Here is a 72089-nt window from a genome sequence, read left to right on the forward strand (position 1 = left end):
CATTGAGAAATCCAGACTCTTGGCATCACAGGGAAGGATAAAGGGTTAGATGGATCATTCCACAGTTTCCCCAAAATGGAGTATTTAATGGTTTTAGCTAATTAAATTATGTCTGTAATTGCAACAAAGACTCAGCTTGGGAAATCAGTACATTTTACTTGCATTTCCTCTCTTGAGCAAGTATCTCAGGCAACATTAGCAAAGATAGAAAAAACCCATTTTAGGAAATCCTCTTCTTTTTAGCTGATAGTTTGATCTAGTTGGAGTTCTGAGTTGCATTGTGGTCCTTATTTAGAATTATGTTTATGATTTCACCTTCATGTTCTTTCATATGATCCAACAGATTTTCTTTGCTGGTGGACTCAAACCCACAAATACAACAGCAGAAGAGTAGAACACAGTATTCTGTACCAAGGTGGGGCTGACTGGAGTTCTTTTCTACATTGCATGAGGTATTAATTGTTGGATTAAGTTTTTGATTTTCATTGGAACCTGAAATTTCATTAGTAGTCTGATTAATGGACTCTGAAAATGACACCAAGTTCTCTGAACTCCCTAGAACAGGTACTAAACTTTCATCAGTGCTTTCTAATAGAGTCTTTCCAGGTAGCTGCCCTTGAAACCTAAAAAATAAACAAACAAAGTTTTTTTTTAAAAGTCATCATATTTTTTGTTGTTGTTTAAATTTGCAGATTGTAGTTTATCTTGGGTCAAGGTTGGGTGCTTTCAAAAGTCTAGATTAAGGATTCTAGTTTGTAAGGAAGTGTCATACATACACACACCTGCCGCTTTGTGAAATTGCATCATTAATAGCCTTGTTCACTTGTTCATAATTATAATTTTGATCACTTGCATGTTTCCACATATGGGACTTCAGGGAAGGAGGGTGGCTGCATACATATCCACAAAGAGAACATCTGAAAAACAATGAGGGTAAGAAAGTATTTGAAGTGAAGTCAAATAACTCACTTTTTTACTAAATTTTCTAAAACAGGCCAAATGAGATAATACAGCTGAGTATTACGGTAATTCCCTTTCTCTCCTAACGTTTGGTCAAAGAGAAATTTCTCCATGTTGCAGCAATTCCAGTCTATCACCGTAATTTAATGCCACTATAAATAAAGCATGTCAATCCTTCCTTAAGTTTATACCCTGGCCAAGTAAATGTGTTTCAGAATAAAACTTCGCATGGAACATCTCAGTATCTAAAAAATATTTAAACCAAATTTAATTTAAAAAGCAAATCAAAACAAAAAACGTAGAATGCCACTATCAGTTTGGCCATTTAAAAAAAAAGCTATTTGAATACTACAAAAATGCACTAGTTCTGATCACTTCAACTTACCTTCCATTTAGAAATGAAATTCAGCGTGAAATTAGGTAATAAATGTAGATTATTGTTTTGTGATATTTTAAGGAAAACACAACACAAATAGCCAGAAAGAGTGAGTTCTGAAAGTTTGCTACTGTGTATGTACAATAACTTTTTTCTCCATTAAATTTAGTTTGTGTTCCTAATTGATATTTAATTGACACAGCAGACATTTTTATACCATCCCTAATTACATTTTGTAAGAACAAAAGTATATAAATAGCAAAGGTTGGTAAAAACCTGGGAATTTGTAACAAAGGTGACACTGCAATATTTCCTTTTCTCGCTTCTTCATTATTCCATTAACCCTCCCTTCTCAACACTAGTTACAAATTAAGATTACTGAAAACCCTTTTGAAAAAGTCTAACAAAACCATAATGTAAATGTTTTTGGAATGGGCAATCATATTCAACAGAAAATTATGTATTATGGAATTCAACTGGATGATTCAAAAACCTTTTGAGAAAGTTTCATAGAATGAGATCCTAAGTATGTTTTTAGATAAATTTGTATAGAATCATACTCCATGTAATATAGAAACATATTGGCTTAGTCCCAATTAAATACAATGGGACTTTTCCATAGATGAAAATGAAGAGTAGAGAATTTTAGAAGTTTTATGGTTAAAGTAATTTTAAGATATAAATTTGTCAACACTATACCTACGTAACAGACAAAAGAATGTGATTATGGGGTCATCCATCACTAGCAAGTTGTGAAGCACAGGGGCTGAGGGCTAGGTGCCACCTGTCCAAAAAGCTTTAATTTTCAGAGGAAAAAATATTTGTATAACACCTGGAAACCCTGATACTGCACCACACAAGTCAATGAGAGTTTTGCCATTGACTTTAATGGCTGCAGGATCAAGCCCCAAATGCAGCAGGCTGAACTTGCGATGGCTGCAATTTCCACTAACCAGAAAACAAGAAAGGAAATTCTACCTACCGCTCCTCCACAGAATACTGTGGAGAACTCATAATTTGAAAGGTTATATGAAGATATATAGTACACTACAGGCATGTGGTAAGGAAGGCCTGCTCTACTGGGCATATAATGAGGCCACGCTTTTTAGCATCACTATCTCTATTACATATCAGGAAATATGCAATTCTACGGGGGGCGGGGGGGGAGGGAGAAAGGGAGTGGAACGGGGTGGTTTGTTTAATTTTAATCCTTGTCAGGCAAGTGAGCTTTTCAAATTAGAGTCAATGGATGTCTCAGTCTGAATGAAAACTTTACTAGCCAAATCAGATTGCTACATCACAATCCTGCCATTTTAATAAATAAAAACGAATGCACACCTTTAAAATCCCAACTTCCCTCTTAAATCAGTAAAGTATAGCTAAAAGAATGTTTAATTTTGCAAAGTTGAGTCAGGAACAAAAGATAAAGATGCCCACCCAATCACAACTCCACCCCACATGCACATGCATTACAACAGTCTTTAATTATATGTTGTTTGCAGCATTGTTATAGCCATGTTGATCCCAGGATATTAGAGACACAAGATGGGTGAGGTAATATCTTTTATTGGGCGAACATCGGTTTGGTGAAAGAGAAGCTTTCCAGCTACCCAGAGCTCTTCTTCAGGTCTGGGAAAAGTACTCAGTGTCACAGCTAAAAATACAAGGTGTAACAGATTATTTAGCATAAGTAGTTAACACATATTGTAAGAGACCAAGGTTAACGGGCCACTTCACCTTGAATGTTCTCTTACAATATGTGTTAACTACTTATGCTAAATAATCTGTTACACCTTGTATTTTTAGCTGTGACACTGAGTACTTTTCCCAGACCTGAAGAAGAGCTCTGGGTAGCTGAAAAGCTTCTCTCTCTCACCAAACAGAAGTTTGTCCAGTAAAAGGTATTACCTCACCCACCTTGGGTCTCTAATTACATGCTCACATACTACTTTACTGCAGAAGCCTTGCCTTATTCAGTGTGCAGGTTCGATAGTACAAACTAACTGAAGTGACAGTTCAATACTTATTTTTGAATACTCATGGTTTAAAGAGCAGACTCCAAGCTCAAGTATCAGAGAGGTAGCCGTGTTAGTCTGGATCTGTAAAAAGCAACGGAGAGTCCTGTGGCACCTTTAAGACTAACAGATGTATTGGGTGGGTGAATGCCCACTTCGTCGGATGCTCTAATACATCTGTTAGTCTTAAAGGTGCCACAGGACCCTCTGTTGCTTTTTACAGATTCAGACTAACATGGCTACCCCTCTGATACAGGACTCTCTGTTACTCCTAGCTCAGTCACTAAGGCCTTGGCTACACTTGCAAGTTACAGCGCTGTAAAGGCTCCCCCAGTGCTCTAACTCACTCCCCGTCCACACTGGCAAGGCATTTGCAGCGCTGTATCTCCGTGGTTGCAGCGCTGCATGTACTCCACCTCTCCGAGAGGAATAGCAAGTATTGCGCTGCCGCTGCAGCTCTGCGGCGCCAATGTGGCCGCCCAATGCGCTGTGAATGGCCTCCAGAATTATTCGGCAATATCCCACAATGCCTGTTCTAGCCACTCTGGTCATCAGTTCAAACTCTACTGCCCTGGCCTCAGGTAACCAACCATGTGACCGACCCTTTACATTCCCCGGGAATTTTAAAAATCCCCTCCCTGTTTGCTCAGCCCGGCGTGGCCTGGAGTGCTATCAGCGAATCTTTCCAGGTGACCATGCCTCCACGCACCAAGCGAGCCCCAGCATGGAGCAATGGCGAGTTGCTGGACCTAATCAGTGTTTGGGGGGAGGAAGCTGTACAGTCCCAGCTGCGCTCCAGCCGTAGGAATTACGATACCTTCGGGAAGGTATCAAAGGACATGATGGAAAGGGGCCATGACCGGGACGCCCTGCAGTGCAGGATTAAAGTGAAGGAGCTGCAGAGTGCCTACCGCAAAGCCCGTGACGCAAATGGCCGCTCGGGTGCTCCCCCCGCGACCTGCCAATTCTGCAAAGAGCTGGATGCGATACTTGGGGTTAACCCCACCTCCACTCCGAGCACCACCATGGACACTTCAGAGCCGGTGGGGGGGGGGGAGGAGGAGGAAGAGGAAAACGGGAGTGATGGTGGTGGGCCGGATGGAGACACCCCGGAATCCCTGGAGCCATGCAGCCAGGAGCTCTTCTCGAGCCAGGAGGAAGGTAGCCAGTCGCAGCGGCCGGTACTTGGTGGAGGACAAACAGAAGAGCAGGTTCCTGGTAAGCGGGTTTTTTTTTCGGGAAGGAATTTTTTCGGTGTGGGCTCTTTGGGAGAGGAGGGTTAGGCGTGCATGCCTAGATGCGGAATAGTGCATTGATGTGGTTTATCACATCGCGTTAATCAGCCTCGGTAATCTCCTCGAATGTCTCATCCGGAACGTGTGCAATGCACGTGCGCAGGTTTATCGGGAGAGCCACCGTGGTCCTTGTCCCAGCCAGGCTAACGTGTCCGCGCCACTGTGCCGCGAGGGGCGGGGGGACCATTACTGCACACAGGCAAGTTGCATATGGGCCAGGGCGGAAGCCGCATTGCAGTAGAAGACCCTCCCTTGCTTCCCAGGTCACCCTCAGCAGCGAGATATCGTCCAGGACGAACTCCTGTGGAAAATGTTGGGACAGTGTTCAGTGTAGGTGCCCCCTGAAGCTGTTGGCTCTCCCCAAGGCACAGAAACCCAGAGGACAGTGCAGCCCTGAAACAATCAGTCCCCCTTACTCACCATTTTGAGGCTCCCATGGGATGTGTGCGCTCTGTTTTGGACCGGAAAATTATGCTATTGTGTAGACCCTGTGTGTTTTCTACTCCGTAAGTGCGGGGGGAATCATTACTCTGTCTGGTATAAACAATGCTGCCTCTGTTAAATGTTGCATTTTGCCTATACAGCAGCATCAACCTTGAGACCTCAGCCGTCCCTCTTATCGCCTGCTCAGAGACTGCAAAGACTCAGGAAGAGACCGCAAAAAAGCAAAGAAGACATGCTGCAAGAAATGATGCAGCAATCTATTAAAGAGAATGAGAAAGCACAGGACTGGAGGGAGAGAGAAAGCAGGATCCGCCAGGAAAACGCAGCGCACCGGCGGCAAAGCACCGCGCACCGGCAGCAAAGCACTGATAGGCTCATAAGCATCCTGGAGCGCTAAGCCGATGCTATCCAGGAGCTGGTAGCCATGCAGACCGCAAACGTAAATGCCACCCCCCCCCCCCCACAGCCCTTGTCCCAAAACTCTTTCCGTTGTGCCCCACTGTCACCTCCAACCCACTTTCCCCAACTTCCATGTTCTTCACGCCACCCGCTGCCTCCAACACCAGTATCTTCACCACCCAGCCCTGAAAACCACGACCCTTACCCTCTGCACTCAACCCCCATTACTATGCAGTATAGCTGTCCTGAAGTGCAGCACTCACTGCACAGCACACCAGACAGGACATATGCAAATCTGTGATTGTACCATTCCCCACTCCACCCCCTTGTTTCTTTTCAATAAATGGATTCTTTGGCTTTGAAAAAATTCTTTATTATTGCATAAAGTAAAAGACTCCTTAGCCCAGGAAATAAACAGGCACTGCAAGTCTGCTTGTCTGCTTAGCAAACACTGATTCCTAAAGATTGGAACTACTGCACTTCACTCCCGTGCAGGGCACCAGATATCACTGCTGGTTTTCAGCCTCAAATTGCTCCCTCAAGGCATCCCTAATCCTTGCAGCCCCGCGCTGGGCCCCTGTAACAGCCCTACTCTTGGCTGTGCAAATTCAGCCTCCAGGTGTTGAACCTCGGAGGTCCATGCCTGAGTGAAGCTTTCACCCTTCCCTTCACAAATATTATGGAGGGCACAGCACGCGGATATAACTGCGGGGATGCTGTTTTCGGCCAAGTCCAGCTTCCCATACAGAGATCGCCAGCGGTCCTTTAAACGGCCAAAGGCACACTCCACAGTCATTCGGCACCGGCTCAGCCTGTAGTTGAACCGTTCCTTGCTGCTGTCAAGGCTCCCTGTGTAGGGTTTCATGAGCCACGGCATTAACGGGTAAGCGGGATCTCCAAGGATCACAATGGGCATTTCAACTTCCCCTACCGTGATCTTCCGCTCTGGGAAAAAAGTGCCGGCCTGCATCTTCCTGAACAGCCAAGTGTTCCGAAAGATGCGTGCGTCATGCACCTTTCTGGGCCAGCCTGTGTTAATGTCAATGAAATGCCCACGGTGATCCACAAGCGCCTGGAGAACCATAGAGAAATACCCCTTCCGATTAACGTACTCGGATCCTAGGTGGGGTGGTGCCAGAATAGGAATGTGCGTCCCATCTATTGCCCCTCCACAGTTAGGGAACCCCATTTGTGCAAAGCCATCCACTATTTCCTGCATGTTACCCAGAGTCACGGTTTTTCTGAGTAGGATGCGATTAATGGCCTTGCAAACTTGCATCAACACGATTCCAATGGTCAACTTTCCCACTCCAAACTGGTTTGCAACCGACCGGTAGCTGTCGGAGTTGCCAGCTTCCAGATTGCAATAGCCACCCGCTTCTCCACTGGCAGGGCAGCTCTCAATCTCGTGTCCTTGTGCCGCAGGGTGGGGGCGAGCTCCTCACACAGTCCCATGGAAGTGGCTTTTCTCATCCAAAAGTTCTGCAGCCACTGCTCGTCATCCCAGACTTCCATGACGATGTGATCCCACCACTCGGTGCTTGTTTCCCGAGCCCAAAAGCGGCGTTCCACGGTGCTGAGCATGTCCGTGAATGCCACAAGCAATTTTGTGTCGTACGCGTTACGCGGCTCAATAGCATAGTCGGACTCCTCACCTTCACTCTCACTGTCACTTTGGATCTTAAGGAATAGTTCGACAGCTAAATGTGACGTGCTGGCGAGACTCGTCAGCATACGCCTCAGCAGTTCGGACTCCATTTCCCGCAGACAGATCGCACTGCACAGAAACCGTTGAAAGATGGTGCCAAAGGTGGACGGAAACAAAGGGATTTCTGGGATGCGAAGCGATGCATCATGGGGCATTGGGACAGGACCCAGAATCCCCCGGACCCACGCCCCCTTCCCACAACCCACGGCGCCAAAATGGGAAAAGGTGCTCTGTGGGATAGCTGCCCATAATTCACTTCTCCCAATAGCGCTGCAATTGCCGCAAATGTGGCCACGACAGTGCGCTGGGCAGCTGTCAGTGTGGACAGACTGCAGCGCTTTCCCTACTCAGCTGCACGAAGTCAGGTTTAACTCACAGCGCTGTACATCTGCAAGTACAAGGCCTAAGCATCACATTTTTGCTTTCAGGATTCTAGAACACTATGGGTTAATGCTACTAGGTGCTAAGTACCTTCAGCTATCATTAATTTCAAATCAAAGCTGAAGGTGCTCAGCAACTTCCAGGATTACTCACTATACTACTCATCATACATGGGTCAATATATGAGCGTATTGCACAACATGATCCCATAGGAAATATACAAAGTATAATGGGAGGAAAGAAATAGAAGTAAAATGAGTTTGCTGTTCCTGGCCAATGTTTTACAGAATGTATTTTTACATTACACTTTTAGCAAAAGACAATGAAGATTGAGGAAGAGCACTTAATTTTTGCAGTGTGCATTCATCTTGTGGTTCTATATAAGATATAGCTGCTGGAACCTAGGTCATTCTGCAGTGGTGTCTAGTACGTGGAGATCAGCTCCCTTATTGCTATAACAAATCATCATACAGATTTCAGAGTAGCAGCCGTGTTAGTCTGTATCCGCAAAAAGAACAGGCACCTTAGAGACTAACAAATTTATTTGAGCATAAGCTTTCGTGGGCTACAGCCCACTTCATTGGATGCATAGAATGGAACATATAGTAAGGAGATATATATACACATACAGAGAACATGAAAAGGTGGGAGTTGCCCTACCAACTCTAAGAGGCTAATTAATTAAGATGAGCAATTATCAGCAGGAGAAAAAAAAACTTGGTATTGATAATCAAGATGATCCAATTCAGACACTTTGACAAGAAGGTGTGAGGATACTTAACATAGGGAAATAGATTCAATGTGTGTAATGGCTCAGCCATTCCTGGTCTCTATTCAAGCCTAAATTGATGGTATCTAGTTTGCATATTAATTCAAGTTCAGCAGTTTCTCATTGGAGTCTGTTTTTGAAGCTTTTCTGTTGCAAGATTGCCACCTTTAAGTCTGTTACTGAGTGATCAGAGAGGTTGAAGTGTTCTCCTACTGGTTTTTGAATGTTATGATTCCTGATGTCAGATTTGTGTCCATTTATTCTTTTGCATAGAGACTGTCCGGTTTGGCCAATGTATATGGCAGAGCGGCATTGCTGGCACATGATGGCATATATCACATTGGTAGATGTGCAGGTGAACGAGCCCCTGATGGCATGGCTGATGTGATTAGGTCCTGTGATGATGTCACTTGAATAGATATGTGGACAGAGTTGGCATCAGGCTTTGTTGCAAGGATGTATTCCTGGAGACTTCATCACATGACAATCTTTAATTAAAGATTAATCTTTAGTTCCTGGAGACTCCAGGCCAATCCTGGATGGCAACCCTATACAGAATTCAGTTTAATTTGCCCTGCTGGCTTAACCTGTGCTGAATGATTAAATATCACTGTTCAAGAATGTCCTAAATTGACATACTGTGGAAATTTTCTCACAGCCTTTGACAAAGTGGATCATCAGGGACACTGAGAGGCCAGAAGTGTGGAAGTTTTCAGTAATATGAGGTGACTGCAGAATGCTTTCCTACAGAGTATAGCTGCAGAGTGCATGGTCTCTAGTGCTACTAGAAAGCACTTTGGAAAGGAGCATAGTGGGGAGGTTTAGTTTACATTTTGTAGTTGTGAAGAATTTGGATTTTTTTCTTGAGACCACAACTTTTGTATGCATGTGATTTATCCCAATGGCCCTGGTTGCCTGCCCAATCTTGCAGTATGAGTTATTTAGTTTATTTGCATTTTTGCTTTAGTCTTAGGTTTTCAACTCCTTGTTGCAAGTTAGCACTGGGTAGTCATGCTGAAGTATTAGAATTTCGTTTATAATAACTTTTCCTCAGTATGTAGCATGTGGGAACAGACTACTAATGGCATTTATTTATCAAATATACACAAACATAAGAGACTAGTGAAACTCATGTTCTTTTCTAGGATAACATGATGCAACTCCACGTTTCGTCTCACATGGAGACACTAAGAATACCAAATTAGCTCCAATACTTTTTGCTTTTGTACGAGTGTTAATCAACTGGCAATAGAGAATAAGACAGGGAGAAAAAATAATTCATGACTACCTACCCAAGCTATTTTTTATTTAGATTACAGAGAAAGCAATGAATCTGAACTCCACTTTGTTTCATAAGGTAACAAAATCACACTACTATGGCTTTTGCCAACTCATAACTGTTACATACTTGTACTGTTCCATTAGCTGCACTGCCTGGTGCTCCTGTGGGTGGCGCCTCATATGACATTTCAAACTATTCATATTTGTTGTGGCGAAGTCACATACTCGACATCTGAAGAAACAACAACAAGTGAGTGATCCCAACACCCTGATTGACACAAATTAAAGCTCCAAGAGGTAGCAACAGGATATTTTTGAAAAACTGTGAGTAAGACTAATAATAGTTTACTCAAGTCTAGATATTTATTATGATTATTTCTGTGTATCAGACCATGTAGATTTTCAGCATAAAAATCTCAGTGTAATAGTCATTTTTCATGAGGGCCAATTTCTACCCAGATTTACATCCCGTGAAACTCCACTGAAATCAATGAGTTTCACAAACTCTAAAAGGGGCTCAGATACACGATGTCTATCCCAAGGGTTAGTGCCAGACTATGTTAGATCAAGGCAAAAGCTTGCATTTTACAGGTACTGTATGTCATGTTCATGAGTGGATCTCATGCTTCAAGCCTACAAATTCTCCTTACTCCCTATGTTAAGACATCCACACCTTCCCATGTCACTTACATATTATCTTTCACTTATTAAGAAAACATAAGCTCCAGATCATTAGATATCTCTTTTTAAAAAAAATAGAAACTGGAGATGAGATCAACAGGGCTGCAATTAGGTAGCCCTGGAAAAAGTTGACACACTATACTGCTTACATATTAGTTTTGTTATTGAATGTTTAATTTAAAAGTCAAAATATCCCTCCGTGAAAACAAAACATCCTAGACACCTCAAACTTAGATGTATGGCCATTGCACAATGTACATAAATACGAAAATACTGCAGGTAAAAATCGACCAACCTTCCTATAGATAGCAGATTAGAGCATCTCTTTACTAAAGCCATTCAACTCAACTAAAATACTATCTGTATATAATTTTCAGCAATTTAACTATTTCTTAAAAAACAAGATATTACAGATCAAATATTGTAGATATACAACACTCTACTTATTTTATAACTTTTTTTAAACAACCTATAACTAGAATACTTATTACTACATAAGGCATGAAAGTCATGTGACCTGCATGGTTATTTCAAAGACATCCAGTAAACAATCCAGTATGTTATCTATGCAATTACAAAGTACTTATCTGGCCAGGAACACAAGGTATAATTTGCCTGCTCATTTCCTATTCAAGTCAATGGGACTTACACACACGCCTCAGGTTCTGGCGCTAACTATTGCTGATTTGACAGTTACCAAGTAAATGAGTATTTCAATTACATGATTTTTGTTTTGTAACTTAAAATATTAACGAGCATTACAACAAGGACTAACACCTAGACATACCATACAACAGAAACACAGGGAAAAAGGGAACGGTGGTTAGCCAACTTCTAAAGACTGAGTAGCTTCTCTTGATTTGCAGTTACATACAATATGTAGCACTTTTACAAAAATATAATGTAATGAGCTTTGAGTGGCCACCTTTCAACGCTCAAGAGGCAGAAACAATTTAAATCTTGCCAAGAGAGTGTGACATTCTGTACCTTGGGGGAGCACCCTGTAACCCCCCCCCCCATATTCCTCATAAGTATATAATTGTGATATTACATATAAAGCATGCCTTGTAAGGTATCAGGGGAAAGGTTAAGATCTGCTGAAAGTCATTTCTCTATCCATATATGTATATCAGTAAATGCATGTGATGTTATGAGAATTGTGTTGTATAGTTATCACTAAAACATGCTGTAAATTGGGGAATCAGCCAGATATTAGCTCCCAAAAGGCAAGAGCAAGGAAAGTAACCAACACCTGGGCGGGGTGTGAAACAACCCATCAACAGCCATTGTCCAGCAGGGGAGCTACAACTCAATGACTCACCTGCATGAGGCCACACCAAGGGGACTGCTTAACTTTGCCTGAAGACTCAGCAATGCCCCCCAGGCATGCCTGGTCTTGTGTTCTACAAGTACATGGAATGAGGGTATAAAACTGAACACAGGGGGCCCAGGCGTGGCCTTTTCTCCTGCCCCCACCTATGCTGCAAGCAACTAAGGGTATGTCTACACTTGCAGAGTTTTTGCACTGTAAGTTTCACTGTTGATAGGGAACCGGTGAAAGTAAAGCGCTGGTTTGTGTACTCACTTAATTCCTCAGGCATCAGAGTGTGTTTACATTAACAGCACTTCCATTGCTGATGAGAGCAGCGCTGTAGGGCAGCTATCCCACAGTACAGAGAGAGAGAGAGAGAGTGAGTGTGTGTGTCGCAAACACTGATAAGCTCCAGTAGCTCAGCATTGCTCCAAGCAGGGGATCATTTGCTCCATAGAGCAGGCATTGTCACCGGGCCAAATAAGTGAACACTTGCCAAGAAAACAGGAAGGGGAGTTTCAAAGTTCCAGGGGCTTTACAGGGGGAGGGGTGGATGTCTGTTTACCTGGCAGCAGAGCGGCTGGCCACAGTGGTCACCTAGGCACTGTGGGATATCCTCCGGAGGCTAAAAGCTGTGTAAACAGGAAGAACATGTCTTCACTTACACATCACTGCAAAAGCATCACCGGAAAGGGCTGTACGTCTCTCCTGGAGGTGGTTTTCTTTTTGCGGTGAAACATCTGAGTTTCACTACAAAAAGTCATTGGCAAGTGTAGACGCTCCCATGGTTTTTGCACAAAAAAGGGACTTTTTCCACGTTAAATGGCGAGTGTAGACATGCCCTAAGGCCTTTTCTACACTGCCACTTTTCAGCGCTGAAACTTTCTCGCTCAGGGCTGTGGAAAAAAAACCCTCTGAGTGATGCAAGTTTCAGCGCTGTAAAGTGGCAGTGTAGAGAGTGCACCAGTGCTGGTAGCTACTCCCTTTGTGAGGGTGTTTGTTTGTTTTTTCTCCCAGCGCTGGTGCCGCAACTCCGCAGCAGCGCTTTAACATTGGTAGTGAAGACATACCCTAAAACACTGAGAAGAATACAAGACTCCAACAGAGGAGATTGGCCCAGGTTTAAGGAACAAACCTGTATATTAAGGACTGCAATATCAAGTGGGGTGAGAAACTGCTTAATCTAGATGTTGCCCAGTCTAATAGGGTTGAGAGTTTAGACTCGTGCTTATATTTTATTTTATTTTAGTAACTAACTCTGACTTTTTGCCTATCACTTAATATCACTTAAAATCTAACTTTTTTTTTGGTCAATAAATTCATTTAACTGTTTGTCTTTACCAGTGAGTTTGTATGAAGTGTGTGGCAAATCTCAGGCTGGTGTATAACCACTTTCCATTGCTGAATTAATAAATTAATAAATCTGCACTGCCCATCTTGAGCAGTGCATGACTATATGTTCCTGAGGTACAGTGCTGGGAGCTGGGGGGATCTGGTTCTGGTGCCTTTCTCTGTGTGATTCATGAGTGGCTCGGGGAGCATTCATGCAATCTAGTTGGGTCTGGGGCTCCACATGCGGTTGTGCTGAGTGATAACAGCACCTGGAGGGGTTTGCTGCTGGTCACTAGCAAGGCATTGTGAGAGACAGTCCAGGCTGGAGAGAGTTAAGGGGGCATAGCGGTCCCACACTCCCAGGCTGCACCCTGGGGAGATCCCGTCACAGAGACAATGGTCTTTAATTTGTCCCTTAACAGACAACCCTGCCAAAGAAAAAAATCAGAAATCTGAATCACCACCATTAACTTAGTTAGCTTAAAGACTGATTCAGTATGCCGACAGGACAAAACAGACCCTGGATATTTTGTGTGTTCTCTCTGCTTTTGACAATAGGCTGCTTGAAACAACACAAACACCCAAAACCACTTGGACAAAATGGTTTAAAATGAAAGTGAGAACACATTCAAAATAAACTCAAAGTGTATAGAATACCACTTAGTATACAGAAACTCTAGATCAATATATGGGAATAAGTTAGATCTTAAATCACTGCATATCTGGCATTTAAGTTTCCCCAGAAATATTCACCTTCACAAAAGCAAGCAGGTCAAAGAGGCTCTCACAAGTTTGTCCTCGCTAAAGCTGATATCCTATGAAACAATAGATTTAATCACACGGACTGCAATATTTACCTATACATTTATTCATTCTGCCTTTCCCCAGGAGCTTTCCTTGTCTCCTCAGAACTTAATCACCATTTCTCACATACCCCACCTTACAAATGTATGTCAAGGCCAAATTTCTGCTCAAAGGAGACTTCAGTAGGTTCTTCTTCATAAACCACAAGCAGGGTGGATAAAAAATGAGTTTTTTTTAAAATAAAAAAAATCAGATTTTTATTTAAATTGGATTGATTTTAATTTAAATTATATTTTAAAAAAAATATTGTTTACAATGAGATCTGAATTTAATACAAGATATGTTAAGACCTAAACTTATTATAATATCTTAAAACGTAAATAAAAAAATAAATATGCTGAATCCATAAGCCTCTATCAAAAACTTTGAGTCAAAGGCTGCTTTTCTATATAAAAAAAGAATCGGGGGGGGGGGGGGGGGGGGAGAACATCTGACTTTTGAAGTCAAGCTTTGTAAACTATGGCACAATAGGCCATCTACTGTATTAAAGGCTTGATCCTCTAAGGGCAGAGTCGCAGAGTGTGCAACCAGAAAGAAGCAACTCTGTTGTCAAAGCAACAACACTGTGAGAAGAAAGAACAACATTCTTCAGGTTGCAGCCTCTACCGTTGATTTCAAGACCTGGGAACTGGAGAAAAAACTTCCATGGCTGCACATCATGAAAAAAAAAAAAAGACCCTATTTGGGAATATTTTTGAAGAAATTCCTGTACCTCTGGGTAAAAAACAAATATGCCAAATGTAAACAGTGCAACAAAGAGGTGAAAGGCCTGGTTGTCAGAATGAAACATTATGAAAAATACTTCTCAGAAAACAATGACTTTGAAGATGATATGGACATGTATCAACAATCTGGGTCAGCTGGTTAGTAAACTTATTTTTGCACCATTCTTATGGTCTACCTACCATGTTTTACTATGCTAGTACATTATATCTTAGATTGTCATAAATTTGTGTTTTGGGCAGATTACTTACGAATTTCAAAATGTTTATGTTCAAAATATATTTGGTATGTTAGTTTGTGGGACTATTTATTACATTTTTACTGTTATTGCTGGACTTCTGAAATTACTTTTTATTGCTCAATATGTTCCTAGGTGAAGATTTCCTGTTTTTTAAAAGTAAAGTTTATTAGGCACATATGAATTTTAACATTTAAAATTTTTCTTCCCCCCAGCTGTTTGGTAGGTTGCTAGAGATAAGGGTTTAAATAGATTTAGATAATCCTTATGATTTATTAATTATTATCCCTACATAACTAGGCTGAGAATAAATTATATAATTTTAAACAGTGGTACACACAGCTGCTGTAAGAGTCATCTTTCATTTACAATCTATTTGTTTTAAAGCAGCGCACTGAGTAGCACTCAATGAGTGACTTTTTATCATTTTGTTTCACGGTACATATCAGAAATAAGGGGTTATAAAGATTCATCATTTGTATGGTCTATAACTTCAGATTCATCTGCTGTTACCACCAGCAGTGCTTCAACTAAACATACGACAGCCAGTAAATTACTTGTACAAAAAATCCGAAACAAATCAAAACTTTGTCATCCAGTAAAACCATGGATGAGTTCATAACCAGGACCAACAAATTCCAGCAAGACTCCATAGATGAAAAGATTTCTTGGTTCATTTCTGCAACAAGTTCTCCTGTTCATCTTGTTCAGAACAAACATTTCATTGACATGGTTCAACCATTATCATGAGGCTATATTTCACCTACTGGATCAAACATTGCTGGATGCAGTGTCTGAGAAGGAAATTGAACAATGTGTAAAAAACATTGACAGGAAATTTGTTAGTATGAGTCTAGATGGGCGAAGCAACATATACAATTGTCTAGGAATATGTGCTTGTGTGACAACAGATGATGGCATTTATCTATCTTACAGAAACAACTGCTATATCAGGAAATGCCCATACATTAGAATACTTAAAAGTAGGAGCAGTAAAAGTTATAACAAACTGTGAACAAAACTTCAAGTGTCAAGTGCATAGCTTTGTCACAATGCTGCAAATGTAGCACAGATGAGAAGAAATCTAGAAGAAGATAATGAAGAGAACCTGAAACTTATAACACATGGGCACAGTGCTTATATGATGCATCTTTTAGCCAAATACTTAAATACAATTCCAGGAATAAAGGAAAATGCTGAAATTGCAAAACACTTCCATAACAACCCCTTTGCTTCAGGTTTACTGAAAAGAGCAGGAGGATCCAAGCTAATTCTTCGCCAATACATACAATGAAATTTAGTGGTTGACTGTTTTGAACTATTTATTAAGATCTGGCCTTTTCTGATGACAATTTGTGAAGAAAAATCATGACAAAATAGATGGAATTATCACAGTCAACATAGTTGAAATTGGACTAAAGAGAAATGTAGAAGATATGCTGAATACACTGAAACCTATTTCCGTAGGTTTCCTTGGACAAACTGCTGCTGTTGGAATTTGGAAAGAACTTCAAGAGACACTGAAGAAAGAAATACCCAACAACAAAGTTAAAGTGCAGGCAGTAAAGAAGCTGATGGCTGAAGCACTTACTCCATTTAGTTTTCTCTACAATATTCTCAACTCAAAGTACCAAGGTAGATGCATAATCACTCAAGAAGATACTGCTGACATGACATAGGTATCTCATAATCACCCATCAATTATGCCAAACAAAATAAATGTCAAAGACAGAGGTGAACCATTCATACAGTACATGTTTGTTGATGATGATGATTTAAAGATAGTCACACCACTGAACTGCTGGGAGTCACTACTTTAAGCATCTGGAATCAGAGTTTGGTGAAGTACTAAACCAGCTTTTCACTGCAGTATCTTCTTCTGCAGGCAACAAATATTTTCTTCATTTGGACTAATTAATTCAAAGCTGCAAAATGGACTGGGAGTTGAAAAAGAGGGAAAACTTGTCCTTCTCTTCAAGTCAATGAAAAAAACAAGGAGGGAGAGGATGAGATCTACTAGTTTTAACAGTGTGAAAAACAGCCTAAGTAACTTAGGAGGCTGTTGTCTCATTTTCAAGAGACTTAGGCGAACAGAAACTTAAACTCAAGTCACTTTCAATGTAGGCATAAGTGAAATTTTTCCCAGGCTGACATGAAATAATCTGTTTAATTCAATGACTACAGTTAATCCCTCTGTTCCTTTAGTAAATCATTTAATTGTAAATGTGAAACACATTTTGATAAGAAATTTATGTATCCAAAATGTTTGATTGTTAATAAAAATAAAGTTTATGCTGTTTTGTGTGTTTAAATTCTAATTACCATCCTAATGCAGCTTGACACTAATTATGAGCAAAAAGTTAAATGTCTAGTAAATAAGAATTTCATTCACCTATTTCTAACATACTAACAATGTACAATAAATAAGAATCTGAAAATATTAAGCTATACATTTATTTAAGCAATTAAATATAGTTATAGTGTACTCTCCTTGGTATCTAAAAGATGTACCAAATCTACTGTAAAGGCGCTATTTAGTTGTAAATCTACATGTTTTAATGGTTATATCAACCAATAAACATGCACCTTTTTTAGAAAATAAATGAAGTACAAATGGAAAAGTTATTAAGATCAATGATTTAAATTGAAGCTTTCCATTTGGTGATTTAAATCAATTCACCCTGCCCATGTCACCAGTATTAAGTAACAAGAAATTCCCTGTTCTCTTCAATTTTATTGTTGTGAATTTTAATCCTCTATTGTTTCCTAATCAGGGTGACAGTTATCCATAAAAGTTATTTTGGAACACACACACAGATTTCTGTTGCACCCTTCATCTCGAAGTACAAGAGTACACGTACATCAAAGTGCAGCCAACTCTTGAGTTGGCAGCAGTACAAAACACATGGCAGAATAATGGAGGGAAGATTTTGGACAAAAACACGTGGACAAGTGAAAAGTGCCATGGAATTTTTAACATGAGCAAACAAGATTTCAGCTTTTAAGGTTTTCAGTTTCTGATCTTCAAGATTTCTACAGCGCAAACTTCATAACACATTATGGGATTGTGAATGGCTGCGCAGGTGTTCATTATCTACCATGGTGTGATCCATGCTGTGGAAAGGTTTGAGAACCCCTGGTCTATCTGATTGAGATTAGTCCAATCTCTGTGTTATCTGAAAGCTTCATATTGAGGTGTCAAAGTAACATTCAAAGGTTATCAGATGAAATATGAATAATGTTAGTCACATGTGGCTGATAATCAGAAGCTGGTGGAGCTAAATTCCACTAATAGTGTCCAAATGATAAAACACTAGTAGCTATAATATGGGTGCATATTACAGATTGCCGTAAAACCTGCTACAAAGTGTCCTAACTATGGGTTTCAGGCAGCAGAACGAGCAATAATACAGGCCTCTATGGGATTAATTCAGACAGACGTGGGATATGGGGCTCTCTGCAGCCTCTGCTCTTTCTCCTTCAGGCCAAGCAACAATGGGGGGAAGGAAGACTCTGAGGCAGGAAGGGGTGGGAGGTTGAGCTGGGGAACACTGTGGGGGTGGTAAGGAAAAGTGGGGAGGAGATTTAGTGGTCTTAGGAAGTGTTTTTCTGGGTCTGATGGAGGAAGGAGTGGGTTTCTAAGTCTGGGGAGAGTATCCTCAAATGAGAGGGAGGATGACTCTTAGGTGCACAGAGGTTGTTAGGAAGTGTAAAGATTGAGCTAAAAGATGGACAGGAAGTGTTCCTGATCCTGGTTGGGGATGTTAGCAGAAAGGTGGGGAAGTTATTCTGGAGTAGTTTGACATGAGAGTTTGTGCGTATGTGTGTGTTTTATTTATTTATAGATAGTGGCTGTGGAGACAGAAGGATAAGAGCTAGATTGGAGGGCGAAGAGGCTAGGACTGGTATAACATAGTGAAGTCTTAGGCTACATGTACACTACAGCAGCTGCACTGTTGGAGCTGCGCTACTGTAGCATTTGTAGTGGAGACGCTGTAAACTGATGGGAGAGAGCTCTCCCATTGGCTTAATTACTCCCCCCCCATGAGAAAAAGTAGCTATGTCAGCAGGGGAAGCTCTCCCGCTGACATAGCGCTGTCTGTACCAGCTCTTTGGTCGGTATAAAACTTATGTCGCACAGGGGTGTGGATCATTCACATCCCTGAGTGACGTAAAGTATACTGAAGTAAGTTGTAATCTATACAAGGTCTTAAAGGAAGAAATATTTTTCTCTCTTACACAATCTTTTATTGTAAAGGATTTCAGTTTTTCATTCGGTAAGATGGAGGTTGGTGAGAGCAATGAGAGGCCACTTTTCTACCCACTTCACTGGGCACTTCCCTACCTTTTCTCCAAAATCATCCAGGTCATACGCTGTAGCATGTCCTAGTTTTTTCACATTGACAGTCTGGCCAACTTGCATGGGGAGGGTAGGAAGCTGGAGTGGGGACAGGAAAGGAGGATTTCTGGTATCTTTCAAGAACCAGCCATCACTGATTGTAGCTGATATTTTCTGTTTTGTTCCTTTCTTTCCTGCTGGAACACTGGTTTTCCTCAGTACTGTCAAGTTTGAATGAAGAACTCTTGGGAATCTAAGGGAGCGACACCCCGACCACCACCACAATAAAAAGGCTCTTCTTATAAGTCTCTTTGATTCTAAAACAAATCTCCAAGTTCTACCAGATCTCTGTGAAGACACTATGACATCCCACATTTGGCTTTGTGACAAAACATCTTCCAGCTGCCTATAAGTATACTTTTGGAAAAACATTCTAGAATACCAATACTGAAGCACTGTCACAAACAAATTATGGTTTATTTCTGTATAACACAACGCAGCTGGCTGAGTCATAGACAGTGGGATTTGAACCTGAGACCTCGATATCTAAAACCCAGAGCTTCTACTACATGACCTAAAGGCCAAGTTGTACTGGGTCAAAGCCTGTACCGACTCTAACTTCTGCTTTCCAGCCACTAGAGAGGGATAAAGTGCCACACTGAGTGAGTATGAATTACATTTGTTTGAATCTATGAAAAAATTTCAATAGAAAAGGAACTATTTAAAAAAAAAAAAAAAAAGCAAGAGTAGTACAGACCACTAACACAAATTATTGAAGCTTCTATATAGACCTATGAGGAAATTATTAAAATGTCTCTTATCTAAGATTGGTAACAATGAACCTATTGAAAACCTATGGGAAAACGGAGTGGTGTAGGGGCAAAGTACAGGGCAGAATTTTGCAATATCATGCAGTGCCCAATACATCATGGTTAAGGCTGTGGGCTTGTCATGGAAGTCACAGATTCCGTTACTTTCTGTGACTTCTGCAGAGGCCGGTGCTTCTGGCTCAGGGGCAGCTCAGGCAGCAGCTCAGGCTGTCCCTGCGCCAGATGCACCGGCCACTGCTGGGGCAGTCTCGGGCCACCCCCTCCCCCGCCAGCAGCAGCAGAGTTTGGGTGTGGGCAGGGGGCAGAGGGTTGGGGCACAGGACAGGGTGAGGCGGGCTTTGGGCGGCGCTTAACTGGGGGGCTCCCCAGAAGTGGTGACACCCCCTCGCTCAGCTGCTAGGCAGAGGCATGGCCAGGCAGCTCTCCACGCTGCCTCCGCCCAGAGTGCTGGCTTCACAGCTCCCATTGGCCGGGAACCGCGGCCAATGGGAGCTGCGGGGATGGTGGTTCCAGGCGGAGGTGGCCACGCCTCCACCTAGCACCTGAGCGAGGGGGGTGTCGACGCTTCTGGGGAGCCCCCCAGGTAAGCGCCGCCCAGAGCCCACCTCACCCCGTCCTGTGCCCAAACCCCCTGCTCCCTCCCACACCCAAACTCTGCTGCTGCAGGGGGTGAAGTGTGGAACCAGGTAGGGAGCCTGCCGGCCCCGCCAACCCTGGTCTGTGACTTTTACTAAAAATAGCCATGACTAAAATGTAGCCTTAATCATGGTTGCCCTCTCCCCACTCCACTGAGATATTTGAACCTTGTTATTTGTGTCTTACCAGTTTAAAACAAAGCTATTGAAGTTTTAAATATGACTGGGCGTAACCCTCTGCAGTGGAATGAATCCAAAATGAACTCAACTGTACAGGAAATCCAGAAATCAGCCACACTTCAATTGAAGACTTTAATGAACTATCTAATGTAAAATATCGTAACATTTTCATTATTTCCCCCTCCAAAGTGTCACATTTCATTGTTTCAAATTCAGAAAATACAGCTGATATGTACAACTGAAGATACATACTGTAGCACCATCAAGCTTATTGGATCCTAACTACACCTCTACCCCGATAGAACGCTGTCCACGGGAGTCAAAAAATCTTACCGCGTTATAGGTGAAACCGCATTATATCGAACTTGCTTTGATCCACCGGAGTGCGCAGCCCCGTTATATCCGAATTCATGTTATATCGGGTCGCATTATATTGGGGTAGAAGTGTATATAGTTTGAATGAGCCAGCAGCTCCTCCATTTTTGAATGGATTAGTTTAATTTGCCTTTTAGTAAAACTCTGAAACTGATATTAAATGCTTTCTACAATGATACCCTTAAAAACAAACTGTCATTAAAATAAACACGAGCAATTTAAACTTTTAAGATAAACAGTTCAAAAGCCCAGTGCTAGTGAACAACAATTAAGACACTCACCTGTATGGCTTATCAGAGTTATGAATCCGTCTGTGATTTCGTACCCCAACATATGTTGTGCTTGTGTAGTCACACACATCACATCTATAGAGTTTCTGGACTGAAGGCTTATTCCCTGTACACAATAGATTTAATTGTTTTAGAAATATGTTTTTTCTACTATAGGAAGTTCTAGGATGATAGTTTTAGCACTGAATAGAATTATGAAACATGCATTATCAACATTTTGAAGTGATATTTCAACACTGAAGCAAACTAGAAATGGACATCTATACATAATAAATGTAAATTTAGTTTACCAGTGCTCTTCTGCATGCTCCCTGCTATTTATTAGAGCTATTCATATTTTAGGAAGTACATTCTCCCTCACAATCCAGCCTCTACCCTTCCCTGGTTCCTGCAGTCAGATCATAATCTCAGGTTTGTAATATTATGAAGTGATGCTATAGAAACTCCTGGGCTCAGCATTTTCACTGCACTGCAGAATCAAGTCAAAAGAAAAGGTAGGCACTAAGAAAAAAGAAACAATTAACAACAGAACAAACAAAATCAAAAGCTTCCTGAAAAAGATCTGGCTAGGAGAGCCATTTTATCTCCTACTCATACTCCATCATCATCTTAAAAGAGTTTGGGATATTCAGATTTAGGGTATGATATAAACCATTAAGGAGATAATCTAGATTTTTGTAAGAACTAAAAAATGAGTGTAAACAGAGGAAAATATTAACTTTTTTCAGTCTGAAATACCTAAGTATTTCCTTTCTGGGACTGACCTCTCAGCCAATGTAAGACATTTAAGCTGTGCTTTTCTTCTTGCAAATACTGGAAGATAGTTCAGATTCATCAACAAGGTTCTGGAGCTTGGTTACAACCCTTCCATCCTCATACCAAGTTCTTATTAGTAGATTACATTTAGTAATACCTAACTGTGTTAGATACATACATGGGACTTGAAACGACCAGGGTGTAGATTACTGGAAAACTTTTCAAGTGGGACAGAGAGGAATCCCTGAACCAAAGTCATCAGGTAACAAGTTTTCCATTCTGGATCCTGACGTTTCCTCTATCTGAGACTTGTGATGTGGCAAGCAGAAAGGAAAAGTTAGCAGGAGGGAGAAATAGCTACGATAGAAGGGAGAATGTCCCCTGTCCCTAAAAATAATAACCGATTTTGAGACCATGAGTTGGAGTACCTTCCTGCTGAAGGATGCTTCCACAGAGGAGCAAAGGTCAACCTTCTAGACCTTTATCAACATATGCTGATGTGGCAGATCATGTGGCAGCCATACAGATTTCCACTGTAGTGGATGATGCTCTTTCTGCCTAAGAACCTGTGTTGAGCGGTCTCTCATCCCTTCTGGACTGGTTTTTTTGCAGTTGAATAAGAATCTAGACATTTTCCTGAAATGGTCATTTTTACTAAGATATATTTTAACAGTACTTCTCATATCTACTACATGCCATACTTGGGTGTTGAGAACTGGGCAAATCAAGAAAGGATGATTTCCTATGAAGTATGAAGGAAACTTGACCTGGAAATGAATGATTCTGGGATTCAAGGACAACTTTGTCCTTGGCTGAAGACACAATAAGTTTCAAATTTTGTAAGAACAGAGATTTCAAAAACTCTTCTTGCTGACATGATTGTGACCAGGAAGCAGGTCTCTGCCTTCCTCCTCACCACACCCACACACAAAGGGGAGTTAGATACCATCAGGTTGAATGGATGGGTCATGACGGCTTGTAGAATTGTTAGCAGAGTCCAGATAGGGAAGAAAGGTTTACCCATTGGTTTGGATACACGTTGCCATAAGGAACCTTGACCCCACCAGGCGACCTACAAGACACTACATGAGCCTGTGTTTGACATTGCATCTTCTGTTTCAACTTTAAACAATGATGGGAAGTCTTAGACTCAGGGAAGAAATCCAGAAAAACTGTAAGGTCTGGTTTCCTACATTCGATCCTTCTATTTTAACAGGAGAATTTTGTCCTTGTGAATGCTAAGAGCATAAAAGGCTTGTGGTGAGACTAGGAGTATCCTGTCTTGTTTAAGATTTGCCAGTCAATAGCCAGGCTGTCAGGCTCAGGTATTCTGAAATGTGATATAGGGATTAGTCCTGGGATAGGAGTTCCTTCCTGGAAAGATGGAGTGATTTTTGGCAACGTCTCTACTTAGGTCCATGTACAATGGCCTTCTTGCCAATTTGGTTTGAAAAAAAAAAAAAAAAAACAACCCTGATCAATGTTTCTTCCTTTATCATCTCTTGAATTACTCCCAGTAGCTGAAGTAGGGGAAATGGAAGTGAAGAGTAGCAGAAGAAGGGGAGTCAGGGAGAATTTGGGGTTTATCTTGATAATTTCTTGAGTGGTGAGGATAGTCCAATTTGCTGAGTCCCAAGAGCTGAACAGGTTGAACCAGTTTTTGTGGAGGTGACTCCAGCAGAGTGTCCTCTGGTATGGGAGTAGGAGGGAGGGTGGATGCAGGAGCACAAACAAACAGCTCAGACTGAGACCCCCTTCCCTGGCAGGGTTAAGGGATGGGAGCATTCATGGAAGCATCCCTTTCTGTGGCTCCTGACAGAGTGAGATTTATAGATTCTAAGGCCACAGGGGATCATTGTGATCATGTAGTCTGACCTCCTATATAACACAGGACCATACAACTTCCCCCAAATAATTCCTAGAGCATCTCTTTTCCTTGCAAAAGGAACATCACCCCATTTAATCTGAAAACATTCAGCAGCTGGTCTAATTCAGGGAGCAAATACCCAGAAATTTCAGTCCCCCAAAGGAAAGGAGAGAATGGAGGTGGTAGTGGGGAATGTCCTCACTGCTGCTCCAAAAATCAGCTTTAAAAGCCAGGACTGCAGTGGATAAGACAGGAGTCCTTGTGCTACCAGAGTCACAGAATCTGACATACATAGGGGTTTAAACGTCTGCTGAGTGTTCTACCTTAACAGCGTTCCAGACCTTGTGTACAAGAGAAAGCATGTGGACAAGACTGAACTGCTTCTGTAATTTGCCAGAACTACAGCCCAGCCCAAATGCCTTGACCTAAAGGAGAGGTCAGGAATCAGAAAGATAAAACTGATAAAGGACAAACAATAACAAAAAATATCAGAGAAGAATAAAGTAAGTCTGAATTAAACTTTAAGATTTAAAGTCTCCCAAGATCCAGGTGCCAATCAGCATTTGATTATAATCACTCCCCAAACTGAAATTTGACAGACCACATAAAAAGTGCTGAGGTTACTAATACTGTTAAGAACTGTTAGACATTCTTTTAATTTGTAAGCTGAAAGCTCTGATACTGTTACAACTAGCTCTATTCCAGATAGTAGGAATTGACGAAACAGGGGTTTAAATGTCTGCTGAGGGTTCTACGTTAATAGTATTCCAGATCTCAGGTAGAAGGTGATAGATAGATAAACAGATATATATAACTTCAGCTAACAATTTAAAAAAGGGGATCCGAAATGAATGCTAACCTGGAAGCAACATTTTTAAAGAGATAAAGTAGCAAACCAATGATTTTCCAAATGTAATTAAAGAAAGTCTTAGTTCAAATTTAATGTCATAATATGCAAATATACAAACTTGTTCTTCTTGATTCTTTAGAGCAAACATTTATTGAGTGAACAGCCTATTTTAATTAGACATGCAAAACCACTTCCTCTACATTTCATTTCAGTTTGTTTCATAGTTGGACAAATAAGTGATGTGAAAGTATTTTTTTAAAATACTTTACATTAATTTGAGGTTTGCAGACAGCTGATTTATCCTCCAAGTGAAAACCACTCCAAAAGTGACTAATAGTAGAGTTTAAACATGCAAAATCAAGTGGCAGCAACTGGACCTCTAGGCTGATACTACCAAGGATTTATTCTGCCAACAATACATACACTTAATGGACATAAAAATTAGAAAACTGTATATATGCACACTTAACAAAAAGTGACCCCTACATGCTTAACTCTGCTCCACCCATGAACTGAAACACATGGTGGAAAATTGCTCAATGTTCTGAGATCTCTACAAGATAAAGTGACATGGAATGATACTGGGCCTACATTCTTTGATTCAGCCTTAAATTCATGAAAGCAAGGTACATCAGAACTTTTCCCACAATGCATTCATTTTATTACTGTACAAAAAAAAAAACCTTCCATGAAGTTAGCATGGCAGCCTTACTAAGTTTGTATTAACCACTTTTGTCACACTCATTCATACAGGTGGATACATATCTTTGTATTCTGGAGATTAACATGATTTCAGTCTAGCACGAGACACCAATAAGGTCCAGACCACCCAGCAGAGCAGAAACTGAATGGCTTCTGCTATTGCACTCCCGCTTCAGTGAACTTTCTACCATAAAGTGTCAGCAGGCTAGGTTCCACTAGTGGGAATTAATTTGGCTCTGAAATATTTTCTAGTAAGTAATTAGGTATTTATTAGTTAGATGGCTTTAAAGAAACAGTAGCTAACAAGATAAAAGGATACTGCAAACAAATAATCTATTGCATAGTTAGAAGTGGCTAACCACCAGTCAGCTCACACTTGGGAGCAATTACTCATACTAGTCATTAGCTTAAATTTATTCTTTAACAAAATGCAGTTAAGTTATGATCCATCATATGTTCTGGGCTGTAGTTAAATTGCAAGTTTGGAATTATTTTCCTCCCCCCATGATTTTGTGGGTTTTTTTGGAAGGGATTTGTGCACTGTGTATGTGGGAAATGACAAATCCTTATTCTAGCAGCAAGAACAGATGCTCCTATAATGCAGCTTATTACTATAGCCCATTATTAGGCATTTACAATCCAATCATATCCAGTGTTATAATGCTTCCTTTAAGTTTACTGTATAACATGATGAATAAAGAGACGTTTAGGACTGACTATTTCATAAACAAAAAATGAAACTGTTCCAATTCAGAATCTCTCATATAAACAGATGCTATGCCATAAATTTCTTTATTTTGGGTAGTTTTATAGGGATGACATCTGTTTGACATGATGGCATCTGTACTGCCATAATTTGATTGCAAATTGTTTTTGAAATAATTTAAGATTTCCAAAATATAATTTAATGAAAGTTTAAAAGGAAAAACGTTTTTACTTAAATTATATTACCAACTTTAATTTGGGGTAAAAATCCATCTAAAATGAATGACTATAACATTTTACATAAGGTAAAGATGAGTAAAAATTATTAAAACATTTAGAATAAATTTAAGTCAGGCCCAGCTTCCTGAATAGGAGTTTCCCCTAGCAGAGGAATTACAAGATCAAGTCCTTAATTTGCAAGAATTGCAAAAAAAATTTTTTTTTTTTTTTAAAAGAGCAAGATTTTCACAGATGACTAGTAGTTTTGGTTCTCTCAATTTTTGGATCTTCAACAGAAACACCTTAAATGGGGGCAGATTTTCTAAAAGAGCTGCTCAGCACCTTCTGAAAATCAGGCCCCTTTCACGTGTTTCAAGTTGGGCACCCAAAAACCGAGGCACCCAAAATCTTTAGTCACTTCTAAAAATCTTGGATTAAACAATTGCAAGCATTGACAATGGTGATAATCACAGCTGTGCAAACATCTATAACAAAAGCAAAACCAGCAACACTTATGTTCCATCACTTCTACAAAAATGCTCATGTTATTTCTTTTGAAAAATGCTGGGTGTGCTTGAAGAGTGTTTTTTCTTCTACTAAGGAGCTCTTCCTGCATACCCATGCCGCATCAAAAAACCAACCAACCAAAACAAAACCCCTACAAAATTCATCTAGCATTTTCTTGAACTTGGGCCTGAAGAAAGTAACAAAACACTAAAGCTCAATCTCCTGGAATTATTATATATATCTAAATCCCGGCTGGCTTTCAGGAGGACAAAAAAGTAGCTAACGGGTAATTTTATTTAGTACTGGTGAGGTAAATAACTGATTTTTCTGACTTGTATATTTAATGTCAGAACCATTTAATAAGAGCCAGCATGGTCTAGTAGCATAATTATGGGACTGGGTGCCAGGAACTATAGTTCTAACTCTATTCTGACCACATGGCTCTGGGCAAATTACTAACAGCCCATACTTGCTCACATTAAGCAGTACCTTCCTTACTCCATGAGTGTCCCACTGATTTCAATGGGATTACTTTTGTCCTTACAAAACATGAGTAAGGGTGACAGAACTGGGCCCTTAGCCACTTTGTTGTTATACATATTACAACACACCTAGAGGCCCGAACTGAGATCTGGGTCCCATTGTGCTAAGTGCTATACATACACACATTGCAGGAGATCATTCCTGCTCCAAAGAACTTACAAACTAGATAAAAAAGACCAACAAAGAGTGGTAGAGGAAACAGAATGCTTTATTTATTTATTCCCCCTCATGTAAGCTGGGAAATATTTTTACCTACTGTACTTAAGTGATATTATGATTAATGCTTGCAAATAAAAATACAATAAAATAATTTTGAAGTATGACATTCAAGAGCGTGTCCATGTGAGTATGCTTATTTGATGTTCCACAACTCTAAGTTATTTGAAAGTCAATTAAAAAAGAAATCTTTTCTACATCCACTATGTATTTTTCTAAAAATATTTCTTAAAACCCAAAGGACATTAGTTCATAAAGGACTGTCCACGGCAATTGATATTTTAAAAAAGAAGTGATCTGAGTTATCCCAGTGCACATACATAGAAATATCTCCACTGGTTAAAGACACTGCTTGTCAAATGCTGATAGGGTATGTCAAAACCATGCCTTCTGAAAACCCCACACACATTTAGGCTGAGAGTAAGCATAACAATTTTCTGCCTAAATGGAAGTTTTGAGAAACATAAGCTCATAATACAACACACCAGTAGCAACACTATAAATTTTACTCTTTACTGGTATCTTATGTAAAAATATATACAGTACCTTCTCTTTCATCTGCCTCACTGGAAACTATTAGTTTGTTAGATGTTGCTGTTGAGAGCAGATCTGGAAGACTATGTTGCTCTCTCTCATGATTTCGCAGCTGACTCTGTTAAAAACAAAAAAAAACCAAATCACCTTTCCCTACAATATTTAAGTATAGACTCTGTAAATACACAGTGGTCACTTCATGTTGCACTAACTTGCAAAGCTATTGTTTACATTTATACATTAGCTCATATGTATTTGCAGAATGCCTCAGTTAATTGACTAACTGTACTACATATAAAATGCAAAATATGGTACTAAGATGACAATTCAATGAATGAAATGCTTTTGACTGTTTTAAAGAGTAGACATTCGATATTTGACAAAGATATTAAATAGCAACAAGTTTTTTTTAAAAAGCAAAATCGATCATTAGAAAAAAGTGACCTGTTGAAGTAACTTCCTAGTCTTCTAAATGTAAAATAATTTTAAGATTAAACTTTTCTTCACATTCAGATATAATATAGTAATATACTGAAACTCTCAAAGAATAATAAAATTCTAATAGGAAGAATTTCTTCTTGATGAAGTGAGGGGGATGGGGATAGGAGGGAAATAGGAGAAAAGAGGACTGGGTAGCTCAGGTTACTGGTAATAGGATAGAGAAGCAATCAGTTCTAATTCACAGGTTCAAATATGGACCAGGTCAGTAGTGCCTATGTTTTCTGGTGATTATCCAGTTGCTTAGATGAAAGATGTCATTCCAGTTTCTACTGGCCATGACAAAAATTCTCAACTATGGAGGTGACATACTTTAATCTAACTGTCGTCCTCCCAAATTAGAATTGAACAGGACAAGCGGGCAAGTTTGCACTGCAATTGCCTGTGCTGGTCCCAATTGTGAGAATGACTGAAAGACTACAGTTACCAGTGCTACTGATATCTTTTCATAAGCACTAAATTCACATATAAATGCATCATCCTGCAACACTAATGTGCTAAACAGAGAGGCTAAAACTGTGACCATGTCACAGGATTCAGCTCTGGAGTGTAATTTTTCAGATTTGGTCCTCTGCATAACATCTGTTCCATGAGGCAGCGATGAGAAACTATAGAATGAGAAAAAGAAATTTTCGTGTCTCAGCTGATTTTTCTGGGCTAAAGTTTCTAGAACAGCGGTTCTCAAACTGTGGGTCGGGACCCAAAAGTGGGTCGCGACCCTATTTTAATGGGGTCGCCAGGGCTGGCTTAGACTTGCTGGGGCCTGGGGCCAAAGCCTGAGCCCCACCACCCAGGGCCGAAGCCCAACAGCTTCAGTCCTGGGCGGCAGGGCTCAGGTTACAGCCCCCCTGAGTGAGGGTGAAGCCCTTGGGTTTGGCTCTCCCCCATCTTCCCCCTCCCCCGCCTGGGGCAGCAGGGCTCAGGTGAGTTCAGTCTCCACTCCTGGGGTCATGTAGTAATTGTTGTTGTCAGAACGGGGTTGTGGTGCAATTAAGTTTGAGAAACCCTGTTTTAGAAGAACACTCTCTGGTTTTGCACCCACTCCCAATGAGGGGTCATGTTTGAGTCCCCTTTGAAGGTCTGATCTATTAGGTTATCTAGACCAGGGGTGGCCAACCTGTGGCTCTGGAGCCACATGCGGCTCTTCAGAAGTTAATATGCGGCTCCTTGTATAGGCACCGACTCCGGGGCTGGAGCTACAGGCACCAACTTTCCAATGTGCTGGGGGGTGCTCACTGCTCAACCCCTGGCTCTAACACGGGCCCTGCCCCCATTCTACCCCTTCCCCCCCCCCTCCCCTCAGCCTGCAGTGCCCTTGCTCCTCGCCCCTTCCCCCCAGAGCCTCCTGCATGCTGCGAAACAGCTGATCAGGAGGTGCGGGGAGGGAGGGGGAGGTGCAGATCGGCAGGGCTGCTGGTGGGTGGGAGGCGCTGAGAGCGGGGTGGGGGCTGCCGGCGTATTACTGTGGCTCTTTGGCAATGTACATTGGTAAATTCTGGCTCCTTCTCAGGCTCAGGTTGGCCACCCCGATCTAGACTATCCCCTCCTAATGCTTCCATTCCCTCCTGTTATTGCTACAGGTTAACAGGCTAGAAGTAGTGCATTAATTGGTCACTATGATGACTCTCAGTGAAAATGTAATATTTTTCACAAAGAAACAGAGGACACATAAAAGTAAATAACTTGAGGTTGCAAGACATGTTGCAAGAACACAGTAGTACAAGAGTAATTCTAATAGTCTCCATTTGTAATGACATTTGAGCCAAGGTGCCATACTTTGATAATTCCTGTGGCTAACTTAGTTTAGTTAAAAGAAAATAATAAAACAGTTAATTAGTAGCAAACTAATTCTAGAAAGATGCAAAGGAAATAACTTCACCTTATAGTGAAAGGATTCTTCACATTGCTTGCATTGATACATTCTGGTTTTGCAGTGGTTGATCATGTGGCTTTCTAAATCTTTACTATTGTCAGCTATGTGCTCACAGATAGGACACTGATATGGTTGCCTTTGACGATGGACTCTCAAGTGTTGTTTTATGTAGCCCTTATTGCCACTGCTATAATGGCATAGGCGACAGCGGTATGGTCGATCTACATTGGGTATGTACTCTACCAGGTTACTTCCTGGCATGTTCATGTCATTCACAGGTTGGCATTGTGCATTGTCCTGTAATTCTTTCAAAATGTCATCATCAGAAGCATTCTGATCTGTCCTCTCTCTCAATTTTTCAATTACTGTGAGCAGTGACATACTAATGCCCATTTTAATTGGTGCTTCTGATAGCTCTGGTTTGTCCTTCTGTAGCTCCATTATTGCACAGTCACTTTGGTTTAAACTAGTTAACCCCTCTGGAGGGTTTTTAAGTGACAATACCATTTTAGAATGGGCTGCACAAGTGCCATCCGTCTGTCTTTGTCCTGTATCTGCATCTAAAGAGTTTACCGCAGTGAAGGCCCTAAAGCTGGATCTTGTTAGTTCTGCAGCTCTGATAGGCATTGTAACAAGAGCTTCTGCAGCTAACGAGTGCAGTCTCAGAGACTCCGAATTTGTTCTTCTTCGCACAGGAGGGGCATTTTCATCAGCTGCTATGCCTTTATTAGAGATTAAATCATTATCTTTCTTCTCAGTATTGCTCCATCCGATTATTACTTCTTCAATTTCATCTGAGTGATAAACTTCACCAGATCCTTCACACACAACCTGGGATTCCTCTGAGATTAATTTTTTCTCAGCTTCAATGTCAGTGTTCATTAGAAAAGGTTTCTGTAAAACAGTTTCTTCAGCACTTGGCAAGCGCTCTACTATTACATTAACATGACCTTTCTTATTTGGGCTACAGTTAATGATTTTCTGTGCTGATGAAAGTAGGCTATCAGTTATCAAATTATCTTGCTCTGTATCCGATATGGTTTCCTCTAACAGTTCTCCAGTAGGGGAAAGGGCTGTTGATTGACTTAGAACCTCCTCCTCTTTTACATTTTCTACCACTGGTGGAGATTTACATGACAGTTGCTCAGAACTACAAATCTGGAGTTGAAGAGAATGGTCACTATGGATGTCTAGTTCATTATTTTCTAGAGAGAGAACAATTGTATCCACACTATGAGGCGTATGAGTTACAGTTGCATCTGACAAGCTAGCAGGCTCATTTTCTTCTTCAAATATAGGATAGGAACAATCAACCTCACCTGCATGTTTCCATGCATGGGTTTTCAACATTCTTTGCTGACCACAAGTGTAGCTACAAATTAAGCACCGATACATGCCATACTGCTCATAAGTATACCATTTTCTCCTACCCATTTCAGCTATAGGAGTAGACTGAGTTATGCCTTTACAGTCCAGATGTACTGCCTGATCAGTGCCTGCTTTGACACTTCCTTCCACTGGCCCTTGCAAAGATGAAGTTGAGAGATTTACACATTGTTGCACTTTTGACTGGTTTTTGCCATCATTCTCATGGTGAATTCTGACATGAACTTCAAGTTCTTCTTGATTTTTAGAAGCAAAGTGGCATTCTGAGCACATTAATATCACTTCATTCTGTTGACCATGTTGTTTTATATGTTCTTGTAGTATAGAAAGAGATGGCGATAGAAATTTACATAGACTACATTGGTAGCATATAACCTTTCTTTTACTTTGTGGAAGACAATTGGTTACATAATCTGCTTGTAGCTCATCAGTCTTTTTAATGCCAATAACAGGCAGCTCCATTGTTTTAGCTGGGATCTCAGAAATTTCTTGTGTTTCAAAAGATGGCGTAGAAGCATTAGGATGGGAACGTTTTTTCCCTATTAAAAGGCATCTCTGTGACTTCTCACTTTCTACTATCTTGCTTAATTTTTCGATAACATGGATTAGAGGATCAGTTTTACATTTTCTGTGATCTTCACTGCTTTCCAGTGTTGAGCCAATGACTGTTTCAGAAATCAGTACAGCTTCCTGTTCCCCAATATTTGGCACCAATACTGCAATACTGCTTCCCTCTTCCATAATATCTGAAAAAGTTTTATGAAATGAAACATTAGCTTACTTAACAAGCACAAAGATAGAAATATGTAGTCACTACTGATAAATATTTAACTTCCTAATTCTACTAAAAATGGTAGCCTAAATTCATTAATATTCTAATAATAAAGTCTTCCAGTTTTAGACTATAGAAAATCAGAAATCTGGAAGGCCTTATACACACAGCATTTTGGATACCATGTTACATTTTGACAAAGTATTTGTAGCACCTTTTCATGTTAGCCTACATCTGAATGCCTCAAACTACTGTCTGGAGTGGCAGAGTGAGCTAATGATTTTCACGGGTAAGTTGGCTTGTATTGTTGTGGATATTGTCTATTTCCCCACCATGATCACCACCATCTGAACACTAGAAACCCTACCTAAAGATACTGATTTTAAATGAATTCAGCACATTTAAATTAAAAAAGCAAGTTTCAATCTGGCATGAAGACCTACTCTTTAAATACTAAGTGCATCAAGTACCATTTCTACTGATCAGACGAAGTCTTCTGAAATGAATGTAGGTTTGTAACAAAACACTTCAGAATATAGAACCATTTCATGCTGAAATTTTAGTTACTAAGCATTACCTGCATTAATCATTTAGCTATGGCTTTATTCATTAAGATAGTACAAATGTAAAAAAAGCATATTTCTCAGCACAAGACTAATTTTCTAAGATAGCAAGGCAATATTCGCTGAACTGTAAAGCTCTACTGGTAGTGAGCATTTCTGAACAATCACTTTCTGTGTTTTAAGAATTGTATAGTTCTGGAAACTGAAGGCAATAACTGTTTCCCATTTTACTTCCTTTAAAAAACATTAACCATAAACCACAGACCATAATGTGGTGTGGTCAGAGGTTAAAAAAGTGGCCATATTTAAGCACAAACATGGTTTGAGATTATTGACTGGGGGAAAAAAACCAAAAATGGGAATTTAATGCAGCATCATGTTTATAATATTACACCTAATATGGAGCTGATTCTTTTATTCTCATTATTTTCTCCTGTAATAAAAGTTCTTTAGGCCAAATTAAACCTTCAGTTACACCTGTGAAATTCCAGTATCTTCCAATTAATTACACTCAATACACATCTCTGATGTAAAAGGAGGAAAAGATTGGCTCTAATAGGAATAAAAAACAGTATAAGCTGAATTTTCTCACTAAAGACAGTAGGCATGATTCTAAGTAAACACAAGGAGCAGGTAATATGGTGCCATTTTTGCATAGCTACTTCTTAGAGCAGGACCACACTACAAGTCAGTTGAAGTGTCTTTTAATAAAAGTATCCAATTGTTTGGGGCTTAGAACTTGTCAAACAAGTTACTCATGTAGAAATAGTATTTTTAGTCAATTGCAGAAATTGGATTGAGCTTTTTAGTTTAAGAACAGAACGAATAGCACACAGCACCACAACATTGGGCTCGTATTTAGAACTGGAGAAGATGCTTTTTGTTCATGAGAGACAATAAAAACTGCATCCTGTGCTGAATTAATATGAGGCTGTAGAAACTTATTTGCAGAGGATACAGTTGTTAGAATTAAAAAGAAGCATTTTCAAATTATGTGTACTGAATTTTAAATATTCTATTTACAGATCTCAAATATGAACCAGAGAACTTTTTTTTAATCATATAGCAGAACAATACAAAGGTGAAGATTTTATAATAAAGAATCAGCTTCTATCCCCATGTAGCGTGTAGAAACATTGCTTCAATATAACTGAAAGAGACAAGTAGCTCAATAGTCTGTTCATGCCAGTTCTTCTGATGTAATTCCAGGCACACAAAAGTTCTGCTGTAGGTACTCCTCAGGAAATTGAGAAAAATACCACTCTGGCTCTTCACATATCCAGGGGTGGATAGTTGACATTAAGGGGGGAAGACAATGGGTGATATGCAGATAAGAATCATTAAAGTCTAGTGCAGTAGCACTATGATGGTAAATTGAGAATATTAATTCAAGTAAGATTGGTTTGAAATTGAACCTTTTGCTGCAGTTCACTGTGATACATTAAGAGGGAAATTAAGCCAACCTTAGCATTGGCAACAGTAATGGTTAGTAAAATAAAATTACAAAAAAAAAATATTTTTGTCCAACACATGGGAAAACTAGCTTCCCTTCACAAGCGCTTCTCCGCTGTGTTGGGGGCAAAAACACATTTTGCAAATTTTTTTTAATACCATTATTGTAGCCAATGCTACAGTTCGCTTGCACATTCCCTTACCTTACATTATAAGAATCTTTCTGAGAAAAAGTCATAGTTAGAGAGTATGGTCTTTTTTGAAAAGCTAGACTATAGTTTTGTTCCAATATTTTTCCTCAGATTCTGTAGTGGACATATGTATATTTCTTACCTTGCTATATGTTTCTGAGCACATATTGATTTTTATTTGAACTGTCAAAAAGGGAAATACATACAGTACTCTGCACTGCGGTCAATGGTAGTTACACATTACTGCCAATTTATGGTTATTAAGGTTTGTAGTAGTATTTCTCTATTTTAAAAGGCTTTACAAATATTAATTTGAGGATTATTTAGCTCAGATGAAAAGTTTCCTCCATGCTAAATCTTGGATTCTACTATCACAACTCAATTTCCTCTTGCCCTCCTGTCAGTACAGAAGATAAGTCCATTTGATTAAATAAATTAAAATAAGTGTGAATTTCACTGCTTGGAGTTTTTTTCAAATGATTTCAGTGGGACTACTTCCAGGATTAAAGTTAAGCATGGAGTAAATGTTTGCAGGACCAGAACCTTTGTAGGGTTTGGGGGTTGGTTTTTTTTGTTTTGTGTATTTTTTTTTGTAAGAAAGTTTTATTTGCATACAGTTATACAGATGAGCAGTTAAAGAAAAAAAATTAGAGAGAGCAGATTGTCCCAAACCAGAAACTGTTATTGTATTCAGGTACTTGCAATACAAATTTATCTCCCTGACAACAGCTACAAACCTTTTCCTTGAAGTATTTCAAATGTATAGGTCAGTGGCTCTCAAACTTTTGTACTGGTGACCCCTTTCACATAGCAAGTGTCTGAGTGCGACCCCCCCTTATAAATTAAAAACACCTTTTTATATATTTAACACCATTATAAATGCTGGAGGCAAAGCAGGGTTTGGGGTGGAGGTTGACAGCTCGCAGCCCCCCATGTAATAACCTCGCGACCCCCTGAAGGGTCCCGACCCCCAGTTTGAGAATCCCTGGTATAGGTCATAACACCAGTCCCTACAGAAATGCTGAGCAGAGACACTTTCCCTTCAGTTTATATTGGCATCTGATTAGTTTATTTAAAATGCAGTTATGGTTTTTCTATTGTAAAAATGCTGAAGTTGAGAGACTCACAAGAGGATGTGGAGAAGAGTTTCTAATTTTCTAAGGCACCGCCCTTTCAAAAATAAGACTATTTTTGTCTTTAAGACATTTTATTTAAATAGTAGCATTTTCTAAACCTTTAAGTTCTATAAAGATTTAAGTTCTTATTTACTAGAAGCGTATATGCCGAGTTCAAGCCATGTCAGATATTACAGGAGGATCACAATATCAAATATAATTAAGGTAAGGAAATTTGCAGTGTTACTTCCTTTCATCCATTCATACATAAAGTAATTGAACCTGGCAATGAAGTAAATATTCAGGGTATCACATAAAATGTGAATTATTAAGACAAACCAGAATGATCTTTTCTGTATTATTATCAACATTAGATTTGAAAAATGTTTAAGTAATGAAACCACTCTTAAGTGGATAAAGCTTAATTAAATTAATTCAAAATAACTCATTTTTAAAAGATACAAAAGTTATCTTAAAAACCCAGACTCATTAGATGCCTTAGTAATTACAAAATAATTTAAGGGCTTGAGCCTTCAATCAGATCTATGTAGGTAAATTCTTTGCAGAACTCCACTGAAGTGGCAGGACTGTGACAGGAAATGTAGACTGAAAGTACAGTTATGATGTCTTAGAAAACTTTTATATAGGACAAAAGAACATCATGTGGACAGGTTATGTAACTCAAATTCAGTATCTTCTTGGTAATAGAAATCAATGTGATAATGTATCTGTAGACAGTTACTGTTAAACTGAAAAAATGCAGAATAAGTATGCTTTGCATTTTGTACTTTCATTTTTGATTGTTCAGTTGGCATAGAATGAATTTAGTTTTGTTGAATAACTACAACAAGCACAAATACATCCTTTTCACATAAAGCTTGGAAATCACAGAAATGGCTGCCATTACAAGTGTCTTCACTTCAAGTTGCAATAGTAGTGATAATATGAGAATAAAAGTTGATACAATGGCTTGTCTTCCATTCTTTAAAATGTAGATTGGATTTTTTTAGTAATACTTATAATCTGAGTAAAGCAATTTCAACAGTGTTTTTAGCATAATATAATGCTTAGATGTTTGTCTCACATTGACCTTAACAGGTGCCACAACTATTAGTGCAGAATAAGCAAATACTATCTATGCATAGTGCAAGATCTATTTCAGAACTCAAAAACACTCTGAGGGATGATGTCAACTTGAAAAACAGTCAATTTCTAAGGGTGAGTTAAAAGTAGTTTTAAGTACTATGCCTTCCCTTAAGTACTCCAGCTAATTTTTGTGGGTTTGCAGTTTGTTTGTTTTATTTCCTATTAGGAAAATATTTTTCTACTTTTATGTGATTGAAGCACAGAAAAAGAAAGGGAAAGTTCCATACAGGAGAAATGATTATTTTACACAACATCACGCTGTCAAACTGAAAGATGGTATTTTTCAATTATAGTTATTATAGTGATCTATTATAGTGATCCCTTGGCCCGCGCCGCTTCCCGCAGCCCCCGTTGGCCTGGAGTGGTCAACCGTGGCCATTGGGAGCCGCAATCGGCCGAACCTGCGGACGCGGCAGGTAAACAAACCAGCCCGGCCCACCAGGGTGCTTACCCTAGCGAGCCGCGTGCCAAAGGTTGCCGATCCCTGTTCTACATCTTTGGACAGCTAAAGTTACTATTGCTTACTATATTTACAAGTTTCAGTGGTAGCCATCTTAGTCTGTATCAGCAAAAAAACCAAACAAGCAAACAAACAAAAAAACACGAGGAGTCCTTGTGGTACCTTAGAGACTAACAAATGTATTTGGGCATAAGCTTTTGTGGGCTAGAACCCACTTCATCAGCTGTATGAAGTAAAAGGAGCAAATACATGAAAGGATGTGGGGTGTTTTACCGAGTGTTAAGTCAGTCTAACGAGATAAATCATTTAACAGATAAAGGCCTGAATAAAGACTGGGAGTGGTTGGGTCATTACAAAACCTAAACTTAATTTCCCCAATACTAATTTCTCCCTACTGTTACTCATGCCTTCTTGTCAACTGTCTGTAATGGGTCACTCTCTTACCACTTCAAAAGTTATTTCTCCTCCCTTGGTATCCTGCTGTTAATTGATTTATCTCGTTAGACTGACTTAACACTTGGTAAAGCACCCCACATCCTTTCATGTATTTATACCTGCTCCTGTATCTTTCACTTCATACATCTGATGAAGTGGGTTCTAGCCCACGAAAGCTTATGCCCAAATACATTTGTTAGTCTCTAAGGTGCTGCAAGGACTCCTCTTTTTTTAATATTTACAAGCTGAGCCTAGAAAGAAAATGTTTTATTCTAGATTCTGTTTTGCAGTGGAGTGATATTGAAGAGACCATTCCCCCCCCCTAAAAACAGCAAAAAAAGTTCAAACTTTAATTACTGCATCGTAACACTTAGACAAAAGAGAAGGCCCCAATCTTGTAATCAGATCTATTAGTGTGGACCCATACTCTGCATGTAGCCCAGTTAAAGGCAAGTTAAATACTACCTATTTGCAGGATTTGGACCTATGGGAAATTTCTCCAGACTGAAGTACCGAAATGTACGTGAGTGAAGTGCATATTTCAAAAGGCATGACTAAGTTAAGGGCATTTGAAATGAAAGTTAGGTCTAGGAAAGGCCAACTATTTCTTTACACAATAATGTAAAGCAAAAGCCATCACAACAGCCTTTACAAATCCCATGAGTAGGAAACTCTATATGTTTCACTCTATATGCATCCGAAGAAGTGGGTTGTAGCCCACGAAAGCTTATGCTCTAATAAATTTGTTAGTCTCTAAGGTGCCACAAGTACTCCTGTTCTTTTTGCGGATACAGGCTTACATGGCTGCTACTCTGAAATTTATCATCAGAATTTCACTTTTACCAACTATTGATTTTATTATTTAATTTTCAGAAACCAAAGCTATTGACGTAGCAAAATCCTTGAGACGGATATCAACCTAACAGTTGTGAAAAGTTAGATCTCACAGAGTTACCATACATCCAGGTTTTCCTGGACATTACCTCTTTTTTCAGATTCCATCCTCTGTCTGCATGGATTTTTCAAATAACAGGAAATGTCCTGGATTTTTGCAGAGTAGAGGCTGTAGCTTAAAAAGAGCCCTGATTGGTCCACTTCCCAATTGGTCCCACCCCTACACTGGCAGCTGATTGGGTAGGATCTGGCAGCTGTTGCTGTAGAGGAATGGACCACTCAGCCCCCAGCCCTGGGGAGGGGGTCCCCCTGGGAGACTGATGGCTGTTGCTGCTTCCTAAGCTTGTACCAGCTGCCCATTCATCCTGACAGGGAGCAACACTATCCCCCACCTCCAATGAGTACCCCTGCCACAGGTACCCTCTCCAGCTCTCCCCACCCCTTTTTGTCCTCTTTTGGGGAATCTGAAATATGGTAACCCTACATGACAGGCTTCTCAAATCACTCCCTCTCCAAAGGGGAGGGGGGCTGGAGTCAAGCACCCGTTTGGTTTTCTTACTCCTGCATTTCAAAATCACTCACTGGAACTAAAATTAATCAGATTTGGTACACTAAGATTATTGCCTCAACTGCACTTTGGTTTCAGCATCTGGTTGCTCTCTCCTCCCCCGAAGGGGCTGCTGGAACAACCCGAGGCTTGTTTTCCCCCCAAACCCCTATCATGATGGAAGGAGATGGTAACGTGGGGGTGGGGGGAGGCTATATCTACTCCGCCAGGGACTCTTGCAAACCTTCTCATTTAGCTCATCAACCGTCCTCTCCTACAGTTAAACCTCGTGCAACCGCCTGTCCAGTTTAGTCACCACCACCCCAGTCATTCATGCTGCAAACCCATCTCTGGGATAGGGAGAGAAGAGGCACAAGAAGCCGCCCAGGGCAGCAAACACCGTACAGGCTGCGTGAGGTGTGTGAACCCTAGGTTATGCTAAGGGGAAGGGGCAAGGAGGGTGCTGGACGTTACGTAGGAAGCAAGGGCGTGAATTCAGACCCCAATACGGGGCGCGGGCAGCAAGACCCCCCAGGGGCAGCAGGCGGAGGCTGAGGGGGGCGGTGATGACCCCAGTTACACCGCGGGGGCGCTTGGGGAAGAGCGCCCCCGGCCGAGCACCGCCGGCCCCCGGCCCGACCCGGCCCCCGGCCGAGCACCGCCGGCCCTGGCCCCAGCCCCCGGAGACGGAGGGGCCTGCGACGTGCCGCAGGAGGTGATAGCGGGGGAGCCCAAAGTCTGAGCGGGGGTGTTCCAGGATATGCACATGGGCTCCGCTTCCTGGCGCTCTGCTGCCGCCGCCTCTTTCCCTCCCGCGCCGCTTTGCTCACACGGTACCTGCCGGGTCCTCCGCGGGACAGGCCGCTCCCCGCCACGTCGCCTCGCTTCTCTCGGACCGGCGTCGCTTAAGGCTTTTTTTTCCCCCCCTCCCTGGGAACACTGCTTCAAAATGGCGATGATGGAGACGGGATCACGTGACCGTTGAGCCAGATCAGGTGATCGAAGAGTGAAAGTTCCCTGTTTCTTCTCCCTCCTTCCTGTTACCATAGAGACGAGGCCTGGCCCCAGGGTGAACGAAAACCCAAAAGCCCTGCTTACATAGGGTTACCATACGTCCGGATTTTCCCGGACATGTCTGGCTTTTTGGGCCTCAAATCCCCGTCCGGGAGGAAATCCCAAAAAGCCGGACATGTCCGGGAAAATAGGGAGGGCCTGGCGGTGCTGGGCCGGGGGTGCTCGGCCGGGGGTTTGGGAAGGATTGGGACACCCTACTACCCTACCTTATGTTCGCTATCCGGGAGGTACCACAGGCCTCAACTGGGTTTTCCCCCTTCGAGTTATTATACGGGCGTCACCCCCGTGGCATACTAGATATCGCCAAAGAGATCTGGGAAGAGGAACCTAATGAGGGGAGAAATATAATAGAGCATGTAATGCAGATACGAGACCGGATAGCCCGGGTTACCCCTATTGTACGGGAACATTTGGAGAAGGCACAGGAGGCCCAGCGAACCCATTACAATCGCCAGGCAAAAGTGCGACAGTTCCAACCAGGGGATCGGGTTATGGTGTTGGTACCCACAGCAGAAAGCAAGCTTCTGGCCCAATGGCAGGGGCCCTATGAGGTGGTTGAACCCGTGGGGGAAGTAACCTACAAGGTGCGGCAGCCAGGACGCAGAAAACAAGAACAGATTTATCACGTTAACCTTCTGAAACCCTGGCATGCACAAGAGGCATGCACAATGGTCCAAAAAGACCTAACCCAGGAAAACAAGCCTTCCAAACAGGTGAGAGTGTCTCTCGATTTAACACCAGACCAGATGAATGAGGTGTCTGAGATGATCTTCCGGAACCAAGATGTGTTCTCGACAAAACCGTGTCGAACAACCGAGACATATCACCACATCGTCACGAACCCTGGGGCCAGAGTAACAATGAGGCCCTATCGGGTGCCAGCGGCAAAAAGGGAGGAAATAAAAGCAGAAGTAAAAAAAATGCTGGCGTTGGGGATCATCGAAGAATCCCACAGTCAGTGGTCCAGCCCAATCGTGCTGGTGCCCAAACCTGATGGCACTACAAGAGTTTGCAACGACTTCCGGCGACTAAACGAAGGACCGTCTGGGTAATGCCCAGTACTTGACTACCCTAGACTTGACAAAGGGGTACTGGCAGATTCCCCTTGCAGAAGACGCAAAGGAAAAGACTGCGTTCTCTACACCAGAGGGTCTTTTTCAATATACTGTCTTCCCTTTTGGACTACATGGGGCCCCAGCTACCTTCCAGCACCTCCTGGACAAGCTATTACACCCGCATAACAGTTATGCTGCTGCCTACTTAGACGATGTGGTCATTCATACCCCAGACTGGGAAACCCACCTGGAGAAGGTGGAGGCAGTCCTCGATACCTTCAGGCAAGCTGGCCTTACAGCAAACCCTGCCAAGTGCGCTGTAGGGTTTACAGAGGCCAAATATCTTGGCTACATTGTGGGAAAAGGTCTGGTAAAACCCCAAGTGAACAAGTTAGAGGCCATCCAAAATTGGCCCTGACCAAGTCGCAAGAAACAAGTCCAGGCGTTCCTAGGTGTGGTGGGGTATTACCGACGATTTATCCCCCACTTTGCCACAAGGGCAAGCCCCCTGACAGACCTAGTGAAAGCCCATGGACCTGATCTGGTGAGATGGTCTGACGCAGCAGAGGAAGCATTCACAGACCTACGGACTGCCCTCTGCAATAACCCCGTACTGATAGCCCCTGATTTCACCAAGGAGTTTATCCTGCAGATGGATGCATCGGAAGTAGGGTTGGGGGCCATTCTATCACAGATGGTCGGGGAGGAGGAACACCCAATTCTATACCTCAGTCGGAAACTCCTTCCAAGGGAACAAAAATATGCAGTGGTGGAGAGAGAATGCCTCGCTGTAAAATGGGCCATTGAAACATTGCGCTACTACCTGCTCGGGCGCAGATTTGTCCTCGTGACCGACCATGCCCCTCTTCAATGGATGCAGCAGAACAAGGAGAAGAACACAAGGGTGACCAGATGGTTCTTATCCCTCCAACCTTTCCAGTTCCGTGTGCAACACAGAGCAGGGAGCCGTCATGGCAACGCCGATGGCTTGTCACGTGTGCACTGTCTGGTGTCCCAAGCTGCCCAACCCCTTGGCGTTGAGCAGGGGGGAGGGATATGTGACAGACCCAGACCAGTGGGGTACAGGAGTCTGGTAGAGGGCAAATATACTGGTCACTGGATGAATAGTTTTCTGTTCCCTGAGTGGACCAGAGCAGGGGCTGCACTAGAGTAATCAGGAACCTGCTAGAACCAGTTCAAGCAGGCAGGCTAATTAGGACACCTGGAGCCAATTAAGAAGAAGCTGCTAGAATCAATTAAGGCAGGCTAATCAGGGCACCTGGGTTTTAAGAGGAGCTCACTTCAGTCTGTGGTGCGAGTGTGAGGAGCTGGGAGCAAGAGGCGCAAGGAGCTGAGAGAGAGGGTGTGCTGCTGGAGGACTGAGGAGCACAAGCGTTATCAGACACCAGGAGGAAGGTCCTGTGATGAGAATAAGGAAGGTGTTTGGAGGAGGCCATGGGGAAGTAGCCCAGGGAGTTGTAGCTGTCATGCAGCTGTTACAGGAGGCACTATAGACAGCTGCAGTCCACAGGGACCTGGGCTGGAACCCGGAGTAGAGGGCGGGCCCGGGTTCCCCCCAAACCTCCCATTTGACCTGGACTGTGGGTTCCCCCAGAGGGGAAGGTCTCTGGCTGTTCCCCAACCCACATGGTGAATCTCTGAGGCAAGAAAATCCGCCAATAAGCGCAGGACCCACCAAGATAGAAGAGGAACTTTGTCACAGTGTACTCTCTGTGCCATTATTTAAAACACTGATGAAGATATTGAAAAAAACAGACCCAGAACTGATCCCAGTGGGACCCCCTTGATATGCCCTTCCAACGTGATTGTGAACCACTGATGACTACTCTTTGGGAATGGTTTTCCAGCCAGTTATGCACCCACCTTATAGTAGCTACATCTAGGTTGTATTTCCCTAGTTTGTTTATGAGAAGGCCTTATTATCAAAAGCCTTACTAAAGTCAAGATATAGCACATCTACTGCTTCTGACCTTCCACAAGGCTTGTTACCCTGTCAAAGAAAGCTATTAGGTTGGTTTGACATGAATTGTTCTTGACAAATCCATGCTGACTGTTACTTATCACCTTCTTATCTTCTAGGTGTTTGCAAATTGATTGCTTAATTATTTGCTCCATTTCCGGGTACTGAAATTAAGCTGATTGGTCTTTAATTCCCAGGTTGTTCTTATTCCCCTTTTTATAGATTGGCACTATATTTGCCCTTTTCTAGTTCTTTGGAATCTCTCCTGTCTTCCATGACTTTTCAAAGATAATTGCTACTGGCTCAGATATCTCCTCAGTCAGCTCCTTGAGTATTCTAGGATGTATTTCCTTAGGCCCTGGTTACTTGAAGACATCTAACATGTCTAAGTAATTTTTAACCTGTTCTTTCCCTATTTTAGCCTCTGATCCTACCTCATTTTCACTGGCATTCATTAAGTTAGATGTCCAATTGCTCCTAAACTTTTTGGTGAAAACTGAAACAAAAGTCATTTAGCACTTCTACCATTTCCACATTTTCTGTTATTCTCCCCCCTCCCTCCCCCCATTGAGTAACTGGCCTACCTTGTTCTTGGTCTTCCTCTTGCTTCTAATGTATTTGTAGAATGTTTTCTTGTTACCGTTTATGTCTCTAACTAGTTTAATCTCATGTTGTGCCTTGGCCATTCTAATTTTGTCCCTACATACTTGTGTTATTTGTTTATATTCATGCATTGTAATTTGACCTAGTTTCCACTTTTTGTAGGGCTTTTTGAGTTTCAGATCATTGGAGATCTCCTGGTTAAGCCAGGGTGGTCTCTTGCCATACTTCCTATCTTTCCTACGCAATGGGATAGTTTGCTCTTGTGCCCTTAATAATGTCCCTTTGAAAAACTGGCAACTCTTTTGAACTTTTCTTCCCCTTAAACTTGCTTCCCATGGGATCTTACCTGCCAGCTCCCTGAGTTTGCTAAAGTCTGCCTTCTTGAAATCCGTTAACTTTATTGTGCTGTTTTCCCTCCTACCATTACTTATGGGCATATGCTGCCACTTTGAATTCACTCACGGGCCATGCTGCTCATTTTCATTCACTATTTGCTGCTGGGGTGGTGTAAAAGAGTCAAAGTAAGGACAGAATCTGGCCCATGATATCCATATCTATATTACTAGCGAATCAGCTCATAGCAGTTGTTTTACCTAACTGCTAGCCCACTGCCAAAAGAAGATTGCAGAATGGATGAAATAAAGTTGATTAAAAGTGAACTCAGATAAGAAAGAGGTACTTTTAGGTGGCATGTGAAACAGCTGAAGGAGGTTGCCTATACTTTGGCAGCTTGATCTATCAATAGGGTCTGGCCTAAGTAGTCTGATTGGGCTGGCAGCTTGGGGTTCTGGTTATTGTGAGCTTGGGGTTCTGGTTATTGGGATTGTGGGCATGCATACATCCTTCTAAATTCAAGCCTGGAAAATGCCATATTATGTTGAATATAATGTCATTTATATAAAACAATAAAATACCCTTATTTGAATTCTATATTCAGTTCTTGTCACGGTTTCAAACAAAATATTGCAGAAATAGAGAAGTTCGAAAACAGGCAACATAATTATTAGACACAGAGAAACTTCTGTGTCAGGAGGGAATGAAGATTGGAACTGTTACATTTAGGGTATGTCTACACTACGGGATTAATCCGAATTTACAGAATTCGAATTTTGGAAAGAGATTGTATAAAGTCGAATGTATGCAGCCACACTAAGCACATTAATTCGGCGGTGTGCGTCCATGTACCGGGGCTAGCGTCGATTTCCAGAGCGTTGCACTGTGGGTAGTTATCCCATAGCTATCCCATAGTTCCCGCAGTCTCCCCTGCCCATTGGAATTCTGGGTTGAGATCCCAGTGCCTGATGGGGCAAAAAACATTGTCGCAGGTGGTTCTGGGTACAGCCTCACCCCTCCCTCCATGAAAGCAACGGCAGACAACCATTTCGCGCCTTTTTTCCTGGGTGAACACTGCAGACTCCATACCACGGCAAGCATGGAGCCCGCTCAGCTCAAGACAGCAGTCATGAACATTGTAAACACCTCGTGTGTTCTTGTGCAGTTTATGCTGAACCAGGACCAGAAAAACGAGGCGAGGAGGAGGCGGCGACGGCAGTGCAGCGACAAGAGTGATGAGGACATGGACATGGACACAGAATTCTCTCAAACTGCGGGCCCCGGTGCTTTGGAGATCATGTTGTTAATGGGGCAGGTTCTATCCGTGGAACGCCGATTCTGGGCCCGGGAAACAAGCACAGACTGGTGGGACCGCATAGTGTTGCAGGTGTGGGACGATTCCCAGTGGCTGCGAAACTTTTGCATGCGTAAGGGCACTTTCATGGAACTTTGTGACTTGCTTTGAGAGCAGCCCTCACAGTTGAGAAGCAAGTGGCGATAGCCCTGTGGAAGCTTGCAACGCCAGACAGCTACCGGTCAGTCGGGAATCAATTTGGAGTGGGCAAATCTACTGTGGGGGCTGCTGTGATGCAAGTAGCCAAAGCAATCACTGAGCTGCTGCTACGAAAGGTAGTGACTCTGGGAAATGTGCAGGTCATAGTGGATGGCTTTGCTGCAATGGGATTCCCTAACTGTGGTGGGGCGATAGATGAAACCCATATCCCTATCTTGGCACCGGAGCACCAGGGTACCCAGTACATAAACCACAAGGGGTACTTTTCAATGGTGCTGCAAGCACTTGTGGATCACAAGGGACGTTTCACCAATATCAACGTGGGCTGGCTGGGAAGGGTACATGATGCTCGCGTCTTCAGGAACACTAATCTGTTTAAACGGCTGCAGCAAGGGACTTACTTCCCGGACCAGAAAATAACCGTTGGGGATGTTGAAATGCCAATAGTTATTCTTGGGGACCCAGCCTACACCTTAATGCCATGGCTCATGAAGCCATACACAGGCAGCCTGGACAGGAGTCAGGAGCTGTTCAACTACAGGCTGAGCAAGTGCAGAATGGTGGTAGAATGTGCATTTGGCCATTTAAAAGGTTGCTGGCGATCGTTACTGACTCACTCAGACCTCAGCCAAACCAATATCCCCATTGTTATTGCTGCTTGCTGTGTGCTCCACAATCTCTGTGAAAGTAAGGGGGAGACCTTTATGGTGGGGTGGGAGGCCGAGGCAAATCGCCTGGCTGCTGATTAGGCACAGCCAGACACCAGGGCGATTAGAAGAGCACACCAGGAAGCGCTGCGCATCAGAGAAGCTTTGAAAACCAGTTTCATGACTGGCCAGGCTACAGTGTAAAATTTCTGTTTGTTCTCCTTCATGAAAACCCGCCCCCTTTATTGACTCATTCTCTGTAAGGAACCCACCCTCCCCCTTCCCCCAGCTTGCTTTCAAAGGATTTAAAGTCACTATCATTTAAAAATCATTTATTCTTTATTAATTGATTATAAAAAGAGGGAGAGAACCCGGGTGGGGTTTGGGAGGAGGATCGGCGGGAAGGAAAAGGCCACTAAAAAAAGGTTAAAAAAATGATAGCCTATTGCTTGGGCTGTCCACTGGGGTGGAATGGGAGGGTGTACGGAGCCTCCCCCCCCGCATTCTTACATGTCTGGGTGAGGAGGCTATGGAACATGGGGAGGGGGGTTATACAGGGGCTGTAGCGGCACTCTGTTATCCTGCTGCCGTTCCTGAAGCTCCACCAGACGCCGGAGCATGTCTGTTTGCTCACGCAGCAGCCCCAGCATTGCATCCTGCCTCCTCTGATCTTCCTGCCGCCACCTCTCATCTCGAGCGTCTCTCCTCTCCTCACGTTGGTCCCTCATGTCCTCACATTGGTCCCTCCTGTCCTCACGTTCACTGGCATCTTTCCTATACTTTGAAACCGTGTCCTTCCACTCATTCAGATGAGCTCTTTCACTGCGGGTGGATTCCATGATTTCCGCGAACATCTCGTCTCGCGTCTTCTTTTTCCGATGCCTTATCTGAGATAGTCTTCGGGACGGAGGAGGGAGGCTTGAAAAATTTGCAGCTGCTGGAGGGAGGGAAAAAGGGAGAGAATTTTTTTAAAAGATACATTTTACAGAACAATGCTTATACTCTTTCATGGTGACCAACACTATTCACATTACATAGCACATGTGATTTCTGTGCAAGGTCGCATTTTGCCTCTTAATATTGAGTGCCTGTGGCTTTGCTGCTAGAGATCACAGACGCAGGTCCGGGCAACAGAATTCGGCTTGCATGCGGCCATGGTAAGCCATTGTCTTTCGGCTTCTGTGCCCTCCTTTCCCACATACCAAGCAAAGCCCGTTGAGTGCTGCAGTTTTCCTGTTAACCTTCAGCAGCAGAAAACTAACTAACCCCCCCCCATCCAATTCTCTGGATGATCGCTTTATCCCTCCCCCCACCGCATGGCTGGTATCAGGGAAGATCCCTGATAGCCAAACGCGAAAAGCTCAGGGCCAATTCCCGCCCCCCCTCCGCTTGGCTAACTGCAGGGAAGGATAAGTCCTCAGGGCAAAGTAATCATTAAAAAACGCTTGCTTTTAAAACAAGTTTTATATTTTAAAAGGTAAACTCACCTGAGGTCCCTTCCATGGGGTCATGGTCTTGGATACTGGCTTGGGAGGGTACTTCAGTCAGGCTGAGAAAAAGATCCTGGCTGTTGGGGAGAACGGAGTGCTCTGTGCTCTCCGCAAGCTTGTCCTCCTCCTCCTCCTCTTCCTCTTCCCCGTCCGCAGAATCCTCAGGTGTAGCTGATGAGATTACCCCCGCCTCGGAATCCATGGTCAGAGGTGGGGTAGTGGTGGCGGCCCCCCCCTAGAACTGCATGCAGCTCGGCGTAGAAGCGGCATGTCCGCAGCTCTGACCCGGAGCGACCGTTTGCCTCCTTTGATTTTTGATAAGCTTGTCTGAGCTCCTTGACTTTCACGCAGCACTGATCTGAGTCCCTATTGTGCCCTCTCTCCATCATGCCCTTGGAGATTTTTTCAAAAGTTTTGGCATTTCGTCTTTTAGAACGAAGTTCTGCTAGCACTGAATCCTCTCTCCATATAGCGATCAGATCCAGTACCTCCCGTACGGTCCATGCTGGTGCTCTTTTTCGATTATCGGCCTGCATGGTTACCTGTGCTGATGAGCTATCTGTGGTCACCTGTGCTCTCCACGCTGGGCAAACAGGAAATGAAATTCAAATGTTCGCGGGGCTTTTCCTGCCTATCTGGCCAGTGCATCCGAGTTCAGATTGCTGTCCAGAGCGGTCACAATGGTGCACTGTGGGATAGCTCCCGGAGGCCAATACCATCGAATTGCGGCCACACTAACCCTAATTCGAAATGACAATATTGATTTTGGCGCTACTCCACTCGTCGGGGTGGAATACAGAAATCGATTTTAAGAGCCCTTTATTTCGAAATAAATGGCTTTGTTGTGTGGACGGGTGCAGGGTTAATTCGATTTAACGCTGCTAAATCCGAATTAACGTCATAGTGTAGACCAGGCCTTAGAGAGGAAATATTAGGTGGAATATGATAGAGGTATACCAAATAATAAATGATATAAATATAGTAAATTGGGAGCTCCTATTTTCTTCTAGTATAAGAACAATGAATCACTAAATGAAATTTAAATGGCACATATTTAAAACTGATAACAGGAAGAATTTTTTTTACACAATGCGTAATTAACCTGTGGAACTCATTGGTGCAAGGTATCATTGAAGCCAACAGTTTAGTAGGATTTTAAAAATGGATTAAACTTCTATATGGATAATGAAAACATCCACAGTTACATTAGATGGGATTAAAAGATGGTGTGAAGGGGTGTGTGTGTGTGTGTGTGTGTATCCCATGTTTCAAGCATTAAACCAAACACTAATTGACAGGGGTTAGGAAGACTCTTCCCTTATGAGTTGGTGACTCTAACTTGCCACTATGAGTATTATTTTGCAGTTTCCCTTGTGGCATTTGGTACTGGCACAACCTGGATCCTGGACTAGATACACTACTGGTCTGATCCAGCACAGTGTTCCTTATATTTCTATTTTATATTCCTAAGTATTAGTTACATTTTTGTTAAGGCACCTGGAGGCCTTTGGGCTTGGATATTGAGACATTAAAATTGAATTGAATTGAATTTACATTATTTAAATGGATTATTCAGATTTACACAGATATTTCTTAATATTCAGCGTTTCTAATCCCAAAGTAGTGATATTTCAGCTGCAACAATGACATCTAGGGACTGATTTCTATTAATTCATTATTAGATATGTATCTCCAATTTTTGGAAAAGACAAGCACTAATATGTTGACTAAATCAAAATTACAGTATTTACTAAAAAGCTGTAAATCTGATACGTGCTGAAAGTTATAATTTAGAATAACCATGGCATTTTACCTTTTTCTTTTCTGTTTTGTTTTCCCTTACTTCTGGCTTCTTCTGGCATTTAATGATGTTCTTATTTTTAAAATAGCAAAACAATGAATCTGTACACAGTTTTTTCCCCGTGACATTAACAAATGATTTCCCCCTTCCCCCACCCCATAAATTTGTTTCCCCTTTTCTGTGACTTTTCTCATGTTTGTTTGATCTGTTCTTAAAACACAATGGATCAGATTTTCATAGGACTTTATTCTGGCTTCTAAAATCACATCCAAAGTACCACTTGGTAGGTATAATTGTTGCATGTACAAACCTTGCATTTGTACTGGAGATGGGCCTGAACCAAAATCCCAGATTTAAATGCTGATCCAAATTTAAACCTTGTGGTTCAGGACCTCCTCTGTTTTTTGTACAAATGCATTTTTTACGCATTCAAACAATTGTATGAACAAAACATGCAGTCACAATATTAGAAGTGACTTTAGAAAATTTGTCCCAGTATTTGCATTCTTGCTTTTCTTCTCTTGTATCATATGTTATCTGACCACAAGTCACATACTTTGGAATTGATATTTACATAAAATCTTTTTTTTTTCTTTCCCTTCAGTTTCTTTACTCACATTTATAACTCAATCTCAAACTTCTGAGATGATCAGCTGTTTTGCTAGATTCTGTTCATTTGCCATTCAATAATAACATACAGGATTGTCTTTAAAGTGCTGACTTTTCAGTGAGACCAAAAAGAAGAGAGTCTGATAAACTCTTTTGAGTAAAAGTTAGGGAAGGGCTAATGCAAAAGTAAGAAAACTGGATTCTATTGGCCGGGGTGAAATCCTAGCTCCACTGAAGTCAATAGCAAAACTCCCGCTGACTTCAGTGGGGCAAAGATTTCACCCCAGTTTCTTAGGTATGAGCTAGCTTTCTTGCCACTTAGGCCTGGTCCACACTAACCCCCACTTCGGACTAAGGTACGCAAATTCAGCTACGTTAATAACGTAGCTGAATTCGAAGTACCTTAGTCCGAATTTACTGCGGGTCCAGATGCTGCAGACAGGCTCCCCTGTCGATGCCGCGTACTCCTCTCGCTGAGCTGGAGTACCGGCGTCGACGGCAAGCACTTCCGGGATCGATCCCAGAAGATCGATCGCTTACATCCGGACCAGGAAGTAAGTATAGACGTACCCTTAGTTGTTCTAAATATAGGGAAGGGCTCATTGCTGCCTCAATCTTTGTCCTTAGTATTTTAGCATCTCACGGCTGGGCCCATGAACAGAGAGATCATGACTGAGTTTCCAGCCATGAGGAAGACAACTTGAGGAGTGTAATTTATTGTATTTCTAAGAAGAGAGAGAAAATCCAGCAGGACTGAGAAAAGAAAAGTTAAGCCTTAAACCAGGGGTCGGCAACGTTTGGCACGCAGCTCGCCAGGGTAAGCACCCTGGCGGGCCGGGCCAGTTTATTTACCTGCTGACGCAGCAGGTTCAGCTGATCACGGCCCCCACTGGCCGCGGTTCACCATCCCGGGCCAATGGGGGCGGCGGGAAGCCGTGGCCAGCACATCCCTCGCCCGCACCGCTTCTCACCGCCCCCATTGGCACGGGACGGCGAACCGCGGCGAGTGGGGGCCGCAATCAGCCGAACCTGCCACGTCAGCAGGTAAATAAACTGGCCCGGCCTGCCAGGGTGCTTACCCTGGCGAGCCGCGTGCCAAACGTTGCCGACCCCTGCCTTAAACTGTTGGGGACTCCAAACTTTAAAACTAGTGGTGTGTTTTCAGTTAATATGTCAGGCAATGGTTCGGAGGCTGATTTTGAAAGAGACAGTGTGACATGAAAAAGCTCCTGAGATGAGATTACAGGTGAAGCACTGAAAGTTGTAAACTGAATAGGAGTCAGGAAGAAGTTACTTCCTTAATTAATGTCTGATTGGAATCAGAAGGAGAGAAACCAGAGCAAGTGAACTAAGAACACTGTGGGATTTGTAGAAGGAAACAGCTTTCTGCCAAACTGCCTAGAACAGGGGTTCTCACAACAAACTTTTTGGTGGCCTCAAAATGCGGCCACTAATTCTTGCTGAGGGCTGCTCTCACACTTTTTCCTAAAATACTGAATTAACTTTAGGAAAAACAAGTAAAGCTGCACATATATGTGCCCAAATCATTGTCATTTATTTATGTAGGATTTTTTTTGCAGACTCAATAATAAAAATAATGTACAGCTGTCTCCATTCTTTACTGGACCTAAACAGAATAGAAACACAATTCAGGCACTTTGCACGTTTTTGTCTTTTTTCTTGTTTCTTTTGCTTTTTTAGTTGCTTTTTTTAAGACTTGCTAGAGAGTAAGTCTGTTGTGAAAAGTGATATTAAGAAAGATACAAATATCACTTTTCACAGCAGACTTACTCAGTCCTGGGTACAAATTAAACCCTGGATGGGGAGGTGGGTACAGAGGCAATGGGGGCCAGTGGCGATGAGTCATTGGGGGAGGCAGCGAGGGCCAGAGTGATGAGAGAGGAGGTGGGCGAGATTGGGGGCCAGAGCCTGCCACTGTGCAGCCAGGGGACGGAGCCTGAAGCCCCATGGCCTGGCCCCCAATCTCGCCCACCTCCCCTCTCATCACTCTGGCCCTCGCTGCCTCCCCCAATGCCTCATCGCCACTGTGTCCGCAAGAAAAGCCCCTGGTGGCCGCATGCAGCCATGGTGGCTGTATTTGAGAAACTCTGGCCTAGAATGCAAGTCAAGCCACTCAGGCCTGGTATAGCTAGGAGGTAAACCCTAGCTGCCCCCCCCCCCCTCAAAAAAAAGTGCTTTTACTGATATAGCTCATGCTGGTTCCTTGAGGAAAAGAAGATATGTCAGCAAAATAACTTTTATGATAGTATAACTGCACCTACATGAGGATTTTTGCCGGTATAAAGTGTCACAAAAAATCACCCCATTAACTGACATTGCTATACCTGCAAAAGATTCTAGTGTAGACCTGGCCTAAGTATCACAATTATCGAAGGCCTGTCAGAAGCCTGAAGAACCTGATGCCTTATTACCAATGGGAGAACTGCATGAAGTGGCTGTAGAGCAGAAGAGACTAAGTGTATCTGAGCCAGAGTACAGAACAGGAACAGGTTTGGAGGAAAGGTAGAGAAGTAAGAGGAAAGAGAGAACTAGGTGTAGTTCTCCAGGAGATAAGTAACCTTTCTGCTTTTAAGTCCATATTGCTATAAGTATAAAAAACAAAATGGTAGAAGATTGCATGGTAGGTGATTATATATCTATATCTATATATATCTATATATCTAGTTCTGCTGTGTGTAGAGCAAGAGAGCTTTTGAGATGCTTTTAGATGGAACTATTAATACCCATTGTGACTTTGAGTGCTGCTTCTTATCTCACAGTTTGTTTAAAACCAAACTAGAATTTCCTGTATAATTCATACTCTGAATGTGGGAAACAGAAAGTGGACTCAAAAGCATTAGGTGTAGACCCTATCCTGCATGTGATATCTGCTGAATGCAGGAGAAGGGGGTTACAGCTCCCTGATTCTGTGGGATGGTCTGTGCCACTGTTGGCCCTAACCCCAGTCTCAGCTCCAGCCCCAGAGTGAGTTAGAGCAATCAAGGGATCTGAGGGTCAGTGGACTCTCCCCTGACCTGTCCACAATTCTGACACGCCCCCTTCAGGAGTGGAGGTTGGCATAAGAGCCAATTCTGCTGGCTCTACACCAAATGAAAGCTCCTCTGACTGGGGGAGTTCTCAGTTGACCAGTTACAGATATAATTTGGAACACCTAAGTGGCAAAAAAGCTAGCTCATACCTAAGAAACTGGGGTGAAATCTTTGCCCCACTGAAGTCAGCGGGAGTTTTGCCATTGACTTCAGTGGAGCTAGGATTTCACCCTGGCCAATAGAATCCACAGTTTCCTTACTTTTGCATTAGTTTAATTCAAAGCTGGCTACATGTGTTTGTGTGCGCACATGCGTGTTGGGGGAACAACCTGTCTTGCAGAAGAAAGAATCAAGAAGCATGACCGGGAAATCTTTACTGCTGACTTGGACTTGGGACATCTCCACAGAGAGCAGGAGCAACATATTGTGGGACAATACATGGCATAGCATGGGCAGTGTATAGGGACTCATGCATGATGAAGCATATTGGAATATTCATAATGCCTTTAGCATTATATTAGTTTGCACAATTACAGATATTGGGCCCAGATTTTCAGCTTTTACTTTGAATAGTACAGTACTTACTTAAGAAAATAGGATTGAAAGGATGTGGAATGGGACCCACTTCTAGTTCCCATAAAATACGGGGAATGATATGGACAAAGACGTATACAGCAATGATATAAAACTACCACTAAGGGTTTTTTCTTTTCTTTTCTTCATTCAGTGGAAATTCAGAAGTGTCCTCAGCATTCTCAAGAGGAATTAGCTGTGTGTAGTGCAAATGTTATATCTGGTGCAGACTGATCCCAGTTGTTATGTTTGCCATTGACGCATGCCCTAATGACTGCCTTCAATGTGTGTTTTACACGTACAGGAGAATTCGTTTGGAATGATAAGCTGTGGTAAGTCTGGGATCACAGCCAAGCTTCTGAGTTATATATCTGAATATTTCACATACAAAAGGGGATCCCCTAAAAAGAGTTAGAAGCCCTGGGTTTCTATATCTGTCTAGTATTCCTGTTACTAATTTGGTGGCTTACTATTTGTATAGTTTCACATAACTCTCTTCCTGTGGTAAATCAATCTACACAGACTAAAATATGTTAATTTCTGGTGCAAAGGAGAACTCTATTGCATTTTATGTCCTAAAATAATTCCTGAATCCTGATGGTTTGGATTTGCAGAACATTGAAATCTGGCACACGAGGCATGATTTAACATTACTTGTTGATATCTATAATAGGCCAGAACAGTTTTCAACCAGTGGTCTGTGGACCCCTGAGGGTCTGCATACTATGTGTAAGGTTTCCTAAGGGGTCTGCACCTCCATTCAAAATGTTTTAGGGGTCCACAAATGAAAAAAGGTTGAAAACCACCAGGCCAGAATACACAAGACTGAGGTAAGTTTCCTGCTTAGGATGGCTATGATGGTAATCTAAAATAGTTCCTTGTAGTCAAATAAAAATTACACATACTTCTGGGCCTCAAGACATTAGATCACTTTATATTTAGTGCACAAACCGCACAAACTATCTGCGGCAAGAAATAAGTTGCTGGTTGAGATGTGCTAATGTATCTTCCACAGCTGGGTCCATCTCAAGATAACCAATGGGTACTGTCAAATATTTAGTCTTTAGAATATCATATATTGGGGCCAAAAGGTCAACTTCAACTTGCATATGTTGTTCTAGAACAGCTCAATAGGTACTTTGTTCTTCATTGCGAATGGCTGAGGAAAGAAACTCCTGCTGTCAAAAATTCCACTAGGCTAGGCATCCACTACGGTCAGAGCTGGGCATTAGCCATCGAAGATTTCCTTGTAGACATAGTTAACCATGACTCCTCTGTGTGGGTCAAACAGTCCTAGAGTCCATTTCACAAATGAAACACTCTTCCATTGCTGAATACTGTGTTTCTATGAAGGTGCAGTTGATGTACTGTATGGTCTCAACTGTTCTCATTGGTCCAAATCTTGAGGTGCTTTTTCAGTTTTCCTGAGGTAAATTCGCATTGACTAGTGTAATGCTTGTGCATTGACTTCAGTGATAGTTTGCCTGAATAAGGACTCAGTTAAAGCTGAGTGAGTACCTCAGGATTTGGTTAATCAGCATTTTAATTACAGCTAGCTCTAAATGGACATGGCCAAGCAGTGAGATATATGCAGTAATATGCATGAAGTGAGAATGGAAGCTGAAAATAAAGGGATGGCTAAGAGAAAACCGGATTTAAAGTTGTGAAGGCATTGTAGCATTCTATTTTTCCAGATGAACCCAAATGTCTTTTCTAGTGATTGCAGTTAATAGGTCCACTTTTCAAACATATATATCAATAAATCTCCAATTACTTACCACACTCGGTGATTGCCATGCCTGTGTCACTGAATTGAATGCAAGGTAGTTGACTAAACTGGATGGTTTCCTGATGGCCAGAGTCTATATTCCAGGAATGAAGACTTTTGACCACTTTAAGACAAGTTTAGCCTTTACTATCTGCTTGAAGACTTCTTGTAAATGTTTTTAAGCACTGAGTCAAAGTTTGTGAATCTTCTGTAATGCTAACAGGTGCAGTAATTAACCTTGACAAATCAGTATTATTTGTGTAGCCATTTACTTCTGTGCAGTCAGCTAAGGTAAACGGCATAGCTCCACTGAATGTGTCACGAGTACAAAGGGGATGTACAATCCTAGCAAATCAGAATGGTAAACACCATCTTAGGCTCATATAGTTGTTAGATTAACAGATGCAAAAATCGGAAGTGTTACATACACATCTATTTATATATGAGTTACTTGTAGGTAAGTGGATGTGAGATGAAAGGAGTGTAAGTAGTTCTTCTTCTTCGAGTGATTGTTCACGTCCATTACACATTAGGTGTGCGCGCGCCGCATGCACGGACGTCGGAAACTTTTTCCCTCAGCGGCTCCCGTCGGGCCGGCAGGGTCCCCCTCCCGCCAGAGCGGCGCCCTGCTCTAGCGTATATATATCCCTGCGGGCCCGACCCTCCCTCAGTTCCTTCTTACCGTCCGTGGCGGCGTTGGAGCAACTCTGTCTCTCATCTGAGAGTGTCCCTTAGCGTAGTAGTTAGTGTTATCTTTACAGTATTAGTTTTTTAGTAGCTAGTGTTAAGCTTAGCAGTTATCAGTTCTTTAGAAATACTTAAACTTCTTTGTGTTAGGTGTTTGGTCAACCCCGGCACCGGCCCTGGGCGGCGGGGCATGCCGCATGCCCAAGGCTTCAAGGCTTGTGCCACGTGCCGCAAGCCTATGCCATTAAGCGATCCACACGACTCGTGTCTCTGTTGCCTGGGGGAAGCACACCAAAAAGAGCGCTGCAAGATCTGTAAGGCTTTCAAGCGCAGGACTAAGAAAGAGAGAGACTTTCGCCTTAAGCAGCTGCTCATGGAGACGGCGTTACAACCCTCCACTTCGACGGCACCGTCAACCTCGGTGCGGAGTGCCCCGGCATCGGTCCGTGATCCGGCGCTGGCGGGGCACCCTAAGCCCACGGCACCGAATCAGTGGGAACACCTCCGGCATCGGTCGTCTTCGCCGGTGAAATCGAAGGGCCAACCCAAGGCCCGAGGACGCTCCCCGCATAAGAGGGTAGCGCCCGCGAAGACCTCGAGTGCGCCTAAGGCCGTTGCGGCCCCGGCACAGATCCCGGTGACAGTGGCTCCGGTGCCGAAAGGCCCGTCGAGCCCCAGGATAGGCGCGTCGAGTGAGGAGGTAGGACTGGAGGAGCTTTTGGAACAGCCCTCCACCCTGGACACATTTGAGGCAGCAAAGGACCTCATTGAATTGTCCCCTGAGGGCCCCCTCCAAACTAAAGACAATCCGCCGAGACTGCCATCCAGAGGCAAGCCGGCAATGGTGCGCCCATCACGGTCACCATCTCGGCACCGTTCACAGCGCTGGTCCCGGTCGAGCTCCGCCTCGGTGGACTCCCGGCTTCCCTCCGCGCAGAGAGCCGCACAGCCGTCGGGCCCCAATAAGCGCCCGGCACCGACCCAGCAGCCCTACTCAAGTAGGCACCGGGACGGGTCAGTTACACGATCCCCGAGACCGACCACCCGCAGTCGTTCCCGGTCCTGAGGTCACCGGTACCGATCCAGGTCGGCAAGACGTTACTCCTGGTCCCGGTCACGGAGGCACTACTCTCCAACCCCGGACCGGGCACCGCCGTAGCCTTCCAGATCACTGTCCGTGGTTTCGGAGGCAGACTCGGGCCGGTCCAGCAGATATGCCCACAGGGCACAGGCCAGTAGGGAACACGAAGCCGCTTGGCACCCACAGTGGGGCCAGCCAGGACAATGGCCATTCTGGACCCCTTGGGCCTACCACCAGCAAGGCCCCCCGTCCAGGACCTCGAAATCTGGGCCCTCGGGACCGGTCCCGCTCTCCGCAGTGGCGCCCACCCTCTCGCAAGGAGGCCACGGTCTCCAGACCACCGGAGCGAGAAAGGGCGGACTCGGCACCGAGCCCGGCACTGTCTCAGACCCACGTCATAGAACGGGCGGACTCGGCACCGAGCCCGGCACTGTCTCAGACCCACGTCATAGAACGGGCTCCAGAGGAGCGCCCAGTCGGTGAGGAGTTGCAGGAAGAGGAAGACGCGCAAAAGGCCCTGACCTCTTCCTCCTCGCCAGACGAAGCCGTGGCAGGCACAACAGTGTCTGGCGCTCCCCCGATTGACCATCGGGCGCATCAGGAACTGCTCCGACGAGTAGCCCTCAATCTGGGGTTGCAGGCGGAGGAGACGGTAGAGCAGGAGGACCCCATGGTCGACATCCTAAGCCCGGAGGGCCTCTCCAGGATCGCGTTCCCACTCATAAAAACGGTCCAGTCCAACTACAAAACAGTATGGCAAACACCGGCCTCCAGTGCACCAACTGCGAAAGGCGTGGAGAGGAAATACTTTGCCCCATCTAAAGGGTTCGACTTCCTCTTCTCTCACCCAACACCCTGTTCGCTGGTCGTCTCTGCGCTCAACGAACGAGAGCGACATGGCCAGCAAGCCCCGGCCTCCAAGGCCAAGGAGGCAAAACGCTTGGACTTATTTGGGAGAAAGGTCTACTCGTCCGGGGGCCTCCAGTTGAGGATCGCTAACCAACAAGCGATTCTGAACAGACACAACTTCAATTCTTGGGCATCAGTCTCCAAGTTTAAGGAATCCCTGCCTCAGGGCTCACAACCCGAGTTTGTGGCTATAGTGGACGAAGGGAAGGCAGTAGCCAAAACCTCTCTACAGGCCTCCCTTGACTCCGCGGATGCAGCTGCTAGGACAATCGCGTCAGGAGTAGTAATGAGGCGCTCAGCATGGCTACAGGCTTCCGGCCTTCCCCCAGAGGTGCAAAACACCCTCCAAGAGCTTCCGTTCGAGGGGTCGGGCTTGTTTTCGGACCAGACGGGTGCCAGACTACATAGCCTCAAAGACTCTCAAGCAACCCTCAAGTCGTTGGGAATGCATACTCCAGTGACACAGAGGAAACCCTTTAAGCCCCAACCACCGCAGAGGCAGTACCACACTCGTCCTAGACAGGAACCGTACCGCAGAAGGGGCAGGGATAACAGGCGTAGACGTAACAACACGCCTAACCAGAGCCAAAATCATGGCCAAGGCAAGCCGCAGCCGGGAAATAAGCAAGGGTTTTGAAGCTGCGATCGAGGACAGCGTACCAAACTCTATTCCGGATCCCCCTCTATGTTTCAGGGACCGCCTGTCCCATTTTTACCGTGCTTGGTCACATATAACATCGGACTGCTGGGTCCTGCGCACGATGGAGGCGGGCTACACCCTTCAGTTCTCCTTGCCCCCTCCCTCCCATCCCCGTCCCTCTTCAGGGACCCCTCTCACGAGCAACTCCTCATGCAGGAGGTGCGGACCCTCCTCACAGTAGGAGCAGTGGAAGAGGTTCCTCCGGACCTAAGGGGGAAAGGATTCTACTCCAGATACTTCCTCATTCCCAAAGCAAAAGGGGGCCTCCATTTTGGACCTACGCGCACTAAACAAATTTTTGGTCAAGGCACGTTTCCGTATGGTCTCCCTTGGCGCTATTATCCCATCCCTGGATCCGGGGGATTGGTACGCTGCCCTCGATATGAAAGATGCGTATTTTCACATCGCCATCCGCCCGGCCCACCGGCAGTTCCTGCGCTTCACCATCAACCAACACCATTTTCAATTTACGGTCTTGCCCTTCGGCCTGGCAACGGCCCCGCGTGTGTTCACAAAATGCATGTCCGTGGTGGCAGCTTTTCTTCGGAAAAGAAGGATGCGCGTCTACCCGTACTTGGACGACTGGCTCCTCGCGGGCAGGTCGGAGGCCGAGGTCCGCTCCCACGTGACGCTGGCACTACAGGTGTTCCACAAGCTCGGTCTACTGGTCAATGTGCCCAAGTCCTCACTGATTCCCACGCAGAGACTGGACTTCATAGGGGCAGTCCTGGACTCGGTGGCAGCACGGGCAAGTCTTCCAGTGTCACGGTTCTTGGCCATTCAAAGGGTCGTAAGCTCCATCCAACAATTCCCCACGACCACGGCCAGATGCTGTATGCAACTCTTGGGGCACATGGCGGCCTGCACGCATGTAGTCAGACATGCCCGCCTAAGACTCAGGCCATTACAGTTGTGGTTGGCCCAAACGTATCGCCCCAACAGAGACCCCTTAGACCTGGTAGTGACAATCGCAGCTCGGGTGTCGAACTCCCTCCGCTGGTGGCTCGATCAGCAGCAGGTTTGCGAAGGGGTCCCTTTCGCCACCCCGCAACCCACTCTGACGTTAGTAACAGATGCGTCGGACCTGGGTTGGGGGGCACACCTGGGGGACCTGCGGACCCAGGGCTTATGGTCCAGGGAAGAAAAGTTGCTTCACATCAATCTGAAGGAGTTAAGGGCGGTTCGCCTCGCCTGCCAGACCTTTCACGCTACCATAGAAGGCCACAGCGTGTCAGTTCTGATGGACAACACTACCGCCATGTTCTACATAGACAAGCAGGGCGGGCCCCGATCCTCTCCCCTCTGTCACGAGGCGCTCCTCCTATGGGACTTCTGTATAGCCCATTCAGTCCACCTGCTTGCAACATATCTCCCAGGGGTCCAAAACGGGTTAGCAGACCGCCTCAGCTGGTCCTACCACATGCACGAATGGACGTTGAGACAGGACGTCCTGCATTCAATCTTCCAGAGGTGGGGGTTTCCCCAGGTGGATCTTTTTGCCACCAAGGGCAACAGCCAATGCCCTCAGTTTTGTTCATTCCAGAACCTCAGCCCAGGCTCGTTGGCAGATGCCTTCGTGATTCCGTGGGGCGGGAGCCTGAGGTATGCCTTCCCTCCATTCCCGCTCATCCACAAGGTCCTCCTCAAGACCCGCAGGGACAAGGCGGCAGTCATCCTCATCGCCCCGGCGTGGCCACACCAGCACTGGTTCACGACCCTGCTGGAACTGTCCGTGACCGCCCCGATCCCCCTCCCCCTCCATCGCGACCTCATCACACAGGACCGGGGTCGCCTACTCCACCCGAACCTACCATCGCTACATCTCACGGCTTGGTATCTCTCTGGCTAAACGATACGGAGCACAGGTGCTCCCACCAGGTCCAGCAAATTCTCCTTGGTAGTAGGAAGCCCTCCATACGAGCGACCTACCTTGCCAAATGGAAGAGGTTCTCCCACTGGTGTGAGCCTCATCACATACAGCCTCTGCAGGCCTCAGTCCCATCAATTCTGGACTACTTGCTGCACCTCAAGCATCAAGGGCTCGCCCCCGCCTCAATTAAAGTGCATCTGGCTGTCATATCGGCGTTCCACCCTGGGGAGTTGGGAGTTTCGGTGTTCTCCCGATGGGAGCCGCTGAGGGAAAAAGTTTCCGACGTCCGTGCACGCAGCACGTGCACACCTAATGTGTAATGGACGTGAACAACACATCTCGAAGAACAACAGTTACAGAAGGTAAGTAACCGTTTTTTATTGATTCTAAACTGATGTAATGTACATGTTGAGAGGGATAGGAGATGTAAATTACAATAACCTAGAGTACCTCTAAACATAAGTTTTCTTAGCCTGGTCTCTGAATTTGGCCCTTTGTACATGCGTGTGTGTGCGCGCGCACCACAAGTGTTCGGTGTTTGTTAGCAGTTTCTTGAGAATAACAACAGCTTCAAGAATCCTTCTTTTATAGTAAGTTTTCCATAGCTTGTGTTTCTGGGAAATTTTCTCCCAAGGCAAATATTTTTGCTATGTGAATTTGAGTTCGGGAGAGAATGTTATGTAGAGAATTTTATTCTCCTCTAAGATCTGCAGAGAAGAACTCTGATAGTCTCTTTTTCCCATATGCCAAGACCTGGCATTAGTACTATAGGTAATATTTAGAGGATTTGAGGACTGTCACCGAGCACTGTATAGTTGGGCTCATAAGGCAAGATTCTCTGTCCTGCTTCAGACCCTCCATTTCCTGCATAAAGAGAAAGGAATCTGGCCCTATCCCACCTGACTTGAGAACCTTTGCCATTGGCACAGGTTAGAACAGCCTACAGGCATCTCAAATCTGTAATGGGCCTGGGCTTGGCAGAGAATCAAGGAGCTGTAATGGATTGTCTGATGGTCCCTTTATTCTTTGCTCTGTGCATCAAAGAATTTGGCCCATAGTAACTAACAGAACACTAGTTTACAGAGGGAGGCTATGAAAAATTCTCAGTGAAAATAATTTAAAACATTTTCCTAGAACATGAGGCATAATCAGAATACACGCGGTGTGGTGCGGTATCAAGGTTTTGCTGATACTCATTTGGATTAATTTGTATAATGTACCTGTCCCAAACTCATGCCAATAAAACTGTAATACCATTTTATACTACATGGCACGATTATGTATCCTCTCTATATTTTATGAAGTAGCAGTAGCTGGTTCATAGTTAAGGCTGAAGTTAGCTTCCCATTATAATCAATGATTCCAACATCCCTACCCCAACATTCCCTGCAGACAAACCATTTACTCTGAAATTGTACATGCCGAATCTCATCCCAGAGTAGAATTTTTCAGGTATGTTTGGAAAAGTTCAAAAAGTAATTTGAAGGCCAACGGGGCAGATCCTTGGGTATGATTATGAGTTAAGGATGAAAGTGAGTTTCAGTGGAATACAGCTATCCCCACAATATTATATTTTCTATACCAAAATTCTATACCTTGAAAAAATATCCAACATTTTAAAAGTCTAGAAATGTACAGTTGTGGGAGCTATCTAATTCTCTATTGTCACATAATCCTTCAGCAATTACCGTAATTCCACCAGATTTACACAACCCACCCCACCATAACTTCCTCCCCTAAAATTTGCAAAAAGTATATGTAAAGGCCAAAATAACACATCAATAGGAAATAAGTCTCACTTTTTATTAAAAAAAAATCCATTTCCAATATAATCTAACACTAATATATATTACATTATTAATTACAAAAAACTACATATGTTAGTTCCTACACAGCATAGTTGACAAGATGAAACCTTAATTATGGCTTGGCTGTTGTGCCCCTATGTTTACAGTTGGAAGGTCTACATACATATATCAGACAGATAATAACATATACACCTCTACCCCGATATAACGCTGTCCTCGGGAGCCAAAAATCTTACCGCGTTATAGGTGAAACCGCGTTATATCGAACTTGCTTTGATCCACCGGAGTGCGCAGCCCCGCGCTCCCAGAGCACTGCTTTACCACGTTATATCCGAATTCTTGTTATATCGGGTCGTGTTATATCGGGGTAGAGGTATATTCCTAAAATGTTTCATAGCACCAAATAAATCAGTCAGCCCAATTCTATTTATAAAAACATTCTTTAACTTTACTACCAAATCAGAATGTGAGAACTTACAGAACTCTACCATAAATCAATGTACATTGGGAACTATTTTCCTTTCAAAATCTCTACTGCCCCTTTTAATAAAGAATATATACAATCAGTAGTATACATTCAACAACATATTTCCATTTCTGAAGAAAATAACTGGAAAAATATTGGACCAAATCCTTAGGTCCTTACTCAGGTTTTACTCCATCTCTACTGAGGTAAATTCTTGATGTTTTCCATGTGAGTTTGCCTGGATAAAATGTGAGTAAGGACCCCAAGATTTGCCTAATTGTGTGTAAATTCCAGAAGTGGATTGTGCACTTATTTTTTGCATGGGCAGGTAGGGTGCTTCCTAGTCTAAATATTAATATTTATTTCCCCTCCCCAGAAATTCACCCTCTCTTAAGCCTTGCATGGATATGCACATACACACCTGTGCTTGAATTCTAAAAAAGAAGTGCTGGAACTCAGTTTTGGCAAGAATACCTTATAACAATAACATACATTTTTATTGCACACTTGCACACTTGAAAGATGCTATATACACCATATTCTTCATTGTCTATGAAAATACACCTCTACCCCAATATAACATGAATTTGGATATAACGCGGTAAAGCGGGGTCCGGGGGGTGGGGTGGGGCTGCGTGCTCCAGCAGATCAAAGCAAGTTCAGTATAACGCAGTTTCACCTATAACACGGTAAGATTTTTTGACTCCTGAGGACAGCGTTATATCGGGGTAGAGGTGTATATCCCAAATATTATGGTATCGGTTTGCTGCCTATGCTGTCCCTTCAGGTAACTGTTTCCATGATCTGCTGATCGATGTCTGTTATATGATAGAGGATTTTTGAAAAAAAGACTCTTACAAAAATCCCAATATTTTTAGCATTAGTTTACGTTAAATTATCAGAAGTGCCAGAACGCCATTTGACTCCAAAAGAAAATGTTGGAACAGCTTTCCGAAATGATTGGAGCACTGACACATGCGCACACAATAATGTCACTTTCATCAAAAAGTGAATGTGGAATCTGTACCACAAGTTGCAAATAATATCATGGAACAACCACTGTGTGTCAACATAATGCTATGTTGCACACTATGTGCTTTCCTCCTTAGTTACTTAATCTTCACTGTTCATTAGATATAAGTAGACAAAAATGAACCATCACACTTTTCAGTAGTGACCTTCAGGTGGCAGCAGCATTACATTCAACTCTGCCTTACACCAAGTCCATTAAAAATGAAAGTAAAATTTGCAGTAAATCAAAATAATACTGATTGTTATAATTTTATTACCAGAGCATTAAGTCAATAAAACTTATCTGAAATAAGAACAGGAGTACTTGTGGCACCTTAGAGACTAAGGTTAGTCTCTAAGGTGCCACAAGTACTCCTGTTCTTTTTGCGGATACAGACTAACACGGCTGCTACTCTGAAACTTATCTGAAATGTCATTTGCATTGTATACAATTTTTACTAGTTATCAAGTATGTTTTAAAAGCATGTTTAAAACAACCAAATGAAGAAATCGTAATAAATTGTTGGAAAGCTTGGACTTGTCTAATGATGTAGTAAAACTAAAGTCTGTTTTGATCTCTCGTATTGTAAAAGACTATTTCTGAGAGCATTTGATAGTACAGTAATGTCTTGTGTCTTGACTAACTGTATTTAATGTTCTAATGTCTGATTAACTATTTTCCTGCAAGCTGTCAGGCCCTTTTTCATTCATGACTTTATGTAGGAAGGTCGTCTAATTATATGACATCCTTTCAGTGAAGGAGAATGTATTTGTTTCTTTTAATAATGAGGAATAATGAAACTTATTTATGTTGGAAGTCAGGGAAATTTATTGGAGAATTACCACACAAGAAACATGAAAATTAAAAAACCCAACTTAAATAGCATATTCTTTACTAGGAAGCTTGCAAGTAATGAAACAGTTGTATGAAACCCAGTATACTGTATGATGTAATATTGCTTATGTCAATTTTCAGAAAAAAAAAACCTATGCATTTCTAGAACTATAAGGTTACCACATTATTAGGTTACTATAGATGGAAGAAACTACAAAAAAAAGTTTTAAAGCATTTTCTGCAAAGTTTTTTACAGTTTCTTGTTGATATGTCAGTTACAGTGTGCTGTGAGACTCCACAACTAATTGTGTCAGTAGTGTTGCATTGTCAGTCATGTATTGCTGTTCAGCAAGACTGACACATATTTGGATCAGAGGTCAAAAGTTTTATTGGTTAAAACAATTTAACAGTATTTGAGAAACAGCATATTAAAAATAGTTTCATGTACAAATATGAAAAAAATATAATTACTGACATGACTGCGATGTATTTTGCTGCAAATCAGTTTCAGCGCTTAGGGGTTTTTAGCTTCCCAACAGGATTTTTTTTTAAATAACAAGAAATAGTTTAAAAACTTGTCAAAATTATAGTTGATCTAAATTTAATTAGAAATGAGCCACTATTAATCAGTTTCTTCTGATGTCATGTTTTGTTTTCTCAACATCAAGGGCTTTTCTTTCTTACTGAATGGGGAGCCTTGCAGCCATATGGTCCATTATTTTCCTTTCCCATGCTTTTCCATTATAAGTAGGCTTTCCTGCAACTCCTCAAGTAGAAGCCATTGCATTCCCCTGAGATTATCAATATTATAAATGGTAAGCTGGGTCTGAATGAATGCTTCCCTGACAGCTAGCTGGGAGGGGAAGAGACTGTGGGTGTGTTTATGTAAATACAGTTTGCTCCTGCTCTATTTATATATTCATCATTTACAGCTGTGTCAAAGGATCAACTTTTGGCTGGTGTTGGGTACAAATGACCTTAGTACTGAATGCAGGGTAGTGAAATATGGTTACCAATGTTGTAATTATTGTAGGAATACAGGAAAGCAGGACTGTACTTAACTGGTCCCAAATGGGGGGGGGGGGAACCTTCAGTTTAAAGAACCTCATTAAGCAGGGGCTCGAATGTCAGAGCCCTGTGAAAGTGAGAGGAGTGGGAACAGGAGTCCTGGTGTTTTGGTCAGAAGGTTGTACAACCTTTCCCCTCCCCCCCCACTGGTCCTCTCTAGACTGGCTTAACCTACTTGTTCTTCCCCACTGTTAAAAGAATAGAGATAAATAGGCTTCATTGGGAGTCTCTTTTGTTATTTTAATTGCTCAATCAGAGCTGAAACCAGTTGTGATAGGACTGTGTTTCTGCCCTTCCTGCTAAGAACTAAAATCACTGAGAGACTGATGTGAAGAGGTCACAGCAGAGAGGCAGAAGGTGACTGATAGCTGGCGAATGAGCGGCCAGCAGGGCGGCGGTGGAGAGGCGTGACGAGCGGCCAGCAGGGTGGCTGGTGGAGGGGCGCAGCGAGAGCTGTGAGCAGCTGGCCCGTGAGTGGCCAGCGGAGCGAGTAAGATGGCTCTTTACCCCTCACCCAGAGGGGGAGGTGAACTCTGCAGATGCCCCTCTGAACTCTGGGTCTGCACTGACCAAGGACAGCAACTGTGAGTGGGATGCAGAGAAGGGTTGGGCACGTGAAAGGGACTTTTGGGTTGCTGGACTTAAGAACCTGAGGGGAAAAGGGCACTGCCCAACCTACTTGGGGGTGGGTCTTTTACTCATGGTGTATGTTTATGAACCCTGTTTGCAGTGTTTCCCCAAATTAACTCTGAGTTACTTCCCTCTTTTTATTAAAAAGTTTCTTTTCTACACTTGGACTCTGTGCTTGCGAGTGGGAAAGTATTGCCTCTCAGAGGCGCCCAGGGATGGTGTGTAATTTCCCCAGTTTACTGGGTGGAGACTCGAGCCGGTTCTGTGTTGTATCGATGGAAAGAAACGCCTAGATATTGAATCCAGCCCTGGTTGTTTGCTGCACCTGGCAGGAGGGTTATATTAATGATTAATTATTGTCAACTACTACATGTTAAGCATAGTTTCTTTTTATTTTTGAATTGTGTGTCTAATAAAGCATGTTTGCCAAATCCTTAACCCATTGAAGTCAATGGGAGTATTGCCTGTGACTTCAGTGGGACCTGGATTTGAGGCACAATAACTTGTGATCTTTATTTTAGTACCTCCCTTTGTCACTCATTCTTGGGCTATGTCTAATCTAGGGCCTTTAAATTGTAGGTGCCATGCCACCTAAGCTACCATGGCCCAAATGGGAAGGATACAATGTGAGACAAAAAAACAAAATGAGTGACACAAAAATATTAGGAGTACTTGTGGCACTTTAGAGACTAACAAATTTATTTGAGCATAAGCTTTCGTGGGCTAAAACCTACTTCATCGGCTGCATACAGTGGAAAATACAGTAGGGCGATATATATACACAGAGAACATGAAAAAATGGGTGTTGCCATACCAATTCTAACAAGAGTTAGATTAAAAAGAGTCAATTAAGCTGGGCTATTATCCACAGGAGAAAAAAACTTTTGTAGTGATAATCAGGATGGCCCATTTCAAACAGTTGACAAGAAGGTATGAGTAACAGTAGGGGGAAAATTAGCATGGGGAAATAGTTTTTACTTTGTGTAATGACCTATCCACTCCCAGTCTTTGTTCAAGCCTAATTTATTCATGTAGGAAATATAAAATGACTTGGGATTTCTTCCTCTCTTCCTTCCTGTAATCTGTTTTATGATGTAAACATGTAACTTGAGGATTAAAATGAGTTATGTCCTTACAAATTAGGTACATTAGACAAGGGTGGAGAGTCTCCATCACCACTCAGAGTCGGGCCCCTAGATTGTCAGCATCTCAAGGCAGAGATGTGTCTTCTGTTTGTCTGTAGAGCACTGCACATATATCATACGGTAGAAATAAAAAATAATAGTCATACTTGGAGCTATTTATAAATATACAAGACCAAAATAAGCTGGGTGCACTCTACTCCAACAGGAGATTAAACCCCTTGTAGGAGTCACTCAGCATTACAGCTGAGCAAATAATTGGGTTTTTTTTGGTTCAGGGGCTGAATTAAACAATTTGGAAAATAAATTAATCTGATGTCTGATAAAGTTGGCTTTATTATTTAGTGGAATAATTTTAAATGACGTATTGCAAAGCAAAGAATAAAGCTGAAATCTGTATTGGTACTACTGAATTCTTCTGGGGAGAATATTCAATAAAACTATTCTGCGACAATAACAATATTATCTAGGATGTTAAGAAAATTATTTTAAAAATGGACAAAACTTTAAGTACTGTATCTCCATGACCAGATTTAGTTTGCTATTTAGACATATTATTCAAAAACAAATGATCATTGCATAGTTATGCTTGTACAGAGGTTCATACCGTCAAGAAAACACTCTTGACCTTGACAGGTAGTTTCAATTCCATTGAAATCAATTGCCAGTACAAGTCAAATGATGTTCTTATGGCTGCCTAGTGTGTACTTCCTAGTCCTTCTGACGTTATTGTTCTGTTCCAAGTCATTCTTCAATCTTTTAGCAGCTGAAAGGGACCTGAATACTGCAGCTTTACAGAAAATAAACACTAAGGTTTACTGCTCTGTGCTTTGAAATCCTCTACTCTTCTCCCAAGTCTTTGTTTACAAGCTTAGCAAAGCATTTATTTTTGTTAACAAAACAAAATATCTGATTGTTGTTAGACTAGCTAAGACTTGTACTGTTGCTATTAAGATACAGTATGACTTCTATCACTACAGTTCAACAGGTCAATAGTTCCGATTATCCTGATGATAGAGAAGTTGCTGATAGAACTCAGCAAATAAATTTTTATCTTGTGAGAAGAAGTTTTCACTGAATGGAACATAATTGGTACAATTATGTATTTTCAAACGGAATAGGTGATATTCCAAGGTAAGGGGATAAAGCAACTAATGTAAAGATTTATCCTGTATTTGCTAATCTCTACATATATATTTTTGTTATGGCTTGGATAGCATTGGAATGGATATGGCAAAAATGATATGAATCTATCAGCCAAATATCTTCCACAGAAGACTAAAATCACAAAAACCTGGTGACATTACAGTTTCAACCTGGGCCTCTAGGACTTCCTTAGTGTAATACGTTTCTGAGAATGTTACAAAGTCATATTGAGCTCGGAATGCTAGAAAAGGCAAATAAAACTTCCTCTCTTAGCAGAGAATGGTATACAAGGTATAGATAAAAAAAATAACAAAGCCCCCCCAATAGTTCACAGAAGGTTTAAATAGCCTATTATATCTGGCTTATTTGTGTTGGGTAAGTGTAACGGGGAGCCTGATTGGACCTATTATCTTAAAATTAAAGAAATACATAAAAAATAAGTGGAAAGAGGGATTCTGGTTGCTAACCCTGAATATTAAGACACAGGACTAACAGGGTGCTGTGATTAATGTGGAACAAATCACTAACCTGGCACTCAGTGGTGCAAAATCTAACTTGTGGGAAACAGCATCCTGTTCAGAGGGGTTTTATTGCAGCATGCTAATGCACTTGGCAATAGTCTTGTGATTTCTGTACTGAGGTGTTATTGTTTTCCAAGCAGTCAATTTATATGAAACTGTTTTTAGTTCTATACTCTGACTAGTTGTTTCAGGTCAATATATAATATATAGATAGATATTTCTACCTCCTCTCTCACCTTCCCATCTCCACTCACAGTAATTCTAACCACATTATTCAATGAATTAACTCTACTGAGTTTGTATAATATATTCACTGTTTGTTTCCAAAGTTTGGTCCTGATCTTGAGGTTCTTAATTCAGTTTATTTTTCAGTCCTTCATGAGGTAAAACACCCACTGAAACTCTACCTAGTAAAGACTGATTATAAATTGAGTATAGACTTCAGAATTTTTCCCCTAGTTGCACCCTAGCACAATTTTAAAGATTCCTCTAAATTGGATATGGAGATTAGTTCCAACTAAGGCTGTCAAGTGATTTAAAAAAAATCACGATTAATAGCTTGATTAAAAAAATTAATCGCACAATTGGAAAAATTAATAGTGTGATTAGAAAAATTAATTGCTCGATTAATCATGATGTTAAACAATAATAGAATACTATTTATATAAATATTTGTGGATGTTTTCCACATTTTTAAATATACTGATTTCAATTACAACACAGAATACAAAATGTATAGTGCTCACTTTATATTTTTTATTATAAATATTTGCACTGTAAAAATAAAAAATAGTATTTTTCAATTCAGTTAATACAAGTACTCTAGTGCAATCTCTTTATCATGAAATTTGAACTTACAAATGTAGAATTATGTACCAAAAAACCTGCATTCAAAAACAAAACAATGTCAAACTTTAGAGCCTACAAGTCCACTCAGTCCTACTTCAGCCAATCGCTCAGACAAACAAGTTTGTTTACATTTGCAGGAGATAATGCTGCCCACTTCTTGTTTACAATGTCACCTGAAAGTGAGAACAGGTGTTCACATGGCACTGTTGTAGCCAGTGTTGCAAGATATTTACATGCCAGATGTGCTAAAGGTTCAGATATCCCTTCATGTTTCAACCACCATTCCAGAGGACATGCGTCCATGCTGATGATGGGTTCTGCTCAGTAATGATCCAAAGCAGTGCAGATCAACGCATGTTCATTTTCATCATCATATCAGATGCCACCAGCAGAAGGCTGATTTTCTTTTTTGGTGTTTCAGGTTCTGTAGTTTCCGCATTGGAGGGTTGCTCTTTTAAGGCTTCTGAAAGCATTTTTCACACCCCATCCTGATCAGATTTTGGAAGGCACTTCAGATTCTTAAATCTTGGGTTGAGTGCTGTGGGTATCTTTAGAAATCTCACATGGGTACCTTCTTTGCATTTTGTTAAAGCTACAGTGAAAGTGTTCTTAAAATGAACAACATGCTGGGTCATCATCCGAGACTGCTATAACATGAAATATATGCAGAATGCGGGTAGAACATAGAGCAGGAGACATACAATTCTGCCTGAAGGAGTTCAGTCACAAATTTAATTAACACATTTTTTTTATCAGCATGTCCTCTGGAATGGTGGCTGAAGCATGAAGGGGTATATGAATCTTTAGCACATCTGGCATGTAAATACCTTGCAAAAGTGGTTACAAAAGTGCAATGCGAACACCTGTTCTCACTTTCAGGTGACATTGTAAATAAGAAGTGGGCAGCATTATCTCCCGTAAATGCAAACAAACTTGTTTGTCTTAGCTATTGGCTGAACAAGAAGTAGGACTGAGTGGACTTGTAGGCTCTAAAGTTTTACATTGTTTTGTTTTTGAGTGCAGTTATGTAACAAAAAAAAATCTACATTTGTAAGTTGCACTTTCACGATAAAGAGATTGCACTATGGTACTTGTATGAGGTGAACTGAAAAACACTAATAAGAGAGAGAGCTGAGTCCTGCAGGGAAGGTTGAGGAGAGCCTATCCTGTAGTATAGGTTATATGATAAGGAACCCTGTAACCCTGGTGCC

General features: G+C 42.5%; 1 protein-coding gene across 1 annotated transcript; it reads right to left on the reverse strand.

The window, feature by feature from the left end:
* Nucleotides 1-256: 256 nt before the first annotated feature.
* ZNF507 (zinc finger protein 507) lies at nt 257-40563 on the reverse strand. The gene is made up of 6 exons (XM_065416820.1): nt 40496-40563; nt 30704-32829; nt 28339-28444; nt 21419-21533; nt 783-917; nt 257-623 (listed from the first exon to the last, which is right to left on the reverse strand). The coding sequence occupies exons 2-6, from the start codon at nt 32822-32824 to the stop codon at nt 257-259; spliced, it is 2844 nt and encodes a 947-aa protein (XP_065272892.1). The 5' UTR covers nt 32825-32829; nt 40496-40563.
* Between the last annotated feature and the right edge of the window lie 31526 nt (nt 40564-72089).

Source organism: Emys orbicularis, chromosome 14 (genome assembly GCF_028017835.1).
Source record: "Emys orbicularis isolate rEmyOrb1 chromosome 14, rEmyOrb1.hap1, whole genome shotgun sequence".
In the NCBI taxonomy this organism is placed as follows: Eukaryota; Metazoa; Chordata; order Testudines; family Emydidae; genus Emys; species Emys orbicularis.

What these genes read in the sequence shown, in the direction of transcription:
- ZNF507 (XM_065416820.1), bottom strand. Translation starts at nt 32,824, where the DNA reads ATGGAAGAGGGAAGCAGTATTGCAGTATTGGTGCCAAATATTGGGGAA. An exon ending in AACTCTGATAAGCCATACAG is followed by an intron (nt 918 to 21,418) that starts GTGAGTGTCTTA and finishes ATTGTTTTTCAG; the next exon opens with ATGTTCTCTTTGTGGATATG. An exon ending in GCAATTTCACAAAGCGGCAG is followed by an intron (nt 624 to 782) that starts GTGTGTGTATGT and finishes TTTATTTTTTAG; the next exon opens with GTTTCAAGGGCAGCTACCTG.